Genomic DNA, 72,089 nt, shown 5'->3' with positions numbered 1-72,089 from the left:
TATCTAAGATGAGTGTATGAGGAATCTCGTAGCGACACATTAGATTCTTGAAGACAAAGTCTTTGAGCTTCTTTGTGGTGATCATGGCCAAAGGTTCTGCCTCGACCATTTAGTGAAATAATATACTGCAACCACAACATATTTAACGCCACCTTTCTAGGTTGGCATGGGACCAATGAGATCAATTCCCCACATAGTGAATGGTTAATGACTGGTCATCGTTATCAATTGGTGGGAAGGAACTCGTGGAATGTTCTCGAATCTCTGGCACTTATCACACTTTTTCACAAAGTTGTAGGTGTTTTCGTGAAGTAAAGGCCAATAATATCCCTGACAGATAATTTTATTAGCGAGAGATCATGCGAAAGTGTGATTACCGCAGATCCTTTCATGTATCGCTCTCATGATGTAGTCTGCATTTGTCACACATCAAAGGAAAGGAGTTCTAAATCCTTGTTTATACAACTGATCTCCGATTAAGGTGTAACGAGGAACTCTAGTCTGTAGGAGTCTTGCTTAAGTCTTACTATTAGGAAAAACCTTTTTTTTGATATACTGAATGATTGGAATCATCCAAGACATAGATTTAGTTGTAGCCACTGTCTGGTCAGGTGACTTAATGCTGGAAGGTTTGATTTATTTGACCAGGATGTTATTCATCACATCGGAGTGCAGCAGTAAAGCTACTTCGCCAAAGCATCTGCGATAAAGTTGTTATCTCTCAAGGTCTACTTGATCGTATAGAGCTTGAAAGGCTCAAGTGCAGCCTTAGCTTTCTTTAAGTAATTGATCATGTTCTCTTTTTTGGCTTGATATTCTTCCAATATCTGATTGACTACCAGCTAGGAGTCGCTGTTGATGTCAATCATTTCTGATCCTATCTCTTTTGCTATTCACAAACTAGCAAATAACACTTCATACTCAGCCTCATTATCAATGGCTTTGAATCCGAACATAGGGGCTCCATAAATGAGAGTTCCCTCAGGACTAATGAGTAGAAGACCGACTCCAACTCTTCTTTTTTTTGGAAGACCCATCAACATAGAGACTCCATGTTGACAAGTTTTGAATAGTTTCTTGGATGGCTTTGCTAGCTTGCTGTTCGTGTTCCCAATCTAGTTGATAAAAGAACTCCGATATAAAGTCAACTACAGCTTGCCCTTTAATTGTTGCTTTCGGTCAGTAATGTAGATCAAACTAACTCAATTCCATGGCCCATTTAAGAAATTTACCTAAGGCCTCTAGCCGTTGAAGGACTTGTCTGAGTAGATAATTGGTTAACACATGGATGGTATGGGCATGGAAGTAAGATTGCAACTTCCTGAAAGCGATCAGTAAGGTAAAAGCTAATTGTTCCATCTCTGGATACCTTGACTTGGCATCCAATAACTATTTGTTGGTATAATACACTGGCCATTGAATTCTACCTTCTTCTCGAATGAAGTTACGCTGACTGCATACTGAGAAATGGACAGGTGGAGAAACAAGATTTCCTTGGAAAGTGGCTTAGACAGATAAGAAGGCTTTCCAAGATGCTCTTTTATGCTCTAGAAGGTTTGCTCACATTCTGGCGTCCATTCAAATTTCTTGTTGGCCTTGAGTACATTAAAGAATGGCAAACGGTGTTCTGTTACTCTTGATATAAAGAGACTGAGAGCCGTTATTCTCCCATTCAAGCTCTGAACTTGTTTATGATTTGTGGGACTTTTCATATCTAGAAGAGCTTGAATCTTCTTGAAGTTGACTTCAATTCCCCAATGGTTAACCATATACCCTAGGAACTTTCTTGAGGATACTCTGAATGAACGCTTAAGATGATAAGCTTCATTCTATACTTGCGGAGTATAGTGAACATTTTTGCGAGGTGGACTATGTGATCTGAAGTGACATGTGACTTGACTAGTATGTCATCAACATAGACCTCCATTGTTTTCCCGATTTGCTTAGAAAACATATGGTTAACCAGACGCTAGTAGATCACCCTAGTGTTTTTCATACCGAAGGACATGACTTTATAATAGTAATGTCCTCGATCTATGATAAATGAGGTATGCTCTTCGTCAAGTGTGAACATCAGAATTTGATTATATCCTGAATAGGCATCCATGAAGCTCAACAGCTCGTGCTCGTAAGTGGCATCAACGAGCTGATCAATTCTTGGTAGAGGGAAACTCTCCTTTGGGCAAGCTTTGTTAAGATCGGTGAAATTAATGTAGTTTCACCATTTACCGCTAAGTTTTTTTTTCACCAAAACAGGATTGACGACCCAACTAGTGTCATGAGCTTCCCAGATGAACACATTTGAGAGGAGCTTATCCACCTTAACCTTAAAAGCTGCATAGCACTCTAGGTCCATAGCTCTTCTTTTTTGATGAACTGGCTTGAATTCATTGTCAATGTTAAGTGCATGACATATGACCTCAAGGCTGATCCTGATCATGTCGGCATAAGTCCATGCAAAAACATCTATATTATGCCTGAGAAAGCTCACTAAATTAGCTACGAGTTGAGGGTCGAGGTTGCTTTCGATTCTTAACTAGCCCACTGTGGGTATACTCCTCTTGAACATGAGGATCAATGTTGTTTTCCACTAGACCAGGCTGTGGCTTGATCTTGCTAATTGCCATTGCCTGTTCAGGAATGCCCTTAGGCTTCTATTTTCCTTTACATGTCATCTGAACTACCCTATTATAACAGTCACAAGATTCACGTTGTGATCCCCTAACTTCCCCACACCTTATCGAAGTGGGAAACTTCATCTTCTGATAGTAAATTGAGGTGAAAGCCTTGAAATTCCGTAATAGAGGTCGTCCGAGGATGGCATTAAATGCTGAAGGACAATCCAAGACTAGAAATTCTATCAATTTAATAACTTCGTAGGGATCTCCCAAAGTGATTGGAAGAGAAATCATTCCTCGGGGAGTTAGATAGTCTGAAGTAAAACCATAGAGAGAAGTGGTGACAGGCTTCAGGTCTGTCTTTTCCAATTTCATCTCCTCAAAGTCTTACTAAAATAGGATATTCACAATGCTCCCATTGTCCACTAACATCTTATGGACTTTGCACATTCCTATCTTAGCCACGACAACTAGTGTATCCTCATGAGGGTGGTGCACTCGTTTTGCATCTTTCCCAGAGAAGGTAATCTCCTCTTCTCTACATAGTTTGCAAGGTCGCAGTTCTAGATTAAGAACATTAAAAGGTTCATGCCAAGCTTCTTGGGCATATTTTTCTTATGCATTCCAAGAATTCCTGACTATATGAGTCCCCCAAAGATAGTCTCTACCAGGTAAAGACCTTTGCGCCTCTCCCCGTCACCTTTTTTATCCTTCTCTCTTATGAGAGTTGGACTATCAACATACTTCTTGAAGTGACCTTTTTGGATAAGGTCTTCAATTGCTTGCTTAAGACCTCGGCACTCATTAGTGTGATGGCCATTATCCTAGTGGTAACGACAATATTTCTTGCCATTCGTTTTAGATGTGGGTTTTTTCATGGGCTATGGCTCTCTGACCTGATTAGCTTCTGCTGATTTGTTAAGAATAGCTGAAACCAATGCATTGAGTGGAGTAAAGTTATCGCGGTCGCAATCACGACGAGGAATTGGAGCATAATATTTCTTAGGTTCAAACCGTTGTTTCTTTCCCTTTCTTTAATCGTCATTAGCATATTTATGATTAGGTCTTCTACTAATTTCTCTCGAAACTCATCCCGTCGACTAAGAGCGTTGGTTGAAAGCTTGAGGTCATGGAAATTCAAAATTGCCACTGAGTTTTCTATTCGTAGATATTTCTTTGCTAGATTGTAAAAGCAAGTGAGGAAAATATCGTCCTTAGATTGTAGTTTCTTCCACAGGTCGGTTTGCAGGTGAACTCCGACAATAATCAAAGTTTGAACTAAATGTTTAGGTGTATTAGCCACCTTATTCAGTTCCCTGTGAAACCTATCAATATAGGACTGGAGCGACTCATTCTTCTTTTGTCATATGTTGCTGAGGTAGCTTAACGACATTGAGAACTTCCGATTGGCCTGGAAGTATCTCAAGAACAATGAGGTCATTTGCTACCACGAGTTAATAGAGCCTGGTGGAAGCAATTTAAACCAATGTTTAGCATGGGTTGTCAGGGTCACTGCTAAGCAATGACGCTTCGCCAAATTAGAAACTTGATGAAGCTTCATGAGGTCGTTAAACTCATAGAGATGATCTTGCAGATCAGAGTTCCCATCGAATGCTCTCATGTCGGGATTCTGAATCTTGATAGGAGAGGAGCAGTCAAAACAACTAGAGAAAAGGGAGATGCCTGAGCGACTTGCCCCTGCTCATTCTGTTAAGCCCTAAGCTGATCTAGAGCTCATTGTAACTCATCTATTTGAGGAATAGAAGCCCTATGGGGATCACTTTCTGCAATGTAGGTACGCTCCTTATGATTGCGATTGATGAAAGAATGCAAGTTGGTGCTTTCTCTTCCTCAATCAAAGCCTTCGGTCTACCTTGACACGTGCTAGCATGAGCCTTGTGAAGGCACTGAATGGCTTGGGGAGTTTTCCCGACCTCTACGGTGGTCAGAACTGACCCACTGATGGTGGATACTTCCCTCACGGTGATTGTCGAAACCATCATGTTGACGATAGTAGGAATCTCCCTACCGATCACTCTTGTGGGGGTGCCCTTACGATATGACATAGGTCGGCTCTTGGTGCGACATACTACCGAGTCGCTGAGCCATGGTTTTTTTTTCCCTTTCTCATGACCAGGATTCGCTTGGCCTTTTGAGCCTTTCAACCTATGTTTAGCCACTTGTTTTCCTATACTTTTCTATGCTGTAGTGTGCATGGTATAAGTTTTTGCTCGTTCCCAAACTTTCGAGTGACCTACAAGCGTTTTTAGAGGTGGTACCACCTTGTCAGAATTTGGTGGCAAGACCTAATCCAAATGAACTAGCCTTTGGCTCATCATTTGTGTGGATTAAAGTGTTAGAATTCAGAAGTTAAGGGCTTAGCAAATATTTAACTAAGCAAACACAAAACGCTGTCGTTTTTGTGTTTCTCTCTTAAAGAGAACGCATATCTGTATCACTTTCCCTTTTTGTATCTTGAAACACTCTCTGAGCTACTGATTCACTTAAGTAGCAAATTCTAACTGTATTGCAAATTCATTCAATCAAATACACGAAATTGAAGCTTTGCTTTTCTTATTTTTTTCTCTCAATTTACGAATTTCACTATTTGGAAGGTGTTATTAAACTTCTCCAGGTAGCCTATCACAACTGAATCTACCTGAGAAGTCGAGGGGATGTCCCTCGTGGTACTTTGGGGAGGTGGAGCTACTTTGAGAGTAGTAGTCTCTTGACCATGGGAAATCTCCTTGTTGTTGGTGCTAGCATGCTCAGTTTCAAGACCACGAGCCATGAGTTTTTATGGTTGACCTTTGTAGGTGAAACTAACTGGTTAGTCGAGAAAACTAGATAGAGAGCTGATGTGAATCATGCCTTCCTTTTAGCACCAAACTGTTGATGCATGATTTTGACACTAACGACCTCGCACGTGCAAAGTGCTAAGAGGGTCTTAGAAATTACGCGTGATTGACTTTGAGATCTAGTTAATAGTCACAGTAACATGCAAAGACTTAATAGTAAATGAGACAATGAGAGTTTTATAGTGGTTCGGATGCTTAAAGCGATTCCTACATCCACTGGTATCTTTTATATTAGTGTTCTTGGTGATTAGCCAAGTTTACAACAGGTCATGAATAGAAAACATAATTACAAGAGCTTGGTATTCAGAGAGAATATTAAGCCAGACTCTTTCTCGTGGGTTGTCTTTGCTATTTGTTTTTTGTGAATTCAGAGAGTCTGATCCTGATTTTGTGAGGAGGGGGGCCTCTGTTTATAGCTGTTGAGTTCAAGGTAATGATTACAAGTCTGCAAGTGGGTAGGTGCCATGCAAATCCTTCCTTGCGTCCCATTGGTTGGTACCTTATGAAATATCTTTAAATTATATGGGGCTTGGACAAGTGTGCAAACCAAATTCGTTCACAGACAAAACTTGAATCAGCTGGGTTGGTGACAGCTATATTCTTCCTATCTTGGAGCGATGTGGCAGATTCTGGGTGGCGTAAAGCTTCTTGAACTCTGATTGGTGCTTGCTGATGTAAGCTTGCGTTAGCCCTGATTTTTTAGGCATAACAATTTAAATATCACGCTGTAATAAAATTAAAATATTTTTTTAAAGTAAAAAATAGTTTAATGAAGAAAGAAGCTTTGCTATGGAATATATCAGGTTAGAAGTAATATAAAATTATATGCTTTTAATTACTTATTTTTTTTCAATTCAAGTTATATTTTATTGATTTTTGATAACATATAAATGTATCATTTTTCTTCAAAACATTGGTAATTATTCTAATATCAATAATTGTATGTGCTGTTTAACTACGTTNTGTGGATTAAAGTGTTAGAATTCAGAAGTTAAGGGCTTAGCAAATATTTAACTAAGCAAACACAAAACGCTGTCGTTTTTGTGTTTCTCTCTTAAAGAGAACGCATATCTGTATCACTTTCCCTTTTTGTATCTTGAAACACTCTCTGAGCTACTGATTCACTTAAGTAGCAAATTCTAACTGTATTGCAAATTCATTCAATCAAATACACGAAATTGAAGCTTTGCTTTTCTTATTTTTTTCTCTCAATTTACGAATTTCACTATTTGGAAGGTGTTATTAAACTTCTCCAGGTAGCCTATCACAACTGAATCTACCTGAGAAGTCGAGGGGATGTCCCTCGTGGTACTTTGGGGAGGTGGAGCTACTTTGAGAGTAGTAGTCTCTTGACCATGGGAAATCTCCTTGTTGTTGGTGCTAGCATGCTCAGTTTCAAGACCACGAGCCATGAGTTTTTATGGTTGACCTTTGTAGGTGAAACTAACTGGTTAGTCGAGAAAACTAGATAGAGAGCTGATGTGAATCATGCCTTCCTTTTAGCACCAAACTGTTGATGCATGATTTTGACACTAACGACCTCGCACGTGCAAAGTGCTAAGAGGGTCTTAGAAATTACGCGTGATTGACTTTGAGATCTAGTTAATAGTCACAGTAACATGCAAAGACTTAATAGTAAATGAGACAATGAGAGTTTTATAGTGGTTCGGATGCTTAAAGCGATTCCTACATCCACTGGTATCTTTTATATTAGTGTTCTTGGTGATTAGCCAAGTTTACAACAGGTCATGAATAGAAAACATAATTACAAGAGCTTGGTATTCAGAGAGAATATTAAGCCAGACTCTTTCTCGTGGGTTGTCTTTGCTATTTGTTTTTTGTGAATTCAGAGAGTCTGATCCTGATTTTGTGAGGAGGGGGGCCTCTGTTTATAGCTGTTGAGTTCAAGGTAATGATTACAAGTCTGCAAGTGGGTAGGTGCCATGCAAATCCTTCCTTGCGTCCCATTGGTTGGTACCTTATGAAATATCTTTAAATTATATGGGGCTTGGACAAGTGTGCAAACCAAATTCGTTCACAGACAAAACTTGAATCAGCTGGGTTGGTGACAGCTATATTCTTCCTATCTTGGAGCGATGTGGCAGATTCTGGGTGGCGTAAAGCTTCTTGAACTCTGATTGGTGCTTGCTGATGTAAGCTTGCGTTAGCCCTGATTTTTTAGGCATAACAATTTAAATATCACGCTGTAATAAAATTAAAATATTTTTTTAAAGTAAAAAATAGTTTAATGAAGAAAGAAGCTTTGCTATGGAATATATCAGGTTAGAAGTAATATAAAATTATATGCTTTTAATTACTTATTTTTTTTCAATTCAAGTTATATTTTATTGATTTTTGATAACATATAAATGTATCATTTTTCTTCAAAACATTGGTAATTATTCTAATATCAATAATTGTATGTGCTGTTTAACTACGTTCTTTTTTCACATATAAATGTATTAATTAGTTTTACCAGCTTGTACATTGCATTGGTTGCATACTGACTTCATCAACTCTATGTTGTCTAATCTAATTCGATGCGTATCAACCATTGGATCAAGTCTCTGCTGAAGAAGAAGACCAAGACCTTTATGTGCCAATAATAACAAGAAATTCATAAAATTATTTTAGAATAAAAGAATTTGCATTCTTTCCTAGTACAAAAAGGAGGTTAATTTCCATCAATAAAATGGAGCTATAACGATAGCAAAAATATTTTCTCAATACATCCAAAGAGAAAAACTTTCCTTCCATGCTAGTACCCAATAAGAGACCACGACTGTGCTGTGATTAGAGTCATGAAAGTGACTCTATTTTGATGATAAAAATACCATTTGTGTAATTAAATTGAAGTTATATTGAGACAATTGAATAAATTTTGGAATTATTAAAGGAAAATCACATTTTAATTTTTCCTTACAATTTGTGCATGTTTGGAATGATTTTTGAGATGTTGTGAGTCAATATTAGGGTGTGGTTTATTTATTAGGTCTGAATTTGTCTCATTTATTCTGTTTAGGGGGTAAATTGTCATATTTTTTGGGATTGATTTTGTCAGTTTTCATTCATAGAGGGACTGATATAAAGCTTGCCAAACGTAGTACAATAGAACCTCTCTATAGTGATACTCTATATAGGAATAACCTCCATATAGTCATAAAAACTTCCTGTCCTAACTTGGGCCAGTTATAAATAAAAATAAATTTCATATTGTAATAAGTTATAATTTTGATAGGTCTCGTCTTAGAAAACTTGCCTCTACATAATAATAATTATATACATATTGCAAAAAATATATGCTATGTTACATTAAAGGTTTAAGATGAAATAAAATATTTATCTAAAGTTATTTGGGATAATGATTTATGCTTTAACATTGTTACTACATCTTTTATCTTGCGGGTACATAAGCCAAAATATTTCTAGCTCTCAAGCATGTTTACAGCTTCTTGGCATGAAATTTTTGGTATTTCTGTACTATCATCCTCAAAATTATCTCCTTCCTCTTCTTGTCTAATTCCAATGATGATTTCTTTTTCAGTTAAAACATACATGACTAGTTGCTCATTTGGATTATTGAGGAAGGCATTGATATCCATTTGATTAGTGTAGTGAAGTTATCGAATCTGAGCACTCAATTTTACAATGACTCTTTGATATCCATTTTCATGCTATCCTAATGCTACTAAAACAATGAATTGAAATCCTAGTATAATTACTAAAACATGAATTATAAAATAAGAAATCAAAACAACAATTCTTGTAACTACACATTTATTAAATTATAACTTATTTATAGTAATAAATTTAATTGGTCATAATATTATGACTATAAAGAAGTTCTACTATATAAAACAATATGAATAGTTCCCGATCAAGAGTGCCGCTCACCCCCAAACATAACACACGTGGCCTTGTATTTCTGATCTTTTTCACAAAAATCAAACATTCCTTCTACATTAATAACACACATACTTCAAATTCATTAACAAAGAGAACTAGTCACTTTCCAATATTTACCTATATTTCTAATCACCAATCCAACCAATCCAAGTTATTTTCATGAATTAATGTTCTTCTTGTTAGGTTTCGTCGGTTGATGTGGAAATGCTACCCTTGCCCACCTTTAGTTGGAGTATTATTAATATTCAATAGATTTTGTATTAGCCCCCGTGACTTTTAGTTTAGGCAGAACCCATATTTTGTGGGTTAAGTATGTTAATTAAGTAATTATCATATTGGTGACAAATTAAGTTTGTCCATGTGAAATATGGAATAATATAATATGCATTTATGAGGGATCGATATAGAGGAGGAATGAGTTCAAGCAAACTGTTTTTCTTCTTTCAGTTAAAAAAAGAAAATTAAATATTGCCTATAAGACAAATTTCTAGTTTTCTAGCCCATGATAGGATTTGGGTCAGGTGTGGTTGTTAAAAGGCCCATAAAGATTCTAAGAGTGAAGAGTCCAAAATTTAAAGAAATGTGGTGTTGAAGCCCATCAAATTATGATGTACATCAAATTTGCCTCATAATAGAAGATAAACTATTGATTTGATTATAATATATTTGGTAAATTAAAGAAATTCTGACGCTCAAAAACAATAATAAAGTAGCAAAAACATTTAAAATATTATCCATTTATGGGTTAAACATAATAATCTCGTAGATTATGCATGCCATGATTATATTATGTCGATATTGTGTTTCCATGTTGAAAAACATATATCACATGCATAAGTAATCTAATACACATATTTAATGCAATATAATTTCAATTTAATTAAAATTTCTTCACTTTCATGACTCTAACATGTGCCACACGCAGTCTTTATTGAAATTTGTTTTTATTTTGCTGTAGTTTTTTTGAAAATGATCACAGATAAAGGCCTTGGTCTTCTTCTTCCACAACGACTTAATCCCGTGGCTGATACGCGACACAAATTAGAATTGACAGCATAGAATTAAAGAAGTCAAATGAATAAGACCCCACTATGTCGGCTATAATGTTGGGAAGTGAAATTAAAATAGATGATTAATTTAGTTGCCCTGCTTCTTGCCATAGAATGCTTGGTCAAGTAAAAGATGTTAATGTTTTACAGTACTGGAAAGGAAAAAGAATCAACAAATTGGACTCCACCAAGGACAGGGATCAAAAAGTTGCAGGGTCTTATTATTAATTGAAGTTTGAAACACTAACGGGGCTAGTTTTGGTTTATTCAGTTCCGTCTGTGTTATTTAATTCTACTTTCAGGAAGCAACATTGGATTAACTAGAGTTTCCAATTTATTTGTAAGTGCTAGCTCTGCAGAGGTTAAAGGTATCAGTGTGAACTTTAATACTGGAACCATAAGGATGATATATTGGAGACAGATTAAGAGATCCTTTCCTCGGTGAAAGAATTAACAAAATATTTCATGGAATGAGCTTTCAGGCCCTCCATTAATATTGGAACCATAAGGAGGATATATTGCAGACAGATTATTCATATTTGGTTATGACTTGGATATTTTATAATGTAAGAATTGGAAGATATTTCCGTGACGTCTCGGATCTGACTCATGCAAGCGACGTTAATCTGTTCCTTGATCAAAGTCCACACATTGACTCATAAGTCATAAGAGTAAACGATACCTTCCCACCCAAGGTTGAGTGAAATGACAGTTCCTACCCTGTTATCATAAATTTCAGATCCTCTTAATGTAACTGTTAAAGGGTAAAATAGTCTTTTGCTCTTCATTAAATCTTAAATTAAATTGAAATGAAAATGAAAATTTCAAAATATGCCTCCACATCTCGAAGCGTAACATGGCTGGATGGTGGCTTTGGGTGAGGAATTTTGTCAAACAGGTGGTGAACTGAAGGCTATAAATAAAAGAGCACTTCATCTTCATTGGAACACCAAATCAAAAGAAGAGATTGGAACACCAAATCAAAAGAAGAGAAATCATTCAATTTTTAATTCACCAATAAAAAATGGCTCTAGCAATGGTAGTGGCACCAGGAGTCGAGAAGAAGAATAACAACAACACTAAAAAAAGAGAAGAAGAAGATCTAAATAAAAAATATAAGGCAATTTACGAACATGTAGATTAGAAATTCTATTAATACAAGATAATAATTTGTTATATATATTAAAGAAAGAGAAGAAGAAGATCTAAAGAAGAGAAACGAAGAGCTCGAAAGAGAGTTGAAGAGAAGAACAAACGAGAGTTGAGCTTCAGAAAGTTCTGGAACGGCTGCGTTTGGCAGAGGAAGCTGAAGAAATGCTATGTTCATAGCTAGGTGAACTTGAAGTAGAGGCTGTCAATCAGGCGCGTGACTATCACTCTCAGATTGTCTCTCCTATGAGCAAGCTGTCCAAAGAACTTCTGCCATTACTGTGTAATTTTATTTATTCTTATTTGTTAGTAGTTCCTAAAAAAAAAAAGTTTCTCTAGAGCTTATGAACGTCGGTCCAATCATGAGCAGAAATTTTATTTCTGGTAATTTGAATGTTAAAGGGATTTGATCTGTGCAGTGTGGTGCGGTGTAATTGATTCGTGCTCACCGGACTTGAGGTCAAAGATGACGCCAGCCTCGTCGTTGTGTTGTCGCACGTCATTAGTCGAAATTTGTTGGGATTGTTGGTGATGAAGTTTGTTTGGATTGAAAGAAAATTAGAGGGTTAGGTGGGTTTGGATTGAAGAGGGTGTTGGTGAATGAATTTGAGATGTATAGGACTTTCCTAAAATTTTATTAATTTGGCTAGATGGTGACTGTGGCGACAGTGGTAGTGGTTAGGTGGTTGGAGATTGGGACTGTGAAGGATGAGAGTGAGGGTGTTATTGAAATAAATTTGAAAGTAATATAGTTATTTTTTTAATTCTACTAATTTGGAGGTCAAAAAAATTTATTAATTTATTAGTCAAGGGCAGTATGGTAATAACCTGTTGCACCTGTATGTGAACCTAAAATTTGTTAATGGTGTTAGTTTAAGGGTGAAATCTGGAATTTACAAAACCAAGGGTGGCACTTCTTACTTTTCCTTGCGCTAAACCTTGGGTGGGATCATGTTGTTTACTCTAAGTCAACTGTGTCAACTGTTTTGAGTGAACTTGCTCACGCATTTTCGGGCCCCCGCACACACACATGTAAATTTTCTCCTAAATAAACTTAACAGAATATGATTCTAAGTATACACACACATACATAAATATAATTTTTCTCCAAAATAAACTCATCAAAATATGATCTGAGTTCACTAATGGCTCCAAAAAGAGTTATGCTTGCAGTGTTCTTTGTCATCTACTCTTTAATATTCTTCTCAGCAAAATCAGAAACTTGGGTTAAAGGTGGTTACTGGTATTCACGCAGCAAGCTCCCGAGTTCGGGCATAAATTCTGCTCTCTATACACACCTTCATTGTGCTTTTGCGGATGTAAATTCAACCTCTTATGAACTCTCTTTACCAGAGTCTGATGAGAAAAAGTTCTCCAATTTCACAGATACTGTGAAACAGAAGAACCCATCAGTCTTGACTCTTCTATCAATTGGGGGTGGAGATGCAAGCTATTCAACTTTTTCTTCAATGGTGAGTAATTCATCTTTCAGAAAATCTTTCATTGATTCTTCAATAAGAACGGCCAGGCTTTATGGCTTCCAGGGCCTAGAACTTGGTTGGGCTTCCGCAAACTCAAGCTCTGATATGTACAACATGGGAGTTCTCTTTGAAGAGTGGCGAGCCGCTATCAAGTTGGAGACAGGAAACTCTAGCCATGCACAACTTATATTGACTGCAGCTGTTCGCTTTCAACCAGGTTTAGATTCAAGAAGCATCCCTGTAGAAGCGATGGAACGGTACTTAGATTGGGTTACTGTTCAGGCTTATGACTACTACACGCCTCAGCGGTATAATTTCACTTCCGCTCACGCTGCTTTGTATGATCCAACTAGTAATGTTAGTACTGATTATGGTATAAGCGCTTGGATTAGCAGAGGACTTTCTGCTAATAAGATGGTTTTGGGTTTGCCTTTCTATGGTTACGCGTGGACGCTTGCAAACCCCGTGGAAAATGGTATTGGTGCCCCAGCAACTGGAGCAGCCATTAGAAGAGGTGGAGCCATAAATTATAAGGACATCAGGGATTATGTTCTGAGATATGGGGCTAATGTTATGTACAACGCAACTTATGTGGTGAATTACTGTACCGTCGGGTCAACTTGGATTTCTTTTGATGATGTTGAGGTTGTCAGAATTAAGGTTGCTTATGCCAAGGAGAAGAAGCTACGTGGTTACATTGCGTGGGAGACCCCCTACGATGATAACTGGATGCTTTCTCAAGCTGCAGGTAAGTGATCAGAACTAAATTCACCAAGAAATCTGTTTCATTATTTCTATCTATAGTAATTACGTGGCTTCCCCAATTTTTTTATGTTATCACTAGTTCCATAGCCGGCACATAAAGCAAAACTATGACATTCTTTATTCATCAGATGACTAGATTTTTTGATCAAGCGGCGATATAAGTATAGGTATGACAATGGCATAGTAGTTAGACCAGTTGTATTGACATATGACCATTTATAAAAATAACAGAACACAAAGTTTTGCACATTGAAAAATTGATTGACAATGAGTTGAATGAAGATTTTTATGGGAAGTCTAGGTAACATAAGGAAAATATTTTTTTCAGCTCAAGAGGGTAATAACGATGGAAGAAATAAGCGGCGGTTTTTAGCAATTTTGTTGTCTACTAGTGCAGCTGCTATTCTGCTTCTGGGCTGCTTTTTGATATATTACTTCTGGATAAAGAAGCTCAAATCAAAAGGTGACTTGTCCAACTATAATGTCTCTTATGATAAAGTGATGAATGATCATCTGATTTTTACTGCCATGTTTATTTGGGTCGGCTAATGAAGGATCAAAGAAGAGAATAAATGACCCATCTGCAGCTGGGGATTTTAACAGCAATGCTCCTAATTTGATAACTTATAATTTTCATGACATTGAAGCCGCTACAGACAGATTTTCTTTTGAAAATAAGCTTGGGGAAGGAGGATATGGTCCTGTTTACAAGGTATATTCTATTAGGCCATTTATTCTATTGCAATTTGGTCTTCCTTGCTGATTGTGGAACATAAATTTCTTTTGTTTGTCAGGCCTTGCTACCCAATGGGCAGGAAGTAGCAGTGAAGAAACTTTCAAAAACATCCACACAAGGATATGAGGAGTTCAGGAATGAGGTTATGCTTACAGCAAAGCTCCAACATGTAAATCTTGTTCGACTTTTGGGATTTTGTACTGACAGAGAAGAGCAGATGTTGATCTACGAGTATATGCCAAACAAAAGCTTGGACTACTACCTCTTTGGTACTGTGAATACTTTGGTGTAATTTTTTGCATTCATTTGCTTTTTTTGCCTTGATTGTTGACAATTTTATTTTATGTAGATCCTATTAGACGATATATATTGGATTGGAGAAAACGTATACATATCATTGAAGGGGTTACTCAAGGTCTTCTATATCTTCAAGAATACTCAAGATTGACTATCATTCATCGGGACTTGAAAGCTAGTAATGTTTTATTGGATGAAAATATGAAGCCTAAAATATCAGATTTTGGTATGGCTAGAATATTTGCAAAAGATGAACTTGAAGCAAACACTGAACGAGTTGTTGGAACCTAGTAAGTGCATATATTTCCTTCTAATGGTACATATATAGTATCTCATATACTCAACCTTGATTGTCCATTGTAGTGGGTACATTCCTCCTGAATATGTTAAAAGAGGCATATACTCTACGAAATCTGATGTGTACAGTTTCGGGGTTTTACTTCTACAAATTATAAGTGGAAACAGGGTTTCTTTATTCTATGGCCCCGAAGAAAACTTAAGCCTACTGGATTATGTAAGTTTCTTCATAACCATTATTATTTACTAAGGACTGTAATTGTTCAAATTTTGGAATTTGAATTGAATGATAATTGGCATTTGATCATTTCAGGCATATGAGCTTTGGAAAGATGGCAAAGGCACAAACTTTATGGATCCATCACTAGACGATATGAATTCCTCTTGTAAATTAATAAAGTGCTTGCAAATAGCTTTGCTATGTGTCCAAGAAAACCCAAATGATAGACCATCCATGTTGGAAGTTTCTTCTATGCTTAAAAATGAAACCTTCGAGATAATGAGCCCGAAGAAGCCCGCTTTCTCAGTACAAGCTGATGGAGATAAAGAAACTATATGCACATTCAATGATACAACCATTTCAGAAGTTGTAGGTAGATGATTGCAGCAAATGTGATGACCAATGTGTGTTATATCCTCAGAAAGAACACATAGGATTTGTATTGTCACAAGTTTCTTAGCCTCCATTTTTGTTTATATTATCAGTACTTTCTCAGCTGGCACATAAGGGAAAACTATGACTTATCTATTAATCAAATGACTGGATTTTCTTGTCAAATGAAGATATCAGTATACTATGATGTGAATTAATTATCATTTATCAAAGAGAACGGGAAGGTGTTAAACAATTAATTTGGTTAATGATATATAGTTCACAGGTCGGGGGACTCCAATAAATGCTTGACAGGTATGACTGTATGACTATTACAGGGTTAAAATAGGGAAATATTTTTTCATCTCAAAGGAAAATAAGCCGCAGTTATTAGCAATTGTTTTGTCTACAGCCGCAACTGCTATTCTGCTTCCAGGCTGCTTTTTGACATGTTATTTCTGGCTAAGAGAGCTCAAATCAAAAGGTAATGTCCAGCGATAAGTCTGTCACTTATCATAGAGTGATGAATGATTATCTAATTTTATTGCCAAATGATGTTTCTTTGATAGGGACATCTGACTCGACTTATAGAAGATCAAAATACAGAATAAATAATTTATGCAGAATATTTCTCATACAATATTATGTGACAATATATGATTGACTGATTATTTATTCTGTAATCAAAATGGAATCATCCTTACCATGTTTCATCTGTATGTGTTGGTAATTTCAATATATTTCATCATTATACCAGAAAAATTATAAAACATAAATGGACACAATGTAGTTGTGCTCAATAAATTTGAAAGGCAAAATTTCTGAAAAATGATTCAAAATGAAATTATCTTACATAATCCTACAAAAAGGCAAGAATCAATGATCAAAGTACATCATATGAAGTGTACAAAGTGGCACAAAACTTACAACATTGTTTGTAAGCAAGTAAGGCTATGAATTAGAAAGATCTAAAACAGTGAGAAATGAAGTTAATAATAAAAAAAAGAGCGATGTTTACCAAAGTTTGATCTAGCTTTCTGGTACAAGTTCTAGGCAGATTCTTTTGCACTTCTTAATATTCCAGAAAAAAGGTCAAATACAGAACTTCATGTCATAGTTAAATTGAATTTTCCATCATGGAAAGTAAAAAAATTTTCTATGGTACCTGTAAGCTAACAATGCTGGCATACATATTCCTTAGGCTGTGCCCACCAGAGAGATCAACTCAATTGAATAAATGAAGATCATTAGTTTGGAATGTGCTTACAGATAAAGAATTGAATCCCAATGGATATCATAATTTAAGAGAATTACGCATCAAGGAACATTCCACCATCACTTAGGCATTTGACTTTAGTTGTGTTTGGAAATAAGTCCCGAAACTCATCACAATGAAGCATGTATGCTAAATCCCCAGCAGAGCATCCAGAAAGAAGATCCTCAGTAGATGGATGCATAAAACTATCATAAATTCAAGGCTAAGCAAAAAAATAAAATAGAAAATAGAAAATAAGAAAGAAAAATGAATTTTAAATGCATATTAAACCTGTGCAGCATTTTGCATTCCCTTGGCCATGAAATGTTCTTTAGCAGCTAACCAGATACACTGTCCTCGAAAATTTACAGCATCATTTCAACTATCCCCACTGAAAGATGCTCCATCACAGTAACGTAACTTAACCCAGTCCCAGTTGAAGAAATCTGAAACCATAATTAGGCCATCCAAAACATATACTCCTTAAGCATAAATAATTATTAATCTGATTTAGACGGGTAAGTAAAAGCATGTAGATTTAGAGAAATTAACCAGGATTTTAAATAAACAGTCAGCAAAACTCACTAATCACATGGTGTAGTTTATTCAAGATCTATATATATATACCTGAAATATAAATTTAGATCAGCAGCAAACCAAATTGAAACGTGGAACTTATCGTAAAATTTAATGAAATGTTTAAAGAGTTTGGAGACATAACTGCTTAGTATTTCATCTATACTTGATATTTTTATGAACAAAAATGTATACTAACATAGACAAAAACATTACAACGAATCAAAATTTTTAAGAACAAGAAAGAAAACCTTGTGATAGGAATGCATGTATAATGCATCTGTGATAGGAACTGATCATATCCTGAACTTCACAAAATGCCTTTGAATGAAACAAATGGAGATGTTGTGGTAAGAGCATTCAGTCAAGAAAAATGTCTATTAAATCTCAATAATAAAAAAAATGAAATCTAATGAACAAAAATAATAAAAATAGAGCTTAACGTCAATGCAATTTCAGAGATGACATACAAACCTGTGTGAATCATTCATAATAACAGGTTGTCGGAAAGCGATTGGTGAGGCAGCAATGTCGGTTACAATGAAGTTTATCTAGTCCATCAGAATGACAAAGCAATTGACAATCCTGAAGTAGAATGAAACAACAAATTAAATACTGTAATATCCACTCACGCTATTAATTACAAAATTAATCATGAAATTAGTCATTTCATTAATTGACAATCCTGAAATAGAATTAAGGAAGAATAACCATTGAAGACAAAACATAAGAACAACACAAATTGGCCTTCTCAAGAATTTCCAAAACAACCTGCTCGATCAACCAGAACACATACAAACTAGGAATACTTTCCCAAAGCTTGACCATTACATCAATTATAAATGCACCCTTCATAAATATAAGTAGAGCAACAATGACCAACACTATCAAACTGTTAAAAGACAATTATCAATAACAAACCTCATATAAAGTACAGATTCAATGCTCTGAGACATATAATAAATAGTTAACATTGATATCTACATGAAATTCAAAGTAAATTTGATACCTCAGGCTGTAATTCAACATAATCAACATCTGCCACAATGTCCTCTGCATTACGGACACTATTAGGCAACTCGAACCCTCCGACGAACTACAAACAACAATAGCGTCATTCCATTATCTGTGCACAAAATTGAAGTCTCCTGGTGATCGATGACGGGAAAAATAAGCCGATCGTGGCGCCACGCAAGAAGCTCGCTTAGGCCGAGAGAGCTACTCTCGCTAGTGCAATTGCGTTGCTTACATATCCACCGCAAGCTACTGCACTGAGAGTGCAGCGATGAGTACTAATTGCTTCCATGGCGCAAGCACGAGCTGCGGACGACGGCTCCGCCATTGGCTTGCGGCTGTCGCTGGGATATATTGGATATTAAAACGACGCAGTTCCACAATTTGATGACCTAATTAACCAGTTATATATTGGATGATATCTATTAAGTCCCTTTTATGCTCACATTATTTCAATTTCATCACATGAGAATATTAAACAGTCCCTCAAATTTTAAATTAATATTAACTATATCCTTTTAATCAAGGAATTTCCCATGGCAATGCTATGTGTTTTCAAGGGCAATATTACCATGGGAAATTATAATTAATTATACTATAAATCAATTAAGTAATGTTATAAAATTATAATTAATTAAGTAATCATTTAACTATAATATAATGTTATAATTGATTAAGTATGATATTTAACTAGTAATTAAATTTATTAATGTTTATCAATTTATCATATATAATTAATTAATTACTAATTTATTATAGATATACTTAGAACTTGATAATTGAAGTAAATAACTAAATATATTATTACTCAATCAAATATACTATTTTATTCAAAAATAATTCTTTTAATAACATTAAAAATGTAAAACACTTTTAATTGGATCATAATTCCAATTATTCACTTAATTGATCAAAACTTTAATATTAATGTATTATAATATATTAAAGCTTTTAATATAGTGTAATTTATATGTAATAAGTATAATTGTATTCGTATATTTATTTAATTAGGTTATTCTAAAAATTTAACTTTTTCTATTTTAAATTTTTTTATATGTAAAATAATAGAAACCCCCCCATTATTTACATTTCACAAATATTTCATTATAGTCCAGGTTCCAAAATAGGTTCTAAACAGGTTCTAAAAACAGGTTCCAAACATGTTCCAAAACAGGTTCCAAAGCAGGTTCCAAATAGGTTTCAAAACAGGTTCCAAACAGGTTCCAAAACAGGTTCCAAACAGGTTCCAAAACAGGTTCCAAACCGGGTACCCCCTACAGGTTCCAAACAGGGTACCCTTTTTACAGGTTCCGGTTCCGGTTCCTCCATATGCAAGAACCGGAACCGGAACCACACAGTAGTGGTTCCAAAAAATTGGAACCGGAACCTCCCCGCACAGTGCAGGTTCGGGTAGGTTCCGGTTCCGGTTCCTGTTCTTACCCCCGGTTCTGGTTCTACCCGCTACCCGTGCTCACCCCTAAATTGGGAATTGATCAAGTATAATTATATCCTTTTCCCAGGGAGTTTTTTTACCCTTGAAAAAACTCTTGGGCCCCTTTGGTACTTTTTTTACCCTATTCTATTTCACTATCCTATCAAATCCTATCCAAATACATATTTGTTTCAATATTCAATATTCAAAATACAATACTATTCTATTAAACTTAAAATATTTAGATTATTTTTAACCCCCTAGGTTTGTTAATTTAACTAAACACCTCCAACAATAAAAGTTTATAAATTGACAAAAACACCCCTACCCACCCACATTTGCTAGATTCTGGCCGCCACTGTCGGAAGGTGGTCAGAGTCAGCAGTAATGGTGCACTACCGACTGGATATGGTCGGTAGTGCGTCGATATGACATTTTTCAGCCAAATCTACCGCGAATGTGGCCAAGTTGACAACCGTATCTTGGCCGTCAACAGCTAGATCTAGCGATCGTAGATTTGGCCTTTTCCGGCCAAATCCACGGTGGATCTGACCAAAAAATGTCAAATCAGCGCACTACCGGCCATATTCAACCGTTACTACGGCAGATTTCGACCAGCTTTCGGCGATGGTGGCCAAAATCTAGCAAATGTAGGTAGGTGGGAGTGTTTTTGTCAATTTATAAAATTTTAATTGTAGGGGGTGTTTAGTTAAATTAACAAATCTAGGGGGTTAAAAATTTAATCTAAAAATTTTCAAAAAAATGCTATTAGAAAAGTATACAAAAAACTTCTCAAAACACTACTCAACTCAACTTTTTTCAAAAGATTATTCTAAAAACTCCCAAAATGGTGAACCAAACGGGATTCTTAGAGCATTTTAAGGCCCTAGGAAATTTAATAGGAAATAGAACCTTTTTTTGTAGTGAATGTTCCACATCTGATGGTCTAAACTTTGGAATTTGGATGATATTAACGCAACTAGCTACTACAGGATTTCCAATAGAAGGGGTAAGTGCCAAATGGAAAGGAAATGGCGGTGAAGTAACTTGTTGAAACCTCCACTCTAGGGATTTGCGGAATTCAAGAATGAGGTTATGCTTACTACGAAGATCAAACATGTACATTATGTCTAAGTTTTGAATTCTTGTATTGATGAAGAAAAACAAATATTTATCTATGAATACATGCTAAATAAAAGCTTAGACTCTTATCTATTTTGTCATAATTTTATGTGCAATTTTGTTCATTCCTTTGTATTTATTTCTTTTGGCGTTAGCCTCATGATGGGTACATTATTAAGTGTTCACTAACATGTTAAATTTGATGCAAGCCACATTAAGCCATATATTCCAGATTGCGGAAAAACGTATGCATTTGATCATAGGAGTTGCACACATTTATTTATCAAGATCTGAAAGTTAACAATGTCTTGTTAGATAGAGATATATATGAAACAAGAAATATCATACTTTGACATGACCTTAATTTTGTTATTCTTAGATTAAGGTTTAAACAACATCACGTTTTCACAAACTAACACTTTCTCTTTGACAATGATCATGTTCCTACTAAATATGTTGGAAGAGACTTTATAACAGATATAACTAATTCTCTAATTCTACCATATATAATGTTATTAGTTTTGGAGTTCTACTTCTACATATCATCATTTGTGGCAAAAGGATTTCCCTTTTATATGACTCATAAACAAAAGAAATATAGAAGATAGTTGAAAGGTTATTCAATGAGCACTCTATCAATTAATTAATGATGTGACAATTAAGGTAACGTAGTTAGATGAAATGTAAATCTTTTTTTTTTTTTTTGTATTTGTCTTTAAATAGGTCAAGATTTTATTATTCAGTTGCAAATGCGTTTTCACATGGTCCTAAAACAAGTCAATAAAAGCCAAGTCAATGTCTTTTTGACTCAATGTCGGACAGAAATTTCATAATAACTTCCCATGCATGTAGAATTTATCTTAATTTAGTAATTACTCTTAGATTATCTATCCAGACCTTCTATTTCTTCATTTAAAAAATCATAGAAATAACTTCTTATTTTCTTTTTAAAAAAAAATTACTAATGACTTATTATTTGAAGTTCTAAACAATATTTGCCTTTTAGTCAATGTTTTTACACCAAGATCGGGCCTTAACCTAGTCAAGGGGTCAGTCCCCAGGTTGGGTGATCCGACTCTCCAACGATCTGACTGGCGAGTCGGATTGTTGACGTCAGCATAAAACCCTAGTATGAAACTTAACCAACATACTCTTGAGAAATTAGTCCTTGGACGTTTAAAATACAACAAACACATCCTTGCAATTTTGTTAGGAAACCGTAGCCGTTGCAACTGCAATCCACCCCAGATCATCCCAACGTTGGACCACCACCAGCCCACCATGAAAACCCTAATCCACCATAAAACACCACCATCTGCCATAACAAAACCTACCACAAACAAGGGGAGCCATCGCGAAGAGGAACCACATGGCCGATGTCGTAGAGGCGAAGCGATCTATAATCCAGATCGATGATTAAAAGATTTGAAGGAGTGAAGATGAAAAATTGAAGATGAGGAAATAAAATTGAAGAATAGAATTTAGATATTTTAATTTTAGGAATTCGGATTTTGGCTTAGCCATAAGTTCTCTAACCCGGCTATTGAACCAGTGATTTGGCATTGTTCCACTAGTTCAACCCCGAGTCAATCGGGTCCAACTGCTATAATTAGGTTTAGAATGTACCTGAGCCTTTTAAGGGTATGGTTCCTGATTGGACCAATTGAATTGGCAGGTTAGATCTGGCTTTTCAAATAATGCTTTTAATTACACTTATAATTTATAAGGACTGTGAATATGATTACACAAAAAACCTTATGTATACAGATTAATTTGAAACTTAAAAAGGAATATAATAGGGAATGTTATAAAGTTAATTCAGTATATTAGGATGGTTAATAATGTGACAATAAAAATCAATTTCAATATACAGTATGAGTGCAAAGTTGTTCGCCATGCAATAAACTTATTAAACCATAATTATAAGAAGATTCTCTAAGTCAGTCAATTAAAGAAAATAAAATTATCAATTAAGCATCCTCCTTTTCTCTTTTTGGCTTACCCCTCACACCCCACCAAAATCCCTTTCCAACAGGGAGTTTACATTGTCTTTTTGACTTGATTTGATTTCATATTGTGCAAAGCATTGAAGTTTCTATCACGTATATGTAAAATACTATGAAGAAATTTACAGAGCCTTCTCCATATGCCTATATATATGTAACACTTAAGAGCTAATAGATAACAAGTTGGGCAAGCTTTAAGAAGCTTTTCAAATTGTTGATGCTGGATTTTGACACCAACGACTCACACATGGAAAATGCTAAGCGGGCTTAGAAGTTACACGTAATACGAAAATATGTAGCAAGAGAGTAAATAAAAGACGATTTTTAAAGTGGTTCGGATACTCAAAAGTGATTCCTATATCCATTGTGATTGTATTAATAGTTTGTTACAGTCAGGTCGCATGTAGCGAGCTTAGTTACACTATAGAGAGAATATACAGAGAGAAAGTGTGTATGCTATTTTAGACTAAGATAAGCCAATCCTATAAATGAGTGGGGAGTCCTCTATTTATAGTGGGAGAATTCAAGGTAATGATTACACGGTTGCAAGTAGGTAGGTGTCGTGCAAGTCCTTCCTTGCATCCCATTGGTTGTCTGCACAAGAGATATCCTTAAATTGCGTAGGGCTTGGGTAGGTGGATGATTCCTAGCCACTCGCAAGCTTGACATTCACTTGCTGTATGGACAAGAACCATACCTCTTCCGTCATTGCACGTCATGGCAACATCTAGATGGTAGAAAGCCTCCCTGAATTCTGATTGGCTCTTGCTGATGAGAGTCCACGTCAGCCCTGACTTTTTAGGCATAACAGAAGCCCCCCAGTTTTTAAGGTTTAAGGATTGAACCTTGAGAACTTCATGATTGTACCATGACTTGACTTGACTTGACTTGTCCTAAATGACGTTTGGTCGAGCTAATAGAGTTGCAAGGAGGTCGCAACATATAACTCTAAGAATAGCACAAGCGATCTGAGGTGGCCTTCTCTCACAGGTTCAATGACCAGGGTCAGACCCCACTCAGTGTCATACTGACATGCTTTGAATCTCATCCGCAACTCGCGACTTGAGAATACTTAGCGCATTTTTATCGAAATCAAGGAATCACATTGTCTTGAAATCGATACACGGCGAAGAGTGTTTTACCTAAACGACCTCTTTAGATGCTATCCGTTGCGCTTGACACTAGGCTGGTAATAAAATAATCTTTATTTTGACATACGTGTCTATTGCGCAATAAGTGCCAACCATGCACATTAAATGCAAGTCATGCTCAAACGACATTCTCTTTTAGAGCATTAAATGTGGATGAGGGCACATTTAATGTGGAGGAGATAATCGAGCCATCGCTTGGTTGCTTCAATGGAAGGAAGCGTTGATTGGCACTCTCAAAGCGTGGTAGTTACTTCTTCTCACGGATTAATGACACATGGTCGCAATCAATGGTGAGAAACATATCCCGCCCCAGTGTCGCTTGCCTAGGGAAACCAATCGTCACTTTTCCCCTTATAAAACCCCTGGCTTGCCTCAAGTTTTGTCATAGAACTCATATTTTCAGAGAAAGAACAAAACTCACAAAATCGGTCCGCCCTTCTTCCAGTTGATGTGCACTCTCTATTATGATAGGAAGTTAATTCCCTGTAGCCAAGAGGTAAGGAGGATCTCTCATTCGTTTTCTTTTATTATTTTGTTGGTTGCTTTACTTTTACAATAATGGTTTGTATGAACTGTCTGGTAAGCTTTTACGTTGCGTATTTTCGGACAATTAGATGGTCCTCGATAAAACCATAGAGAGAAGTGGTGGCAAGCTTCAGGTCTGTCTTTTCCAATTTCATCTCCTCAAATGCTCGTTGAAATAGGATATTCACAATACTCCCATTGTCCACCAATATCTTGTGGACTTCGCACCTTCCTATCTTAGCCATAACAACTAGTGCATCCTTATAAGGATGGTGCACTCGTTTTGCATCTTTCTTAGAGAAAGTAATCTCCTCTTCTGTACATAGCTTGCTAGGTCGCGGTTCTAGATTCAGAACATTAAAGGGTTCATGCCAAGCTTCTCAGGTATATTTTTCTTGTGCATTCTGAGAATTCCCGACTATATGAGATCCCCTAAAGATAGTCCTTACTAGGTAAGACCTTTGCGCCTCTCCCGTCGCCTTTTTGATCCTTCTCTCTTGTAGGAGTTGGACCATCAACATACTCCTTGAAGTGGCCTTTTTGGATAAGGTTTTCAATTGCTTGCTTAAGAGCTCGACACTTATCAGTGTGATGCCCATTATCTTGGTGGTAACGACAATATTTTTTGCCATTCCTTTTAGATGCGGGTTTTTTCATAAGCTTTGGCTCTTCAAGCAGATTAGCTTATACCTATTTGCCCAGAATAGCTAAAACCAATGCATTGAGTGGAGTGAAGTTATCGTGGTCGTGATCACGATCGTGACGAGGAATTGGATCATAAGATTTATTGGGCTCAAACCGTTGTTTCTTTCCCTTTCTTTGATCGTCATTAGCCCATTTACGATAAAATTTTCTACTACTCTCTCGTGGAACTCATCCCTTTGATTAGGAGCATTGGTTGAAAGCCCGGGGTCATGGCGATTTAAAATTGCCACTGAGTTTTCTATTCGTAGATGTTTCTCTGTTAGATTGTAGAAGCGAGTGAGGAGAATATCATCCTCATATTGTAGTTTCTTCCACAAGTCGGTTTGTAGGTAAACTCTGGCAATAATCAGAGTTTGAATTGAATCTTCAGGTGTATTAGCCACCTTATTCAATTCCTTATGAAACCCATCAATATAGTATTGGAGAGACTCATTCTTCTCTTGTCGTAAGTTGCAAAGGTAGCTTAACAATATTGAGAACTTTCGATTGGCCTGGAAGTGTCTAAAGAACAATGAGCTCATTTGCTGCCACAAGTTGATAGACCTTAGTGGAAGTGATTTGAACCAATGTTTAGTGTGGGCAATTAGGGTCACTGCTAAGCAACGACACTTTGCCAAGTTAGAAACTTAGTAAAGCTTTATGAGGTTGTTAAACTCATAGAGATGATCTTGCGGACCAGAGTTCCCATCAAATGCCCTCATGTCAAGTACTCTAAATCTTAACAGGAGAGGAGCAGTTAAAACTACTAGAGAAAAGAGAGATGTCTCAGCAACCTGCCTCTGCTCATTCTGTTGAGCCCTAAGCTAATCCAAAGCTCTCTGTAACTCCTCTATTTAAGGAAGCAGAGCCCTATGGGGATCACTTTCTGCAATGTAGGTACGCTTCCTATGATTGTGATTAATGAAAGAACGCAAGTCGGTGCTTTCTCTGCCCACGTCAGAACCTTCGGCCTGCCTTGACACATGTTGGCCTAAGCCTTGTGAAGGTGCTGAATGGCTTGGGGAGTTTTCTCGACCTCTGCAGTGGTCAGAACTGACACATTGATGGTGGATACTTCCCTCACCGTGATGGTCAGAACCATCATGCCGATGATAGTAGGAATCTCCCTACTGAGCACTCTTGTGGGGGTGCCTTTGCAATATGGCATAGGTCGGCTCTTGATGCGACATACTATCGAGTCGCTAAGCCAAGGGATTTTTCCATTTCTCATGACCAGCATTCACTTGCCCTTTTGAGCCTTTCAACCTATGTTCAACCACTTGTTTTCCTATACTTCTCTACGTTATAGTGTGCATGGTATGGGTTTTTGCTCATTTCCACACTTTCGAGCGACCTACAAGCATTTTTTGAGGTGGTACCACCCTGTCAGAATTTGGTGGCATGACCTGATCCAAATAATGTAGCCTCTGGCTCATCGTTTGGAGGGTGTTATTAAACTTCTCCAGGTAGCCTATCATAGCCAGATCTGCCTGAGAAGTCGAGGGGATGTCCCCTCTGGTACTTTGGGTAGGTGGAGCTACTTCGGGAGTAGTAGTCTTTTGATCGTGGGGAATCTCTTTGTTGTTGGTGCTAGCATGCTTGGTTTCAAGACCACAAGCCATGAGTTTTTATGGTTGACCTTTGTAGGTGAAACTAATTGTACAGTCGAGAAAACCGGGCAGAGAGCTGATGTGAATCAGGCCCTCCTTCTAGTGTCAAACTGTTGATGCGTGATTTTGACATCAACGACCTTGCACATGCAAAGTGCCTAAGAGGGTCTTAGAAATTACACGAGATTGATTTTGAGATATGGTTAAAGGTCATAATAACATGTAAAAACTTAATAGTAAATGAGACAATGAGAGTTTTATAGTGGTTTGGATACTTAAAGTGATTCCTACATCCACTGGTATCTTTTATATGAGTGTGCTTGGTGATTAGCCAAGTTTACAATAGGTCGCGAATAGTGAACAAAATTACAAGAGCTTGGTATTTAAAGAGAATATTAAGCTAGTCTCTTTCCCGTGGGTTGTCTTTGCTATTTGTATTTTGTGAATTCAGAGAGTCTGGTCCTGATTTTGTGAGGAGGGGGCTCTATTTATAGCCGTTGAGTTCAAGGTAATGATTACAAGTCTGCAAGTGGGTAGATGCCATGCAAATCATTCCTTGCATCCCATTGGTTGGTAACTTATGAAATATCTTCAAATTATATGGGGCTTGGACAAGTGTACAAACAAATTCATTCATAGACATAACTTGAATCAGTTGGGTTGGTGACATCTATATTCTTCCTTTCTTGGGGCGACGTGATAGATTCTGTGCGGTGCATAGCCTTCCTGAACTTTGATTGGTGCTCGTTAATGTAAGCTTGCATCAGCCCTGATTTTTTAGGCAAAACAATTTAAATATCACTTGTAATAAAATTAAAATAATTTTTAAAAGTAAAAGATAGTTTAATGAAGAAAGAAATTTTGCTATGGAATATATCCGGTTAGAAGTAATATAAAATTATATGTTTTTAATTACCTTTTTTTTTTTTAATTCAAGTTATATTTTATCGTTTTTTGGTAACACATAAATGTATTATTTTTCTTCAAAACATTGGTAATTATTCTAATATCAATAATTGTATGTGCTGCTTAATTGCATTCTTTTTTGGTCACATATAAATGTATTAGTTTTACTTGCTTGTACATTGCATTGGTTGCATACTAACTTCATCAACTCTAGGTTGTCTAATCTAATTAGATGCGTATCAACCACCAGATCAAGTCTCTGCTGAAGGAGAAGACAAGACCTTTACCTGCCAATAATAACAAGAAATTCATAAAATGAATAAAAGAGAATTTGTATTCTCTCCTAGTAGGTTAATATCCATCAATAAAATGGAGTTATAACGATAGCAAAAATATTTTCTCAATACATCCGAAGAGAAAAACTTCCCTTCCATGCTAGTACCCAATAAGAGACCAAAACTGTGCTGTGATTGGAGTTATGAAAGTGACTGTATTTTGACGATAAAAAGACTGTTTGTGTAATTAAATTGAGGTTATATTGAGACAATTGAAGAAATTTTGGATTATTAATGGAAAATCACATTTTATTTTTTCCTTACAATTTGTGCATGTTTGGAATGATTTTTGAGATGTTGTGAGTCAATATTAGGGTGTGGTTTATTTATTAGGTCTGAATTTGTCTTATTTATTCCGTTCAGGGGGTAAATTGTCATATTTTTAGGGGTTAATTTTGTCAGTTTTCATTCATGTAGGGACTGACAAAAATTTTCCAAACATACACTAGAACCTCTCCATAGTGAATAGTGATACTCTAAATAGGAATAATCTCCATGTAGTCATACAGTCCCAACTTGAGCTAGTTATAAATAAAAATAAATTTCACATTGTAATAAGTTATAATTTTTCTAGGTCTCGTCTTAAGGAACTTGCCTCTACATGGTAATAATTATATGCATATTACAAAAAATATATGCTATGTTATATTAAAGATTTAAGATAAAATAAAATATTTATCTAAAATTGTTTGAAACAATGATTTATGTTTTAACATTGTTACTATATCTTTTATCTTGCGGGTACATAATAAGCCATCAGTACGGACACCTTCTTGTTGAAACCAAAATATTTCTAGCTCTCAAGTATGTTTAGAGCTTCTTGGCATGAAATTTTTGGTATTTCTGTACTATCATCCTCAAGATTATCTCCTTCATCTTCTTGTCTAATTCCAATAGTGATTTCTTTTTCAGTTAAAGCATACACGACTAGTTGCTCATTTGGATTATTGAGGAAGACATTGATATCTATTTGATCAGTGTAGTGAAGCCGTCGAATTTGATCACTCAATTTTACAATGACTCTTTGATATCCATTTTGGTATTATCCTAATGCTACTAAAACAATAAATTGAAATCCTAATATAACTATTAAAACATGAATTATGAAATAAGAAATCAAAACAATAATTCTTGTAACTACACCTCCATTAAATTATAATCTCCTTATAATAATAAATTTAATTGGTCCCAACATTATGAGTATAGAAAGGTTCTACTGTATAAAACAACATGAATAGTTCCAGATCAAGAGCACCGCTCACCCCCAAAACACATCTCCACCGCTGGCGACCTTTCCCCTCCCATTTCTGGCGACTCCATAACTTCCCCTTGCATCGATCAGGTGAAGGAGATGATGGATCTTCTGGTTGGAAGGTGGAAGGTCGTCAAAAAAGGGGAGAAAAACCATCGGATGTTGAAACGTCGCCAGTGAGGGGAGGTAAATCATCACATCGATGCAAGGGGGAGCTTTGAAGTCACTGGAAATGGGAGGGGAAGGGTCGTCGGTGGAGCTGTGGTTTGGGAGTGAGCGGCGCTCCTGATCTAGAACTATTCATGTTGTTTTATACCATGTTTAGAAAATCCAAATCAGTCCCTGCATGAATGAAAAATGACAAAATCAACGCCCACAAATATGACAATTTACCCCCTGAACAGAATAAATGAGGCAAATTCAAACCTAATAAATAAATCACACCCTAATATCGACTCCCAACATCTCAAAAATCATTCCAAACATGCACAAATTGTAGGAAAAAATTAAAATGTGATTTTTCATTAATAATTCTAAATTTTTTTCAATTGTCTTAATATAACTTCAATTTAATTACACAAAGGATTTTTTTATCATTAAAATAGTCACATGACTCTAACATGATGCACACGCAGTCTTTATTGAAATTTGTTTTTATTTTGCTGTAGTTTTTTTTAAAATGATCACATATAAAGGTCTTGGTCTTTTTCTTCCACGCGACACAAATTAGAATTGACAGCATAGAATTAAAGAAGTCAAATAAATAAGACCCCCCAATGTCGGCTATAATGTTGGGAAGTGAAATGACAATAGATGATTAATTTAGTTGCCTTGCCAATTGCCATAGAATGCTTGGTCAAGTAAAAGATGTTAATGTTTTACAGCAGTGCAAAGGAAAAAGAATCAACAAATTGGACTCCAGCAAGGACAGGGATCAAAAAGTTGCAGGGTCTTATTATTACTTGAAGTTTGAAACAATAACGGGGCTAGTTTTAGTTTATTCAGTTCCGTCTGTGTTATTTAATTCTACTTTCAGGAGGCAACATTAGATTAACTAGAGTTTCCAATTTATTTGTAAGTGCTAGCTCTGCAGAGGTTAATACTGGAACCATAAGGATGATATGTTGCGGACAGATTACGGGATCCTTTCCCCGGTGATAGAATTGACAAAATATTTCATGGAATGAGCTTTCAGGCCCTCCATTAATATTGGAACCATAAGGATGATATATTGCAGACAGATTATTCACATTTGGTTATGACTTGAATATTTTATGATGTAAGAATTGGAAGATATATTCATGACGTCTCGGATCTGAGTCATGCAAGCAACGTAATCTGTTCCTCGATCAAAGTCCACACATTGACTCATAAATCATAACTGTGTCAACTGTTTTGAGTGAACTTGCGCACGCATTTTCGGGCCCGCACACACACATATATTCTCCAAAATAAACTCATCAAAATTTGATCTGAGTTCATTAATGGCTCCAAAAAGAGTTATGCTTGCAGTGTTCTTTGTCATCTACCCTCTAAAATTCTTCCCAGCAAAATCAGAAACTTGGGTTAAAGGTCGTTACTGGTATTCACGCAGCGCGCTCCCGGGTTTACGCATAAATTCTGCTCTCTATACACACCTTCATTGTGCTTTTGCTGATGTAAATTCATCTTCTTATGAACTCTCTTTATCAGAGTCTGATGAGAGAAAGTTCTCCAGTTTCACAGATACTGTGAAACAGAAGAACCCATCAGTCATGACTCTTCTATCAACTGGGGGTGGAGATGCAAGCTATTCAACTTTTTCTTCAATGGTGAGTTATTCATCTTTCAGAAAATCTTTCATTGATTCTTCAATGAGAACGGCTGGGCTTTATGGCTTCCAGGGCCTGGAACTTGGTTGGGCTTCCGCAAACTCTAGCTCTGATATGTACAACATGGGAGTTCTCTTTAAGAGTGGCGAGCCGCTATCAAGTTGGAGACAGGAAACTCTTGCCATGCACAACTTATATTGACTGCAGCTGTTCGTTTTCAACCAGGTTTAGATTCAAGAAGCTTCCCTGTAGAAGCGATGGAAGGGTACTTGGATTGGGTTACTGTTCAGGCTTTTGACTACTACACGCCTCAGCTCACTTCCGCTAACGCTGCTTTCTATGATCCAACTAGTAATGTTAGTACTTGTTATGCCTGGGAAAATAAAGGGCTGACGTGGAAAAATCGTGTGAAGGGCGACCTGCTCCCGTCAGAGCAACACGCACACGTCAGACCTGCCACATGATATGGAGCTCACACGCGTCCGTTTCTCTGCAGCAAATCGTGCGAAGTCAGCTTGGGAAGAGGGCAATGGGACATAAAGCCGGATTATATCCTGACAATCACACCAACCCATGGATTTAATGATGATTACACGCTTCAGTTTGATATAAAATGAAGAAGACCTCTTCATTAAGGGGATTCGGCCATTCTTTACATGAAAAAACTCTCTCTCTTGTAAAAAACACTTACTTTTCATAACTCTTATGTACGTCAGTCCGCTTCGCGACCTGACCCACACCAATATCAATACAAATCAGTGGACGTAGGACTTGCTACCTTAGCATCCGAACCACTTTAAAAGTCTTCTTTGCATTTATTTCACTTCATATATCCATTATCATGTGTGTTAATTCGTCAAATAGCAATACCCACGTGACAATTGGTTGGTGCAAAAAACGAGCATCAACAGTTTGGCGCTAGAAGGAGGGCCTGATTTAGTGTCTACCCTTCATCAGGATAATCTTTGACCTACTGGCCCTACAGCAGCAAATGGCCCGCCAATCTGAACCTGAGCAGGTCAACCAGCGTGCTGAAGGAGTCCCCCTAGCCCAGAGGGACATCCCTTCCAACATACCTCCAGTTTCGCAAAATGCTACCGGGAATATCCCAGCAGCTCCGCAACTGGACCCTGCCATCAGAAGCTACCTGGAGAGGTTCGACAATACTCTCTAGACGGTCAACCAGAGGTTGGACCGTTTGGACCAAGGCATGTCATCTACGACAACCGGAGCGGTGCAACCGCCAAAGACGCCTGCAGGTCGCGTGAAAGCACGGCAAAGGGCGATAGCCCGTGCCACGAGCACTGCAGCGCGTAAACGCAAGGGTAAGCAAGTGGCAAAAAGTAAGCCTACGGGCTCCCAAGGGCCAGCGAATACAAAAGGCGCCCCGAGCAGGGTGTCGGCAAAGCTGAGACTCGGTGAAAAAGTAGATCCCGAGCTGTCCCATGCCACGTCGCAGGCAAACCCAAGCGAAAATGCTGGACGCAATGATTCCTATCACCACCAGCAGAACGACCCCGATCGTTCTCATGCGGGTGGCCCCCACACCTCGCGGGGCGGTTCGTACCACCGCGAGGGTCGTGAAAATGCCCCGCACTATCCATCACCTTCACGCGCCTCTAGTCAGCGTGTGTCGAGCGCGGCTGGAAATACCGGCCGAGGCGAGGAGGAATCTGACCTCCGAACTCTCCTGAACCGCAACCGAGAAGGTCGGGCTCGCATGGGTGAAAGCAACCCCCATTTGGCTCCTTTACCACAGATTGAGGAGCTCCAGCGAGCTCTGGATAGACTAAGGGAACAGCAAAACGAACAGGCGCAGGTCGCCTCAGCATCCCCTTTTTCTCCCGAGGTGCTAGTTGCTCCACTTCCACCGGGATTCAGGATGCCAGATATGCGGCCGTTTGATGGAAACTATGATCCGCAGGATCATTTATATGAGTTCAACGACCTGATGGAGCTCCACCAGGTTTCGGACCTTGCAAAGTGCCGCTGTTTGGCCGTGACGCTGACCTCTCACGCCAAGCGTTGGTTCAGGTCGCTCCCAGCGGGATCTATCGGTTCGTGGCCTCAGATGAGCACGACGTTCCTGCGGCATTTCCAAGCCAATCGGAAATTTTCAATGCCCTTGAGCTACCTCAGCAACATAAGGCAAGAAAGAGACGAATCCCTGCAGTCCTACATTGACCGCTTCCACAGGGAACTCAACAAAGTGGCTCACGCACCAGAAGAGTCCATCCGAACTCTTATAATAGCTGGAGTTCGCCCGCAAACCGAACTGTGGAAAGAACTGCAGGCTGAGGACGATATTTCCCTCACCAGATTCTATAACCTGGCAGAAAAGTATCTCCGAATAGAGAACTCACTGGCAGCACTCCGCCGTCGCGATCACGGCACTTCCAGTAGTATGTCAGGTCGGGGAGACAATAGGCGAGTTGATCGCAAGGGAGACATTGACGGTCAGCGAAAAGGGAAGAAACCCCGCTACGAGCAGAAAAAGTCCTATGCTCCTGTCCCCCGTCGCGACAGCGACGAGACCCAATACACTCCGTTGAATGTGTCCATATCTGCGATCCTCGACAAATCCGAGGAAGCTAGCCTGCTCGGTGAGCCTGAACCAATGAAAACCCCCGCTACGGCTAGAAACAACAAAAAGTACTGCCGTTATCATCGGGAAAATGGGCATCTCACCGATGAGTGCCGAGCTCTAAAACAAGCTATCGAAGAGCTCATCAAGAAGGGACACTTCAAGGAGTACATTGATGACTCCCCGAAAGAAAACCAAGGGGAGCGAAAGAAAAAGCGTCGTGATCGCAGCGGGTACGACAGTGTTAACATAATCTTTGGAGGTCCGCACCTCGCGGGAAACACGCGAGGAGCGCAGGAAATATATGTTCGCGAAGCGCGCCATGACCCAATCAGAGTAATGAATACTTCGCAGCGACCTCCGAAAGCCAGAAAAGAGGAGCCAATCACCTTCTGAGAGAAAGAGGCAGCTCGCTTGCACCATCCTCACGAGGATGCTCTGGTAATCACGCCCCTGATAGGGTGTCATAATGTCTGTAGAATGCTTGTAGACAACGGAAGCGCTGTGAACATCCTGTTCAAATCCGCTTTCGACAGAATGAACCTGGTCGAGGCCGACCTGAAAACAGCCTCGATGCCTCTGTACGGTTTTACAGGGGATCACCTGATCCCCAATGGAACGATCCAACTACCAGTCACGCTCGGCGACTACGACGAGGTGACTAGGGTTACCGAATTTTTGGTCGTGGACTGTCCATCGGCCTTCAATGGAATCCTGGGGCTACCTCTGCTGAGAACCTTCAGGGCAGTCACTTCCATTTATCATCTCAAGATGAAGTTCCCCACTCCAACGAGGATAGGGGAGGTAAGCGGGTCGCAAAGCGCATCTCGTGAATGCTATGTAAGATCGGTCCAAATGGCCGACAAAGGGAAGTGCATTTCGCGATGTGCGCCCCGCCAGGCTATGGCGATCAGCCGGATTGAGCCACAGCCCGGTCCGGCGGAGGATAACATAGATCCGCGAATTCAGGAAATTCTCCCGAGCGGCCCGGTTGAGGATCTGTCCGAAGTCTCAGTTGATCCAGAAGAGCCGAGCCGAGCGCTAAAGATCGGAAGCTGTCTCAACCCTCAGCTCGCTTCCGAGCTGATAAGCTTCTTGAAGGAGAACATTGACGTGTTCGCCTGGTCGCACGCAGACATGGTCGGGATCAGCCCGGACGTTATTTGCCATGCACTGAATGTCAACGGTGAAGCGAAGCCAGTTCGCCAAAAGAGGAGGGCGATGGATCCGGAGCGGTACGCCGCACTAAAATCAGAAGTGGAGAACCTTCTCCGAAATGGATCCATTCGCGAGGCTCTCTACCCGACATGGGTTGCTAACCCGGTCCTGGTAAAAAAGCCAAATGGCAAGTGGCGAACCTGTGTAGACTTCAGCGACCTCAACAAAGCTTGCCCGAAAGACAGCTTCCCCCTGCCAAGAATCGATCAGCTCGTTGATGCCACCTCGGGGCACGAGCTGTTAAGCTTCATGGATGCTTACTCGGGATACAATCAGATCCGATGTATGGCCAGATGAAGAGCATACGACCTTCATTACGGATCGGGCTTTACTGTTACAAAGTCATGCCCTTCGGCCTCAAGAACGCAGGCCGACCTATAGAGGTTGGTCAACGAATTTCTGACCAGATCGGGAGGACAATGGAGGTCTATGTGGACGACATGCTGGTCAAATCCCAGGTCGCCTCAGACAATTCGCATCGCTGAGATGTTTGACATACTCCGACTCTACAGAATGAAGCTGACCTCTCAAATGTTCGTTCGGGGTATCGTCAGGAAAGTTCCTGGGATATATGGTCAATCAGCGGGGCATAGAGGTAAACCCCGAAAAGATTCAAGCTCTGCTCGATATGGAAAGCCCGACCAGCAAAAAACAGGTCATGAGTCTGAACAGGCGAATAGCGGCGCTTAGTCGCTTCATATCAAGGCTAACAGACCGCTGTTTACCATTCTTCAACGTCCTGAAGGCTAATAAGAGATTCGAGTGGACTCCCGAATGCGAGCAGGCATTCCATAATATAAAAGAACACCTTGGGAAGCCACCTCTCCCCTCTAAGCCTCTTCCACAGGAGACCCTGCTCGTCTACCTATCCGTGTCTCAGTTCGCGGTCAGTGCAGCTTTAATACGGGAAGAGGAAAAGGCTCAATGGCCAGTATTTTATGCAAGTAAGCGTCTGTCAAACGCCGAGATGCGGTACCCAGAGATGGAGCGACTAGCTTTTGCTTTGCTGGTCGCATCCAGGAAGCTGCGACCTTACTTCCATGTCCATACGATCAATGTAATGACGAATTACCCTCTCAGGCAGGTCCTCCAGAAACCAGAGGCCTCGGGTAAACTGCTCAAATGGGCCATGGAGTTGAGCCAGTTCGACCTAAAGTATAAGCCCAGGTCGACTATCAAAGGACAGGCTGTTGCAGACTTCATCTCGGAATTTTCCTATCTCCCAAGCGAGCAGCAGCCTAGCGAAGTCGGGCAAGAAATTATTCAGAACCTGTCGACCTGGAACCTCTACGTCGACGGGTCATCAAACAGGAAAAGAGCCGGCGCGGGTCTTCTCCTTGTGAGCCCCGAGGGGGCTCGGGTTCACGGTATCCTCTGATTCGGATTTAAAGCGACCAATAATGAGGCCGAATACGAAGCCTTGCTCGTCGGGTTGCGACTTGCCAAAGAAATGGGTGCAACCGCGATCAGCATTTACAGCGACTCTATGCTGGTCGTCAACCAAATCCTAGGGGAATACCAAGCCAAGGAAGAGAACATGGTCCGCTACCTGAAAGAGGCTAAGGCGTCTCTGGGGTCGTTTGAGCGCTTTGAAATCGCTCAGATCCCCAGAGAGAGCAATTCTATAGCGGACGCCTTGGCAAAGATAGCCTCGTCATTGGATTCAGAGGCTCCTGATAGCATTCCTGTTCGCTTCGTCGACGCTCCAACTATTAGCTCGACCGAACAGGTCTTAAATGTGGCCCAATCGGATTCCTGGATGACTCCCATCGTCCAGTACCTCAAGGATGGGATCTTGCCTAGCGACAAGGTCGAGGCAAGGGTCCTACGAGTAAGGTCTGCTCGTTTCACACTCATCGGGGATCAGCTGTACAGGAGAGGATTCAGTGCCCCTCTCCTCCGATGTGTGACCAGTGAAGAGGCAGACTACATCATGAGGGAAATTCATGAAGGGATCTGCGGTAACCACACAGCAGCTCGATCTCTTGTGAACAAGGTTGTTTGTCAAGGATACTATTGGCCCCGGATCCAGGAAGATGCATACAACTTTGTCAAGAGATGTGACAAGTGCCAGCAGTTCGCGAACATTCCGCGAGCCCCATCTCACGAGCTGATTACTATGTCTAGCCCCTGGCCATTTTCCATGTGGGGGATCGACCTTATCGGCCCCATGCCAGTTGGAAAGGGAGGGCTCAAGTATGCCGTGGTCGCGGTAGACTATTTCACAAAATGGGTTGAAGCCGAGCCGCTAGCCGCGATCACGACTAGGAAGCTAAAAGATTTTGTTTTCAAGAATATAGTGTGCCGCTACGGAATTCCTCACACCCTAATCTCGGATAACGGGAAGCAATTCGATAATGAAGAGTTCAAGCAATTCTGCGACGAGCTAGGGATCCATAAAAAGTTTGCCTCAGTCGCCAGACCGCAAGCGAATGGCCAAGTTGAAGCAGTCAACAAGACCATCAAGCACACCCTGAAGGCCAAGCTCGGGGCAGCCAAAGGAAATTGGGCTGACGACCTCCCCGAAGTCTTATGGGCGTACAGGACAACTCCAAGATCCTCCACCTTGGAAACCCCATTCTCACTAGCCTATGGCTGCGAAGCGATGATCCCTGTAGAGGTCGGAACTGGTTCTCTTCGGAGGGACTTGTACAATGAGGTCGAAAACGAAGCGCTTATGAGAGCAAGTTTGGACCTGGTCGAAGAGCACCGCAACAAGGCTTCGCTAAGGGTAGCAGCCTACCAGTAGCGAGCAAAAAGGTTCTTCGACTCAAAGGTCAAGCGAAGAGACTTCCAGGTCGGAGACCTTGTGCTAAAGGAAGTTCTCATTGGGACCAGAGAGCCAAGTGCGGGGGTACTAGGGCCTAACTAGGAAGGTCCGTACCGGGTCGACAAGGTAATCAGACCGGGGACCTACCATCTCAAAAGATTGAATGGCTCCAAAGTACCCTGAGCTTGGAATGCCGAGCACCTCCGGCCATACTATCAGTAATTCCGAACTCAACTCAGTTTTTGTCAATTTCTTTCAAGTATCACTTTGTTCGCTCGAAACAGTTCGTATGTGTTCTGTTCGCATGTAAGAATTTGTAGACAATTGCTTATGTAAATCGCAAATTGTAAATTGTACATATAATATATGAAAAAAGCGAACTGCAAATTGTAAAGATAGTTCCATTCATTTACAAACAAAAAGAGTCAAAAGACCCGATTACAATGGGGACAACTTATTACGCTTAAGGCTGGTCAGGGGGATCCTTTGAACCAGAACCCCCTGCCTGGTCGGGTCGTTGGGCGCCCGCGGCTTCCAGATCGTCCTCTTCGGCCATGATCCGCAAAGTCGCTTGCCAACACTCCAGGAGGTCGGACATGTCCAAATCCGAGTTCATTACTCACAGGGAGTAAATAGACCCGATTGCCCAGTCCGCGGCCTTTTCTTCCAGCTCCTCTGACTGATTCTGCATTTCTTCAGTCAAGGAAGTGATTTTGTCCTAACTCTCCTGGAGCTCGGCCTCGAGAGCTTGCCTGTCTTGCTCAGCTCGCTGAGCCCGTGCGAAGGTCTCTTGGAGCTCCTGGTCCTTTTCTCCGACCTCCTTGGAGAGCCTGGCGGTTGTCCTTTGAAGTTCTTTAACTTCCTCCGCACGTCGGTCGAGTTCCATCTTTTGGAAATCCACCGTTCGTAAAGTGGCATCCTTTTGGTTCAGATACCTGTTCGCCGCTTCGAACGCTTCTGTTCTTTCCGCTTCGACGGACTCCAAGCTCTGCTTCAGCTTCGCGACCTCTTCCTCCAGGTCGCTTGTCCCCTTTGCGGCCCCCAGCCGCGTCTTTTCCATGGCCATCCTCATCGCAAGTAACGCCTGCGAGCAAGATATGAGTTAGGAATAAATCAGAATGAAGTTTTAAGTCCAGCTCGTTTACCTTGCTCAGATGCTGGAACGACCTGGTCATCAGGTCGTCGCCCGTGTCAGCGAACTCATCGTATGACTCCGATAGCTCGCACTCGAGCAGGCCATAGACTATCGGCTGCAGGTGCTCGGGCAGACTCCCTAACTAGTCTAGGACTGGTGTGTCCTTCGCCTTGCCGGTAGTGGCCGCCTCGCTCGCGGGCTCCTTGCCCGACCTCCTGGATTCCTGGCGTGTCCTCAGAGGCTCCTCCTCGAATTCGGTCTCAGACTCTTCGGCCTGGACCTGTTTCCTCTTCTTGGACCTTTGGGCCGGAGCCTTCCGCCTTGGGCGAGCAGATGGCGCCTGAGCGACCTGTTCCGTCCTGGTCGCTTCTTGCGCAGGACGGGGCTGCGAAGGCGCAGAAGCTCGTAGCGGCTGCGCCGGAATAGGACGGGCAGCTTCGGCCGCTCTCTCCCTCCTCGATCGAGGGAAAACGAATGGTGCTCGGCAGGACTGCCCGGACTCCTTTGGGGGAATGGTCTCTGCATTTAAATTCGTCAGTAAGGAAATTTATTCCACGACCAGAAAGGGACCAGTATAACTTACCTTCTAAGGGTTCTAACGACGCCTTGTCGCTGAAAAAACCGTACTTCCGCAGGTTCGCGGTTGTCACAAGCTTCCTCGCGTCCCGTCTCTCCTCGTCCAGTACTCCAAAGGATACAAGCCTGTCTGGGTCGGCGAGTAGCCTCTGCTCGGTCGTTCTATTAACTGCAAAAGAAAACAGGTCGTTATTATGGATCAAGCGAGCAGATAATGAACTCAGCGAAAAAAAACCTACTTGGATCCTGAAAATGGCAGTGGCCGTTATAAAAGAAAAAGAAAAACTTTGTCTCGTAGGCCCCCGCATTGCTGGGATAGCTATGTATCCCCGCAGTAATGGTAGGTCGCCGAGACAAATAGTAAGAATCCTTGTCCCTACTCTTCTTCAGGTAGTAGGCGACACCGAGCTCCACCGCCGACGGCTCCCCCAAGCCGTTCTCGCAGCACGCGATGTACATCGCGACAGCGATGACATACGCGTTTGGCGTCAGCTGCATTGGTGCGATCCCGAAATGATCCAGGACCGACCTGATGAAAGGATGGAAGGGAATCCTCCCTCCACCCTTGAAGATCTCCTCAGAGATCGCGGCAAGGCCATTGGGCAGACGCCGTGACGGCCTAGTGTGGTCGAGGAACACCTCCGCACGGATGTCGAACTGCCTCTTTATTCTAGTATATTCCTCGGAGGTGAGAATCGAGTAGACATCGAGAGCTGCGTCCTCGGGAGCTCCCCGCGAGGATGAGCTGGCTCCTTCCTCGGGTCTGGATGTTGACGATTCCATTCCAGTCTGCAACATCGACAGACACGGTCATTTAGGCCTTCGTGTTTGTCCCATGCGGCGGCAGGGGACAAATACTTAAAACCTAGCAGTGGCTCAAGCCGCCATCCACGGCTCGAATCCAATGATGGCGTCGCGTCTCCGATGAAACACCGAGAGACCCAACGCCATGGTCCATCCAAACCAGTGCAAAATAAAAAAAAAGAAAGGAGAACCTTACTCTTTGGGATGCGAAGCTGAGGCCGAAATTTGTTTCGGTTGCCTGAAAAGCACCGATCGGAAGAGAATGGTTCCTGGTTTGCAAAGGTTTGTCACTCGGAGCAAAAGAAATTTCGGTGACCTCATCTGAAAACTACAAGTTTTTATATGGATTGCGAATCGATGGTTACCACCCCTCGGAACCGAAACGACAGCTCTCTCTCTCTCCGCATTAAATGCGCCCCACGTCGCATTAAATGCCGTGATAAGAGTCGTCATTTCGAATCCACGTCGCATTAAATGCCGTGATAGGGGTTGTCGTTTCGAATGCGTTACATAGTCAATGCTGTCAAAACGGCGTCGGGTCAGCACACAACGCATTTAATGTGTCTGACAGACGCTTTAACGCGTGCAGAGCGCCTGACAGCGCAGAGCCAGGTTCATTGAACCTCTAAGGTACAGAAAGGAGCGTCCATCAGGTCCAGGTCGCTAGGATGAAGATTGTCAGGTCGCTTAGGCAAGGGATCGCGCGAGATCGTGTTCGCCACGAGTCCTGTGCCGAGCTCATCCCATTCAGGTCGGAGCGACCAAAACCTCCAATGTGACTTAGTTTCCAAGGCTCCATCCTCAAACCTTAAAAACTAGGGGGCTTCTGTTATGCCTGGGAAAATAAAGGGCTGACGTGGGAAGGTCGCGTGAAGGGTGACCTGCTCCCGTCAGAGCAACACGCACACGTCAGACCTGCTACATGATATGGAGCTCACACGCGTCCATTTCTCTGAAGCAAATCGTGCGAAGTCAGCTTGGGAAGAGGGCAATGAGACATAAAGCCGGATTATATCCTGACAATCACACCAACCCATGGATTTAATGATGATTACACGCTTCAGTTTGATGTAAAATGGAGAAGACCCCTTCATTAGGGGGATTCGGCCATTTTTACATTGAGAAACTCTCTTTCTCTTCCCTGTAAACACATTTACTTTTCATAACTCCTATGTAAGTCAGTCCACTTTGCGACCTGACCCACACTAATATAAATACAAATCAGTGGACGTAGGATTTACTACCTTAGCATCCGAACCACTTTAAAAGTCTTCTTTGCATTTATTTCACTTCATATATCCATTATCACGTGTGTTAATTCACCAAACAGTAATACGCACGTGACAATAGGTTGGTGCCAAAAACGAGCATCAACAGAGCTAGTTGATGATGAACATCCATTAAAATACAAGCCATTTGATCATAACGGATTACTTCAGTTCTTTCAATCAAGCAATGTCCCAAATAAAACGGACGGCGACTGCATAAAAGCCTACTGCGGCGTTTAATCATCACTGAACTTCAGCTGCGTGCACACCTATGTTAAATTTTATTCATGTTCAGAGTTTGTTCAGTTAATTAATAAGGGTTTTTCAGAATATTCTTCCATGGCTTTCTTGTATTTGGATTTGTCATTTTCATTTTCTTGCAATAATTCTGTACCTGTTCTGTTTACTAATGGAATTCTTCTTTTTAAATAATCGCAGGATCACGAGTTCATACAATCTAAAAATTATCCTGTTAATACGAGACTATGACTTTTTTTTCTAGTTAAATAATGTATTTCATGTGTGAAACTTAGGGTTTGAACAAAGAATTTGGGAGAAAAATTAGAGAGAAGATGAGTATTTGGATTTCAGTAGATTCAATGATTAATTAGCTCTGTGTACAGTAACTGTATTATAACAAACAAACATGGACTATAACGGCATCACGTTGCCTTAGACTAGAAAACGACGACGTTGTGACGTACAAAGTAAAATAGCTGCTGAAGGCCTTCTTAACATCATGCTATAGATCGAAGATTTGTGAATTTCTTCTGGTCTGCAGTGCACTGTGTTGAGACATCAATTGAAGCAACATATTTTTTCTAGCTAATTTTAACATTTGTGTCAACATAATAAGTTGACACAAATGTAAATTTTGACATTCAACCTTTATCTTTAAAATGATCCAGTCTCAACTTATAAGAAATGAAAATATAATTATATACAATGATCAGAATATGAATGAAAAGTTACAAATAACCCTTTAAGGGTGTGTTTCGTTGAGAGTAAACCTTCCGTTATTGAGGTAATGTCATTTTATATTACTTATATTACTATGTTTGGTTGTTAAGTAATATAAGATTCTAATAATTTTCTAAAACCAAGAGTAATTATTGTTGATTATATAAGTGGTAATCTATGAGTGGATCCAATACTATTCAAACATTGTCCTGATTAGAGAATTATATATATATATATAGTATTATTCTTTTGTACAAAATGGTTAGTACACATAGTATTATTCATTTGTGTTAGGTATGAAAAATCTATTCCACAAGATTAATTCTGAAGATGTTTTGATAAGATTTTGAAATAGCCAATTAAAAAGCTCATTGGCGAGTCAGCCCAACCATATTTTACTATTATAATCAAGAAAAATGCTAACCTTACTCACTTCTCTTACTTACCTTTGTTAAAATGACATATGGTATCCGTACTATGCGCATGGTACCTGTACTATGCTTTATATTTACAAAAGTGAATAAGAGAAGTGAGTTACGCTAGCATTACACTATAATCAAATGAGAAATGACTTTTGCCTTCTAGACGCAGAATGCCAACACCACCAATACAAAGTAGTTGCTTTTAGGTTTCTTCCTTCTAATTTCCTTTCCTTTTGGCTAATTGTAACTCATCCAATCTTATAATTTAATTAGGCTTGCTGCTGCCACATCACAAATCATTCGATATCTTTTTTCCTGTAGTATTTGCACAATCGTACTTGATTTTTTATATTATCATACATCTCTGTTCTAAAATTCGTTAAATAATCTTTAAAAACTTATATAATGTGATACAAGTTGTCTTGGCAATCCTAACTTTTTGACAATTCTTATCATTTTGGCTTTTTCATAAAAAACATTATAGTTAATTGACTTCGTTAAACAAAGGCTGCTCAACTTGTTTTTATTATTTTTTTCCTACTTGCGAATTTAAAACAAATCCCTCCCACTCTAGTCCGAGTTGGGTGGGGTTTAAGCACGTGAAAACTTGTACCTTCTAAATATTTAGATCTCTGAGAGTGAAATTTCAGAAGCCATCTTATCCTACCTCTCAAAAATGGCCATCTCCAATACGAAGAGGATTCTTTGCTGGTGCAAACGGGTGAGGGCCGATGATTGCTGGTGCAAACGGGTGGGGGTAATGGGGGTTTGTTAATTCACTATCCTACCCTTATTTATAACAGACTTTTGACCATCTTGTCATTCTTCACAACGAAATTTACTAATAGAATTGTACTTTGGATAGTATAATAGTATTTTAAAAGTCAGTGAATGACAATATGTTATTAGGCTATTATTTGGGTGGGAAAAAGTCGTTTGCTCCATATTATATATTAAATATTTTTTCTTATAATGATCAATAAAGATCAATGGATTGAAGATCTACAAAGATATTAAAAAAGTGAGGAGGGTAATAAATCTATATAAGACAATGATTGATGTTCTCTTGTTTAACACACTCATCACATAATCTTATAATATTGTATAAAATTGAGATCTCAACTTATAAGAAATGGAAATATAATTATATATAATGATAGAATATGAATGAAAAGTTACAAATAACCATTTAAGAGTGTGTTTGGTTGAGAGTAAACCTCCCGTTACTAAGGTAATATCATCTTATATTACTTAGATTATCATGTTTAGTTGTTAAGTAATATATATAAGATTCTAATGATCTTCTAAAACCAATAGTAATTACTGTTGGTTATATAAGTGGTAATCTGATTACCTTTATTTTCTTAGGTATTTTAAGATTACTTGGTAATTTTAATTTTATTACAATTTTACCCTTAACTATTAAAATTTTTGGACAAAAATACCCTTATTTTGAAATTAATTTATATGAACCTATCATTACAATTTTATCCCTAATTAATTAAGTTTTTGGACAATAATGTACTTATATTTAAAACAAATTGCAGGTCACCTAGGACCGCTACAACTCGCCAACGACCACCATTGGCTGTTAGCCAACCACCTCTGATAGTCATCGAAACGGTGCACGACCAACATATCTAGTCGACCGTGCACCGATCTAGCCATTTTCGGCCATATCGATGGTCGAAAATGGCCAAATGGCTATATCTGGCTGAAAATGGCCAGATCCATGATCGTTAATAGCCAGATCTATTCTGGCTAGAATAGTTTGGCTGTTAACACCTAGAATTCTTACGCACAACACCAAAATAGATCTAGCCATTAACGACCATTGATTTGGCTAAAAACAGCCATAATAGATCTGACCGTTTTTGGCTAGATCCACGTCCAGATCGGCGCACAGTTGGCCAGACTCAACCGGTTGTGTGCCTTTTTGCTGACTACCGATGGCGGACGGCGGTGGTGGCCAATGGTCAGTAGTGGCTTGGGGTGGGTGGGAGTGATTTTTTTACAAATTAAATTTTTATATGGTTGGGGTGTTTTGGCAAAATTTCAATTGTAGGGGGTTAAAAGAGATAATTGAAAAATTAATATTTAAAAAGGAGGGCAATTTAGTAATCTATATAACATATCCACTAATTAATTTATTCCAACCTAATCAAACACATTTTCCTAAATATTCCTAATAATCTTCATGAAAATCTATCTTTCTATTAATATAACATTCCCAATAATACAATATTTTCTATACCAAACACACCCTAATAGTTGTTTCTATTCTATATAGTTAAGTATATGATGCAATCTGTGTCTCAAAAGCATCATTGGTTATTATGTATCCTAAAAAACAAATGTTCGTGGAAAATTTATATATTATTGATTAAAAAAAAAAAATTACTCTATCCAGGTATGGTATCATGCCCATAAATTTACGTTTTATTCGTATCTCTCTCCCTTTATATGTTTTCTTGAAAAAAAAAAAAAAAAAATCCTTTAATATGTATGTTTATAACACATAGCTCTCTATATATAATCCCCAATTACAAGATAATTAACAAGTTCACGTCAAAAAAAAAGTATAATGAAGACAAAGTGCCTAACTAATTTAAAGATTCTTCAAAACTAAAGTAGACTATTTTTTATGAGTGTTATATATATATATATATATAGTTATGATGTTATGATGTTGTAATATAATTATACGAGGATTATACATATTCACTTATACATCTTTATATATAAAATATTATTTCATTCTAATGAGTGAATCCAACACTATTCAAACATTGTCCTAATTAGAGAATTATATATATGTGTGTGTGTTTTTATTTTTGTTTTTGTTTTTGTGTTTGGTATGAAAAATCTATTCTACAAGATTAATTCTGTAGATGCTTTGATAAGATTTTGAAATAACCAATTAGAAAGCCCATTCGCGAGTCAGCCCAACCATATTTTACTATCATAATCAAATGAGAAATGACCTTTGCCTTCTAAACGCCGAATGCCAACACCACCAATACAAAGTAGTTGCTTTTAGGTTTCTTCCTTCTAATTTCCTTTCCTTTTGGCTAATTGTAACTCATCAAATCTCATAATTTAATTAGGCTTGCTGCTGCCACTAATTGGTTAATAAAATCTCACCTATCAAGCCCGTCAGTCAATTACACAAATCAAACCCTAATCAATTTCATATATCAGGCTCATCCCATCCGCCTTCCACATCACAAATCATTCGGTATCATTTTTCCTATAGTATTTGCACAATTGTACTTGATTTTTTATATTATAATACATCTCTGTTCAAAATTGGGATAATTGATTCCTAAAATTCGTTAAATAATCTTAAATAACTTATATAATGTACACAAGTTGTCTTAGCAATCCTAACTTTTTGACAATTCTTATCCTTTTGGCTTTTTCATAAAAAATATTAGAGTTAATGGACTACGTTCAACAAAGGCTGCTCAACTTGTTTTTATTATTTTTTTCCTACTTGCGAATTTAAAATAAATCCCTCCCACTCTAGTCTGAGTTGGGTGGGGTTTAAGCACGTGAAAACTTGTACTTCTAAATATTTAGATCTCTGAGAGTGAAATTTCAGAAGCCATCTTATCCTACCACTCAAAAATGGCCATCTCCAATACGAAGAGGATTCTTGTTATTCAATTCTTTGTGATCATCACCTTGTTATTTTTAAAAATTCCGGCTGCGAGTGCTTTATCGTTCAACTTTTCTAGTTTCAGTTCTAATCGGGAAAACATGACATACCAGAGAGCTTACCCACAAAACCAAGTTATTTTACTAGCCTCAGGAAACGGCATGTTTGGTCGGGCCACATACTATAAACCTCTGCGCCTTTGGGACAATGCCACGGAAAATCTCACAGACTTCACGACTCATTTCTCTTTCATTATTGATTCTGAAAACAGAAGTGCTTATGGAGATGGGTTGACCTTCTTTCTGGCGCCTCAAGTTTCAATGATTCCTGTGAACGCCACGAGAGGAGGGTCTTTTGGTCTTGCAAACGATGATGAGCGATTAAATTCAACCTCCAATCCATTTTTTGCTGTGGAATTTGATATTTATCATAACCACTATGATCCACCTAGCATCCGTGAACATGTGGGTATCGACATCAACTCTTTGAAGTCTGTGAAAACTGTGGCATGGTGGAGTGATGTCATGGGTGGAAGAAGAAATGAGGCATGGATCAATTACAATTCTAGCACAAAGAATTTGAGTGTTGAGTTCACTGGTTTTAGAAATGGTACCATTGTGAAGCAGCACCTTGATTATAAAGTCGATTTGAGGCTTTATTTACCTGAGTTTGTAACTTTTGGTTTCTCAGGGGCAACTGGAAATGCAACTGCAACACATACAGTTAACTCGTGGGAGTTCAGTTCAAGCTTGGAAGATGGTAATTCAACTAATCCGCCAGTAAGCCCAAATCTTGTTGACGGTAGGAAAAGCAAAACCGGGCTGGCTGTGGGATTGGGTATTGTTGGTGGTGTGTTGGTTGCCGGGTTGGTTTTGGTTCGGCTGGCTTGCTTTGGTAGGAAGAGAGATGGGAAAGATGAAGAAGAAACTATGGATAATGAATTTGAAAGAGGAACTGGACCCAAGAAGTTTTCGTATGAGGAATTAGCAAGCGCTACAGATAATTTTAATGACGAAAACAAGTTAGGACAGGGAGGTTTTGGTGGGGTTTATAGAGGATTTATGAAGGACACCAACTCTTATATTGCAGTTAAGAAGGTCTCCAAAGAGTCTAAACAAGGGATAAAGGAGTATGCATCAGAAGTGAAAATCATTAGTCGATTGAGGCACAGGAATCTGGTGCAACTTCTGGGTTGGTGCCATGAGAAAAAGAATCTTCTACTTGTTTATGAATTTATGCGTAATAGCAGCTTGGATTGCCATCTTTTCAAAGGAAAAAGCTTATTGACATGGGAAATGAGGTACAAAATTGCTCAAGATTTGGCTTCAGGATTACTATATTTGCAAGAAGAATGGGAACAATGTGTGCTGCATAGAGACATCAAATCAAGCAACATTATGTTAGATTCAAATTTCAATTCAAAGCTTGGGGATTTTGGGTTAGCTACATTTGTTGACCATGCAAAAGGGTCACATGCTACCGGTTTGGCTGGAACTCGGGGCTACATGGCACCTGAATGTCTCAAAACAAAGAAGACCAGCAAGGCATCAGATGTTTTCAGCTTCGGTGTAGTTGCACTGGAAATTGCATGTGGAAGAAGATCAATAGAGCACAAATATGAGGAGGATCAAGTTTCATTGGTACCTTGGGTTTGGGAGTCATATAGAAATGAAAGACTTCCGGATATTGCTGATAAGAAGTTATGCATGAATTTTGACGTGAAACAGATGGAGTGTTTGTTAATTGTGGGGCTCTTGTGTGCTCACCCAGACCGTAATCAGAGACCATCCATAAGGCAAGTTATTCAATTTCTTAATTTTGAGTTAGCTTTGCCGAATCTTCCACCAAATATGCCTGCTTCCAATTATGATCACATGCTATGTACGGCTGCAGCTGTAGGGTCAAGCCATGCGCCTTCTCAGTCTTTGACTATTCTACGTTAATCCATTTGTAAATTTTATTAATATTTTTGTATGTTATTCTATATCTGCCGCGTTAAAGTGAAAATTAATGCCATACGGTAATCTTTTTACTACATGATTCTTTTGTCTAATATCAGGGCCGTTTGTTTTGTTATTTTTGGATATGATTTTGAGAATAATATTGGATAATTGAATATGGTAAATATTACGAGGTAAAATTTAAAAATTAATAAAAAAATTTCATAGGTTTGTTAATTTAACTAAACACCCCAATATATAAAAAATTTGTAAAATAATAAAAACACCCCTACCCACCCATAGTGCCAGATTCCGGTCATCACTGTCGGAATCTAGCCGAAAAACGGCGTTACGATGCAGATCGGTCAGATCTGGCTGGTTGTGTGTCGATATGGCATTTTCCAGCCAAATCTACTGGAATCTGGTCGAAAAAGGTCAGATCTAAGGTCAGATCTGGCTGTCGATAACCGTAAAAGGCTAGATTTAGTCGTCAACGATGGCCAGATCTGGCCTTTTCTGGCTAGATCCACTGTGGATCTGATCAGAAAAGGCTAGATTGGTGAATTACAGACCATTTTCGATCGTTTCTACGCCGTTATGACAGATTTCGGCAACTATGGGTGGGTGGGGGTGTTTTTGTTAATTTTTAAACTTTTTTTTAGGGGTGTTTATTAAATTAATAAATATAAGGGGTTTAAAAGTAATTAAAAAATAAGATAGTATTTCTTAAATAATAAAACAAATAAGTATTTTGGGAATAAGATTGAGAATATGAATAGGAATAACCAATCAAAGGCACCCATAGTTTCTACCCATAGTTTCTATTTAATTTCGTTAGAAGATTCCTTCCTGTCATTGGATTGACTTTGTCCAAGTAATTTAATGCCCTTAATACAAGCTTCCACATCTTTTTGCCATATGTGATGCTGATTTAATATTCTTATTTAAATAAAATAGAGGGGTGAAAAACCTAATAATTATTCATGCGTATTTAAATTTTAAAAAAAAAAAAACCATTCACTATCTTAATTTATTAACATGTTGAGATCATCTAATAAAATAGAATCACTATCTTAATTATAACATGGTAAGACCATCTAACCAAATAAAAACACGAATCTTAGTTTTTATACCACTTCTCGCGATGGTAGTTATTTATAAAGAATATTGGGTTGGGTAATCATGATAATGAATGAATAAAAAAGTAAAATTAAGATATTGGGTTGGATAATCGCGATGGTAGGTAGTTCATTAGACGACGGCGTTTCAATTAAATGCATCGAGTTTAACGAAGCTTGTGACGATCAAAGAGCAAGGTTTTTTTTTTTTCCTCAAAGTACTGGAGCTAGAATGGACAGATCCCACGACTCAAAATTGCTCTAATTGTGTTTCTTGTAATAAGGAAATGGTTGTCAGAGGGATTACCAGCTTAGATGCTTTGTACTATAAAAAAAAGTATTCTATCATTTTTTTTCATTAATGAAGTTGAAGATACAATTTCTCTAGCTCGTTTTCTCTGAAATTTAGTGTTTCTAGTCTGAAATTTTACATGGTATCAGAGCTTCTAAGGCTCACATCGCCATGGAATCGCTAAAGATTACTTTTCCTGTCAACAAAACTGAAGATGATGCACGTGTTGAGGCTGAATATTTAGAAATGTCATGAACTTTGCTACAAACGTAGCAACCCTGCAGATTCGACTTAGAATTTTGTTCCTGACCTGATTACCGCAATTTCAGTAAAATTCTTGGAGAAGAACTGCAATGACTGGAAATCTCAAGCGTTTCCAACTCTAGTCTCATTTGAACTTGATGGCCTTGTGATTGGAAAAAAGGTAGTTCGGCTCCTTTTCTTACTGAATTGGTTTTATTCAAATCTTGCTTATTTTCTTGGAAAAGAATGGATCAATTATTGGAGGAAATTTAAGCACGTGCCTTATGAAGTTTGGACTTGAGAATATGGCCTTGAAAATCGTTTGTTTTTTTTTTTTTTTTTTTTTTTTTTTTTCAGTTCGAAATACTGACTACTGAGGCAACCTAAGTATAATTAAAGCAGCAAAAAGGGCTAGGGTGTAATATTTAAACGTTTAGGGTTATAGTAAAATAACAGAAGTTGGATTTAAAATTTGAAAATGCAAAACAAATTCCTGTGAAACTTGCGCAAAACACGATTAAACACCACCCTTTCTCTCTGGTTTTTCTTCCGTTTCGCCATGAATTTTTTTTGCTCTTGCATTTTTGCCATTCCCCTGTTAGTGACAATGGTGAGATTAAAAAAAAAAACCAAAAAAAACCTAGCCACTCTTGAAATTGTAGGCGCCAATGGTTCTTCCAAAAATGGAGAAGAAGAGGTTTTAGTGGAGGAACTTCCGATGACTGAAGTTGCTTCACCAGGAGAGGACAATTCATCGGCAAAGGAAGAGAGCAAGGCACCCACAATGTAGCTGAAGACAATGACGCCGGCAAAAAGTTGGCCGAGAGGTGGAAGAAGAGGAAGAACATGTAATATTCATTGATATTTTATGAAGATATTGGTTGTAGGCGCTATTTGGGGATATTTACTTGGTGTTGGTATGATTGGAGAAGTTTGGGTGATGGTACATTTTGTTGAGCACTTAAAGGGCATCAGGGGAGTGGGTGTTTTGACTAGGGAAGCCAGGCCTAGTGAGGTTGTTTGGCTGGACTTGGCAGAAGAGTGCGAAAATGCATTTTTAAGAAGAAGGGGAGGGGGGGGGGGGGGTGCGGGGGGCTTTTGGGGGGAGAGGGTGGTTTGCTGTTGCATTCTGCAAGGCTAGCCATGCGTAGCTGCGAGTGTTGTGTCACACACAAGCAAGCCCCAAGCGCCCCCCTCTTTCGGTTGCATTCACACTCTTCTACCAACTCCAACCAACCAACTTGCCATGACAACATCCTAGGGACTGCCTTGGTTCCCTGGTCTCTCGAAGCCAAAAAACCCCATCCCCCGATGCCCTCTAAGTGCTTGACAAAATGCAACAATCACCCAAACTTCTTTGATCAAACCAACAACAAACCTATATCCCCCAGATTGGCAGCCTGTGTTTGTTTTCGTTTCTTTTAGGCGTGGTGCTCCTATGCTAATATTCAATTCTATCTATTTACAATGTTCTAGGAGCATAAATATTAAGGAATATGGCTTGAGGTTGTTATGGATGTTTTACTGTACTTCCCTGCAAGGGTTACGATAAGGTCAAGTTGGCAAGTCTTTTCCAAAATTAAGGAGTTCTAGGTGGGTAGAGGAAAGGTATGGACTGGTTTAGAAGGAGTTGTTTCGGTCACTTTGTGGAGTTAGGCGAAAATTGGAATAGGGGCTTCTAGGAGCAAGTTGCACATTATCTTTTGCGCACTCTATTAGATGCAAAAAGAGAAATGAAATGTGGTTTGTGGTGGATGGGAAGTCGGTGCATTTCAGGATGATGGAATTTGTTGATGATAGGCTTCAATTGTGGGCCATTTCAAGAGCAAAAGTGGAAGAGAGGTTAAAGAAGAGCAAGGCAACACAAAATTTGTTAGAAAGGTTTTTGGGGGGTAACAAGTATGTTTCGGACAGATTTAGAGAAGAGGTTAGATGCAGAAGGCAATAATTATACCTCTTCAGAGAAGTTAAGAATTTGTTGATATGGTTCATGCATTCCATCCTTATAGCTGTGGACTCAACGAAGTCGTTAACTTGAATGGGAGTGATTTGCAAGTAATGATGAATTCTTTAATTCTTATCCATAGGGAGGTTATTTTCCAATTATCATTGATTCCCTCTGAGGAAAAGATATGGCGATAAAACATCGCCAATATGTGGAGGAGGTAAAGTGAGCACTACAATTTGTTCAGCTTTCCATGGGCAATGCATATAAATATCAATAGGTTTATTAGTTTTTTGTGTATTATATGTGTTTTAAATCTGATATGGATTGTTTTTTTTAGAATGTAGGCTTGGTTGTACGAGGCTATCCCTATCCTGGTAAGGCAAGAGGCGAAAGAAGATCAGCTCAGACACCGATCCCACTTCCTAGGATGTTGCGATGGCACACTGAGAAGAGCGCCCATTGGGACTACAATAAAATTGAAGTGGTTGGGCAAGATTAAAGGATTTGTTTTTGAATATGTACTGTTTTTAAATATCGCTAAGAGATATGTGATATTTTTTGTAATTTGGTTGATTTTTTTTCTATTGCAGGAGTAGTCCATTCGTTCATCACTCTACTAAAGGTGAATGCTCATGGATTTTGTTACGATTCGTACATTGGACGATGTTTCTGATGAGAGCATAGACTACCTAACGCAAGACCTAGAAGGATCATGCATTTGATTGCAGCTACACGGTCGCTGTGAAACATGTAATATAAAAATTAAGATTCAGAAATTTACCGATCTAAAGATGGTGAAATCCATCAATTGTACGCAATTGAGAAATTCCTTAACGGTTAAGTTCTGCTCTAACTTAAAACCTAAACTGGCCACATAAATCTTATAAGACTCGACTTACTATCTTATTAAATTTATGAACTATGCTATTCTACAAATCTTAAGCAATTTCACCACCCGATTCATTATCACATCAATAAATCAATTGAACACAATGAAACCCTAATTAAGAGATTTCTAATCAAACTTCACTGCCTAGTTCATCATTTAATTAAAACCCCAAATAATTAAAGAAACACCAGACCCAAAAGCATTAAGTAAATAATACAAATTCTTGTAGAACAATAAAATTCTTGAATACTTTTGAATAGAAAGAAAATTAAGTCAACATGGTGTTCGGTAAAATCTACCCTTTAACAAAAGAAATCTACTTCATAATCAAAATGATTAAAATCAATATTAGTTTTGAAATCAACATTACAAAAAACAAGGCTTTCTGCTTGTTTTGTCATCATTCTACTTTTTAGATAAACCCTTCCGTTTATCTAAACTAAATAATTACAAAAAAAAAAAAAAAAAAAAAGGGCACCAAACTCAAAATAAAAGTGAAGTAAGATGAAATAAAAACTGAAATCTTGAAGAATTGATCTCTGGAAGGGCTTCGTGCCAACTTCTCCTAAATGAATGGTGTTAGACTCCCCTCTTTTTCTACTTAAAGCTAGTTCTAAACCTCTATTTATACGATCCTAGGGTTTTTAAGAGTGTGACCAGAATAATACAATCAGGAAAAATTAGTATAAAAGCCTAACATAATCTTTGTAACTTGATGCTTGCCATGACAAAGAATTTTTTAGCCGTGGCGAATGCACAAACCACACTTGATGACCCAAAACACGATTGCATAGAGACAATATTCTTTGTCATGGTAAACGATGATTTCTTCAGATGGCCATTATCTAGTCAGAATCTGATGAAAATATTAACATATAAATTGTAGTCCTCTGAATCAAATCTCCAATGCGTAAAGAATCATCAAAATCCAAGATTCATAGCTCAAGTTATTGTCAAAGTATCGACACATGTTCCTTGCTCAAGGTTACTCGAAATGCACTAATTTTCTCGTTTCAACTCCGATTCTTTTACCATTCGTTCTTAGTCATCATGATCTTCATTGCCATCATTTTTTTTTTCATCTGAATGCCTTTTTAATTATTTATGACCTGGAAATATTCAAAACACACCTGTGATCCCATAAAAAATATTTATGAAATAATTACGTCAAATTTCACAATTTAGACCAATTTTCCCACAAATAATCTCAATAAGTCACTAAGTAGACATGTATTTTTAGAATTTCATCGCAATCCTCAAATAGCTTCTTGCTTGTCCTTAGCAAGCTAAGCGATAAAAATAGTCATTTAGCTTAAAGATCTAAAACAAAACAAAATGTATATCTACTATCCCAAATCACTTCTGTAGATTGACATAATTGCATTTAGTATATGTAACAAGCCTTTAAACCGCTAGGCAACCCTAGTCAGACGAGTTGTAGTCTTGTGAGGGTTTCCACCTCTAAATCATCTAGAATGGTTAAAAGCTATATAGGCTAAATACAATGTCTTGATCAAGAATGATACCTAGACCTTGGTTCCTTACACTACAAACATGAATGTAGTAGATAATAAATGGGTTTTAAAGCTGAAATATAATTTTGAGGGTACATTGCAAAAGTATAAAACCAAACTTGTAGCAAAGAGTTTCAACAAACTAAAGGACTTGATTACTTTGAAACCTTCAGTATTGTAGTTAAAACTACTACTATTGGAGTTATTCTCACATTGTCTGTTTCATATCAGGAGATCACCCAAATAGATGTGAATAATGTTTTTCTAAATGGTGAATTACAAGAGGAAGTATATACGTCTCAGCCTAAAGGCTTTATTGATCCCACAAATTCTAGCTATGTTTACAGATTAAACAAAGCTTTGAATGGTCTTAAACAAGCTCCTCGAGGTTGTATGACAAACTGAAGACATCTTTGATTAATTGGGCTTTGTCAACTCAAAATTAAACTCTAGCTTGTTTATTCTTAACACAAGTGACAAAGTTCTTTATGTGTTGATCTATTTAGATGATATTCTACTGATTGGTTATGATAGCAAGTTAGTTCAGAATCTAATTCAACATCTTAATGCTTAATTCTCTTTGAAAGATTTAGGGTCTCTTCATTATTTTCTAGGATTGAAAGCCTATAGAGACAACACTGGTATTCATCTCAATCAAATAAAATATGCCATTGATCTCTTGAGACAAAAAAATAAAATAAATTGCTAGAAGCTCACAATTGCAATGCACCTATGGCCTTGGGTACAAAGTTATATTATGAAGATAGCATAGCTTTCTAGCAACCTACAGTTTATAGAAGCACAGTTGGTGCCCTTCAACATCTTACTCTAACCAAGTTAGATATCTCATTTGTAGTGAATAAGCTAAGTCAATTCTTGAAATCTCCCATTGAATTGCATTGGCAAGCATGTAAAAAAGAGTTCTTAGATATGTCAAAGGTACTCCAAATTATGGTTTGCAGTTTCAAGCAACAACACAATTGAGCTTGGAATGCTATGCAGATGCTAATTGGGCAAGTAACATTCAAGACAAGAAGTCTACAAGTGGCTATTATGTGTTTCTTTGTCCCAACCTTATTCAATGAAAGCAAAAGGTAGTTGTTTTTCTTCTATTAAAGCTGAATACATGGCCCTAGCAAATACAACAACTGAAGTTGCTTGGTTGTAAAGTTTGTTTCATGAACTTGGCATATCTCTTTTTGCTTCTCCTATTATTTGGTGTGACAATATCAATGTAAGCTCTCTTGCATCCAATCTTGTTTATCATGCTCAAATAAAACATATTGAGATAGATGCAAACTATATTCAAGATCACATCCTTGCAAAGAACCTCACTGTCAAGTATGTGCCTTCTACTTTACAAATTGTTGACATCCTCACAAAAGCTTTACTAATTGCTTCATTTGTTTTGTTAACTCATAAACTTACCCTTAGTACCTCTCCAGAACAAGCCTCCTCTTTAGCATAATCTAGTTCTTTTCAAGTTGCAATTGCTACTTGCAGTTTAGCTTGAGGGGTGTTGACTTTAGTATCCTAGAGTTCTTGATTTGATGTTATAGTTTTGGAAGTGTTTTCTAGTTGAAAAGTATCTTCTAAAGTTCTTGATTTGGTGTATAGTCTTGAAAGTATTGTGGAAATTGAAGTTAGCAGAAGTAGTAAAAGTGTGAACTAAACTTAGTAGAAGATTCAATTAAGCTTTGAAGAAGTTGTTATACCGAAGCAATAGGATTTGAGCAAAATCAGCAAGAAATGCCTGTTCTTGAAGGAAGGACGCCCATTCCAAATCCAAAGTAAGTCGTTCTCATGAAGAACAAGCTCATTCTAATGATTGTTCCTTATACTGTCCAGTTTGGAATTTAAGTGAAGTCAGCAAGGAACGCCCGTTCCACATCAAGGAACTCCTCTTCCCCTATCCTTCAAGCTGTTTTAGGTAAGAACGACATCTTTTCTCTAATCGTTCATAGTTTTGTTCAATTTTTGCAAAAGTGAAGATTCAAAGACGAAAAACCATTCCACGTCAAGGAACTCCCATTCATTTATCCTCAAGCCATCTCCAAGAAGAATGATCTCGTTCCTATGCCCGTTCTGTCTTCTGGAAACTGAGTGCACATTTTGGACAACAAGAAAACTAGTTACCAAAGAGAAAGGGTGCTTGTTCCTTATACTATAGAAGTCAACAAGCTACAACTGTAGAACAACTTAGCTTGAGGGGACCTGTCAAGATATAAGCTTAGGAGCAGTCTGGGTTAAAATGTAATATTGAAAAGTATTGAGGACTAAATTATAATTTGTTTGGGTTAAAGTGTCATAAAGCAAAATGTGTAAGAAACGTAGTATTTTGCATCACCGGCTTTATAAACGAGTTGCACGTGTTATTCCAATTAGTTAATGGACTCCCAAATTTTTCTTCTCTTCAATTTCGTTCTAATTATCTGTTTCTTCTAATTGATTCTAGAAAAAATCTTCACTGAAGCTAAGGAACTCAATTTATTATTATTGAAGAATAATCACAACAGAATGTTTTGGAAACTTCGTCTTCTCTCACAGATGCCATAAGGGGCAATTATTACTTCGAGAAATCTTTAAGAAGATAGAAATTACCGTCAAGAAAAAACAATTCATCTTTCGTTGATGGCTAGCTAAAGTGTTCAAATCAACATACAATTTTGCAAGTTGCATGCCTAACTTCTTCATTCACATTTGGTTCTCTACATGAACACGTTAGTCAACATTGCCCCACAACTATACGGCTCGTACATTAAAAGGGTGGACACCATGTTCCCATTTGAAGTTTGTGTTAGGAAACGACCCGTTAACACAGCGAAAAACAAAAACAATAATAACGAATACTGAAATAATATTTCTACAAATAGAAGGTACATAATAACAGTTATGCAGTTCCAACAATAAGCCCGTAAGCAAAGATAAACAATAAGTCCCTACAGCCAATGTAGCCACATGTGCTCCATTTCCAACTCGTAGATTCACCTCTCCCTTGGCGAGCACTCTACTCTGCCTTATGTTAGAGTAGATGCCCTAGAGCCAATCAATTATTGTAGAATTGACTCTTTGTAATAATGTTCATTAATCAATAATAAAAGGCATTTCATTCTATATCGCGTAAATCATTATTATTGCAATATGTATTGATATATGTCCTTAGAATGGTAGAACTGTGACGAGGGTATCAAGTGTTTCAAATCTTGATAGTGAGAACCCTATGAGCACATGTGGTGGCCATTCTAGAAATGTCTGTAGCCCAGTATATTCTGAAGTAAGGGCACAGATAATACGGTAAGGCTATCATAGTTGTTGAAACGACCCTGTCTAAAGGCAGTGACTGATCTCACTTGTCAAGGTTGTTTGGTGACAACCTGGTGCAACATATGGGTGCTTGTTGTAGGCGGATATACCGCAGCAAGTCACTGGACTGACCCACCAGAGGATTCCATATGGATGTAACCCCAGTGTCTATGGAACAAATCCTCTAACGAATGGTGGTGCATGTGATCCTTAGACTTGAGATCACCGGAGCGCCTTGTGCACCAATTGTATACAGTTTGACACTAGCCTAACGCAGTTCTATTTAAGCTGTCAGTACGGTGGTGATGGCTATATCAAGAAGTGTATCAAGACTATGGTGGTTGACAGAGGATTCATCACTCCCGGGTACGGAGAAGTATCTCACGGCAATTCAGTATATGGCAATGACACTAAAACTGTGGCCACGTGGATTGAGTTGTTGCTCTATCCAGATTATAATACAGGTCATTAGTCCAGAAACTGAATATATAATATCGAGAGTAACCGAAGGTTGACACTATTTCTATGCCTTCGTCTCGTCGAGATAACGTATGATGAAAGGATCGAATTGTACGGTAACCATATCGTTGACAGGTAGCTACTTTGCTGAATCCGAATCTATCGGGTGGCCATGATGCCTTGCTAGGGGCCAATCTTGGTCTGTGTATTAGTGAGACGATTAATTGGTGTTAATCGCGATACTATACACTACCGGTATGATGAGGACCTATGGTTCCACACATAGAAGATAATTTAAGAGCCAAGAAGAAAGAAGGGAGTTTTCGTCTTTTAGGCGAAAGGGTATTTGGTAATTTCACAGTGCAATTAAATTTGCTGAGGTCGTAGCCTTTTATTTAATTTGTTGGAAAAATTAATGTGAAATTACGGTTAAATGTGTGTTCGACATATTTAATTAAATCATCATTATTGTTAAAGGTTAATTATATATTTAATTGATTTTAATTGAAATAATGATGAAATAAATAAAATCTAATTTGGAGTGTTTGCAACATGGGGTGTTTGGGTTGGAGCCCAAGCCCATTCCATTGGGAATAGGGCAACTTAGTTTGCCTATAAAAGAAATGTGTGTGTGTGAAATATAATAAGGGTTTTTTTCATTTTCAATTAAAACAAACACACACAGCCCCTTTTACACTCTACTCCCACGCCCCTTTACTGTTCCATTGAAAACAAACATTTTGTTTTCTTCTTGATTTCTTAAGGCCAAGGAGGATCTAGCAAATCCCTCCTTGGTTCTTGTTGATTGTCTTCGTGTAGACCTCTACGGTTTGATCACACTTGGATCATAGCAAACAATTCAGGGACAACATTGGTGGAGCCTCCAAACTGGGTATGAATCTTAACATTTGATTTATTTTTCTGCAGATTCTATTATGCATAAACTGTAAAATCTGTGCCTTGATTTTGGGTTCTAAGGACGATTCGTGGTTGTAAAAATTTTGTTTTCCGCTGCGCAACCGGGTCGTTTCCTAACAGTGGTATCAGGCCTAGGGTACTAGATTTACAGTTTTGAATGGTTGATACATGTATTTGTTGATAACATGCTGCCTTGATGAATCTGCCATGAAAAACCCAGATTTTGTTAAAACTGAAAAAAAATCTGTAAATCCACTGTTGAATGAGTGATTCAATGATAAACTGGTTTAATAATGTGTGATGATGTTATATTGGTTGGTTAATATCCTGGTTGAACGTAGTGCGTTGATTGATTGGATTAGTGTTTATAACACAAAAAACTGCAAAAACGCGAACTGTAGGAATTGGGGATTTCCAGGTTTCGCCGCGGCGAAGCTTTAGCTTCGCCGTGCAAAGTATGTGGCGGCTAGACCTAATTTAAATCCTTGCCGCGGCAAGATAAACCTTCGCCGCGGCGAAGTATGCGCAGGGAAGTGCATACTGTAAATCCTCGCCGGCGGCAAGGCTGTAGCTTTTCCAATTCTGAATTTTTACAAAGGGACTATCTGCAGTTTTAATAACCTATAAAGCCAATGTACATTTTGCACATTTAAGAGGGTAATTAATTATTAACCCACCCAATCAAAAATTGATGTTTTTGAAATGTATGCTTTGTACTTGTTTGTATATTGCATGGTGTGCGTACATAGCCTTAGACCTAAGGGGAATGTTTAAATTATTTTGGTATGTATGCTGTAATATTTTAAATAGGGCCTGCGTGTCCTGCCTTCTCTCTTCTTCTTAATGTACATTCTTTCTCATCTCATTCCCCTCGAATGTAAATCGATGTTCTAAATTTGTTGATGTAAAATTAGTTTAATATTACTTTTATTGTAAATTTAGAATGATGTTTTTGTAATGTACCTAGAGACGAAGTGAAGGACGAGGCAACCATACTTGAAGACTCAAGATATTGTTACAGGATCCCTAGTGACCCACCGATTCCTCTAGGCTCGAGGAGATCGGTTTTAGTTAGGCCATGTACCGACATGTTTAATATTTTGCTTAGAATGCATGCTAGGTTGAATGTTGAATAACATGCCAAACAATGTCTTCTAACAAAGATAATAATTTGATGAGACATTAAATAACAAACCCCTCAACTAAGTATATTAAGTCACGAATGCCTTCCATCACCATGATTTTAATCAAACCCGTTCTGCGAAACCTTGTTGGCCAAAGCGAAGGGTACACTTCTACCAGTGGGAGGTTAAATTCATTGGAGTTTTCCTTAATGGTGATGGTCAACTTGAAAATGCTGTTTGCTTGTTCGCCAAAGCGAAGGTTGATAAACGCGTCATAGCATAGTATAGCAGTACACATATTATGTTACATGGTGACATGTAGTGTCCACTCTACTGATACTGGAGATCACACTTGAGGACAATGTTGGAGCCATTGGATGTGTGATTGGCTTGTTGGCTTTTTCACATTTGAGGTTGATAGTGGGAGCTATCAATTGGTGTGGATTAATTTTGTTGGCCTACCTAATCAACCCATTTTGGCTTGTCGCCAGCGAAGGTTTTGAAATGGGCAGGATGGGATCTCGGTCCACTAGGAAAGCCAACGGGCTTTCCCGAGTTAATATGAGGGCTATTGGCTTGAGTAAAATAGTGGGAGTATCGTTTAATAAAAGACCATATTAAATAATAATGAACTTATAATAACTTTATCTTTTCTGCAACTGTAGATTCACCGAAAATGAGCATTTTACCCTGCGACCGATAATCGAAAAAGAAACGTTGGATGGATCCAATTTCTTAGACTAGTATCGTAATCTTCGGATTAACTTAAGTCAGAAAAGAAATTGTATATCCTTGAAAAGCCATACATGGCTGAGCTGATCCTGATGCCACTCAGGAAGTTAAGATACTTATCAAAGTTTCCTTGATGATGCTGATAGCGTACAATGCTTGATGTGCATCGATGACCACTATGCTGCAAAAGCACATGAGAATAGGATGCTTCTTTCATAATTCTACACCTCAAGGAGCTTTACGAAACAAATGCTCGACATGAGAGGTACAGGTGTCGAAGCACTGTTTGGGAGTCATCGACTGAGGGTGCCCAAGTTGGTCCTCATGTCTCAAGATGATCGAGCACATTGAGAGCTTGAGACTTTGGTTGTGGCTTGGATGTAGAATTCAAAATGGATTTATTCTGCATCCTTGCCTGACTCATAGCTCCGTCCATAATGAATTTCAATATGACACAGATGGAGAAAACCCTGTCAGAACTTCTGAACATGCTGAGGACGCAGAGCGGACTTGAAAAAGTCCAAGCCTGTTTTACTGGTTGCTGCCAGTAAAGCAAGGGTAACGGCAAGGGTAAGCCAAGGCCAAACCCAAGCCCAAGCCCAAGGACAGGTTGCTTTTGGGCCTGAGAGTGGCATAGGAAAGGGCAAGGTAGTCTGCTTCTTTTGTGGCAAGCCTGGCCATTGGAGGAAACACTGCAAGGCTTTCCTCGCAAGTAAGAAGAAGTCAGAGGCTACGACTTCAGGTACTTTCATGATTGAGATTAACTTCTCTCCCTCAACATCTTGGTCATGGACACAGGATGTGGTGCTCACATTTGTACTGATGTGCAGGGACTAAGGCAGAGTAGAGTGCTCGCCAAGGGAGAGGTGGACCTACGAGTTGGAAATGGAGCACATGTGGCTGCTTAGCTGTAGGGACTTATTGTTTATCTTTGCCTACGGGCTTATTTGGAACTACATAACTGTTTACACGTACCTTCTATTTCTAGAATATTATTTCAGTACCGTTTTGGATAATATGGGGTATCATTTTGAGATATCTAATAGATTTTGTCCTTTAGTTTGAATGGTATTCTATTTGGAATTGCAAGGTTATATATGGATTATATGTTCTTGATTTAAACAATAAAGATATTCTCAATATTGAAACCAAGAAAGCTAAACATAGCGATCAAAACCAAACATATCTCTGATTGTAGATTGTGTCATGTTAATAAGACTCGCATTGCAAACTTCAAAGGGATGGAGTTTTGGCCCCTTTTGACTTCCAGTCATTTGAGGTATGCGAGTCATGCCTTTTAGGCAAGATGACCAAGTCTCCTTTCACAGGACAAGTGAAAGGGCTACTGAACTGTTAGGCATCATCCTAGTGATGTATGTGGTCCACTAACATTTAACCGAGGTGGAATTCATACTACTCACATTTTACTGATGATTTCAGTAGATATATTATGTCTACCTTATGAGACATAAATCTGAAGCCTTGATAAATTCAAAGATTCAGGAATGAAGTAAACTAGTGTTGGGCAAAATATTAAAGCTCTTCGGTCGGATCGGAGGTGAATACTTAAGCTCGGGTTTTTCTGAGTACCTGAAGGAATGTGGATAGTATCACAACTCACCCCTCCTTATACACCCCACACAATGGAGTGTCAGAAAAGAGGAATAGGACCTTACTTGACATGTTAGGTCCATGATGAGTTTTAGTGATTACCTGCATCGTTCTGGGGTTATGCCTGAGACTGCGACTCACGTTTTAAACCGTGTGCCGTCAAAGTCTTTAGATAAGACTCCATATGAGCTATGGATTGGGCGAAAGCCCAACTTGTCTTATCTAAGGATTTGGGGTTGCGAAGCTTATGTTAAGAAATTGACTTCGAACAAGCTGGGCCCAAAATCCTGTAAATGTATATTTGTGGGGTATCCAAAGGAGACCAAAGGATACCATTTCTACCACCCAGAAGAGCGCAAAATTTTTGTTGCTCGATCTGGTGTCTTCCTAAAAATGAATATTTTCTAAGAAGTACTAGTGGGAGAAAAGTAGAACTCGATGAAGTCTAGAACCACAAGATAACTAGCGAAGGACGGATGATGTGCCACAAGGAGTGGTTGAGCATCATGAGGAGGTTCTCCACAAATTGTGGATCAAAGTGAACCGCCTCAGGTAGACAGAGAGCTACGTAGATCTGGGAGAGTACCCATGAGCCCGAGAGATACGGTTATCTCGTGACTCAACATGGTGCGTACTAGTCTATCAAGACGATGAACCCAGAACCACGAAGACGCTATATCGGATCCAGATTCCATTAATGGCTTGAAGCCTGAATCTGAGATGGACTCCATGTACCAGAACCAAGTGTGGTCTCTGTGGGAACCACCTAAAGGGGTAAACCTATAGGGTGTAAATGGGTCTTCAAGAAGAAGACTGACATGGATGCAACGTGCATACTTATAAAGCACGGCTGGTTGCCAAGGTTTCAAACAATCATGGCATTGACTAGAGAAGAACCTTTTCGCCGGTTGCCATGATTAAATCTATCCGGATTATGCTTGCAATTGCTGCATATCATGACTATGAGATTTGGCAAATGGATGTCAAAACTGCTTTCCTGAACGGAAACCTTAAGGAGTGTGTATATGACACAACCTGATGGTTTCGTTCTTGATAGTCAAGCTAATAAGGTATGCAAGTTGCAGAGATCCATTTATGGACTCAAGCAAGCTTCAAGGAGTTGGAAACTTCATTTTGATGAGGCCGTAAAAGAATTCGGTTTTATCAAAAACGAAGATGAGCCCTGTGTTTACAAGAAGGTGAGTGGGAGGGCAGTAGCATTCCTAGTGTTGTATGTCGATGACATACTCTGATCGGGAATGATATACCGAACTTGCAGTCGGTAAAAACTTGGTTATCCAAGTGCTTCTCCATGAAAGACTTAGGGGAAGCAGCCTACATCCTTGGTATAAATCTATCGTGATAGATCGCGTAGGTTGCTTGGCCTAAATCAGAGTGCATTATTGACAAAGTACTGAAACGATTCAGTATAGGAGAATCCAAGAAAGGATTTCTTCCGATGTCACATGGTGTTTATCTCTCTAAGGAATTGTGTCCTAAAAACACAGATGAGAGAGATAGGATGAAGAGGATCCCTATGCATCAGCAATTGGATCCATCATGTATGCCATGCTATGCACTCGGATTGATGTCTCATGTGCTTTGAGCACTTGTTAGTAGATATCAATCGATCCAGGTGAGCTCACTGGATGCTGTCAAGAATATTCTTAAGTACTTGAAGAGGACTAAGGATATGTTCTTGGTTATGAGGGGAAGATGACTCACTGTAAGAGGATACAGTGATGCTAGTTTCCAAACGGACAAAGACGATTATCGATCGCAATCAGGGTTTGTATTTTCTCAATGGCGGTGCAGTGAGCTGGAAGAGCTCCAAGCAAAGCACTGTAGCGGACTCTACAATGGAGGCTGAGTATATTGCATTGTCAGATGCAGCCAAGGAGGCAGTCTGGATTAAAAATTCATCACTGAAGTGGTTTCTACGATTGTTGACCTATGACATCTATTGTGACAACAATGGAGCAATTGCTCAAGCTAGGGAACCACGGTCTCATCAGAAATCCAGACACATACTCAGACGATTCCATCTCATCAGAGAGATAGTTGAGAGGAAAGACGTGCAATTAGTAAAGTGCATACTGACGACAATCTCGCAGATCTACTGACAAGCCTCTGTCGCAGCAGAAGTATGAAAGGCACTTGAAATCATTTGGTATTAAATCATGAATGATTGGCTATAGTGCAAGTGGGAGATTGTTAGAGTAGATGCCCTAGAGCCAATCAATTATTGTAGAATTGACTCTTTGTAATAATGTTCATTAATCATAATAGGCATTTCATTCTATATCGCGTAAATCATTATTATGCAATATGTATTGATATATGTCCTTAGAATTGTAGACCGTGACGAGGGTATCAAGTGTTTCAAATCTTGATAGTGAGAACCCTATGAGCACATGTGGTGGCCATTCTAGAAACGTCCGTAGCCCATATTATTCTGAAGTAAGGGCACAGTAAATACGTAAGGCTATCATAGTATTGAACGACCTGTCTAAAGGCAGTGACTGATCTCACTTGTCAAGGTTGTTTGGTGACAACTTGTGCAACATTGGTGCTTGTTTAGGCGGATATACCGCAGCAAGTTCACTGGACTGACCCACCAGAGGATTCCATATGGTGGTAACCCCAGTGTCTATGGAACAAATCCTCTAACGAATGGTGGTGCATGTGATCCTTAGACTTGAGATCACCGGAGCGCCTTGTGCACCAATTGGTACAGTTTGACACTAGCCTAACGCAGTTCTATTTAGACTGTCAGTACGGTGGTGATTGGCTATATCAAGAAGTGTATCAAGACTATGGTGATTGACAGAGGATTCATCACTCCCGGTACGGGAGAAGTTATCTCACGGCGCAATTCAGTTATGGCAATGAACTAAAACTGTGGCCACAGTGGGATTGAGTTGTTGCTCTATCCAGATTATATACGGGTCTTAGTCCAGAAACTGAATATATAATATCGAGAGTAACCGAAGGTTGACACTATTTCTATGCCTTCGTCTCGTCGAGATACGTATGATGAAAGGATCGATTGTACGGTAACCATATCGTTGACAGTAGCTACTTTGCTGAATCCGAATCTATCGGGTGTGCCATGATGCCTTGCTAGGGCCAATCTTGGTCTGTATTAGTGAGACGATTAATTGGTGTTATCGCGATACTATACACTACCTATAGATGAGGAGCCTATGGTCACACACATAGAAGATAATTTAAGAGCAAGAAGAAAGAAGGGAGTTTTCGTCTTTTTAGGCGAAATGGTATTTTGGTAATTTTCACAGTGCAATTAAATTTCTGAGGTCGTAGCCTTTTATTTAATTTGTTGGAAAATTAAATAAGTGAAATTACGGTTAAATGTGTGTTCGCACATATTTAATTAAATCATCATTATTGTTAAATGTTAATTATATATATTAATTGATTTTTAATTGAAATAATGATGAAATAAATAAATATCTAATTTGGGAGTTTGGCAACATGGGTGTTTGGGTTGGAGCCCAAGCCCATTCCATGTGGGAATAGGGCAACTTAGTTTGCCTATAAAAGAAAATGTGTGTGTTGAAATTATAATAAGGGTTTTTCATTTTTCAATTAAACAAACACACACCGCCCCTTTTACACTCACTCCCACGCCCCTTTCACTGTTCCATTGAAAACAAACATTTTGTTTTCTTCTTGATTTCTTAAGGCCAAGGAGGATCTAGCAAATCCCTCCTTGGTTCTTGTTGATTGTCTTCGTGTGGACCTTTACGGTTCGATCCTACACTTGGATCGGTAGCAAACACATTCAGACAACATTGGTGGAGCCTCCAAACGTGGGTATGAATCTTAACATTTGGATTATTTTTCTGCAGATTCTTATTATGCATAAACTGTAAAATCTGTGCCTGATTTTGGGTTCTAAGGACGATCCGTGGTTGTAAAAATTTTGTTTTCCGCTGCGCAACCGGTCGTTTCCTAACACCTTAGTCCCTGCACATAGTACAAATGTGAGAACCACATTCTGTGTCAATGACCCAACATGTTGAGGGAGAGAAATTAATCCAATCATAAAGATACCTGAAGTCGTAGCCTCTGACTTCTTCTTGCTTGCGAGGAAAGCCTTGAATGTTTCCTAGTGGCCAGGCTTGCCACAAAAGAAGCGACTACCTTGCCTTCCCTATGCCACTCCAGGACCAAGAGCAACCGTATCATTTGGTTGGGTTTTGGGTTTGGGGTTTAGCTTGGCTTACCCTTACCCTTACCCTTACCTTACTTTTATTGGCATCAACCAGTAAAACATTTGACTTCTTCATGTCCTGCTCTGCAGTCCTCAGCATGTTCAAAAGTTCTGACAGGGTTTCTCCATCGTTTCATATTGAAATTCATTATGAGAGAGCATAAGGTCAGGCAAGGATTGCAGAATTAAATCCACTTGTAATTCTCATCCAAGCCACATCCCAAAGTCTCAAGCCTCTCTATGTGCTCAATCATCTTGAGCACATGGACCAACTTGGGCTCCCTCAGTAGACGACCCCAAACAGTGCTTTCGACACCTTGTACCTCTCATGTCGAGCATTTGTCTCGAAAAGCTCTTGAGATGTAGAATAATGGAAGCAATCATATTCTCATGCTGCTTCTGCAGCATAGTGTCATTGATGCTAAGATCAAGCACTGAACTATTAGCACCATCAAGAACTTTTGATAAGTATCCTTTACTTCCTAAGTGGCATCAGGATCAAGCTCAGCCATGTATGCTTTTCAAGGATATACAATTTCTTTTCTAACTTGAGTATAATCCAAGATCACGATACCAGTCAGAGAAATTGGATCCATCCAACCTGTTTTCTTTTTCGATTACGGTTCAGGTTCATAAGCTCATTTTGGTGAATCTACAATTGTAGAAAAGTAAATTATTATAAAGTTTATTATTGTTTATATGGTCTTTTATTAAACATGCTCCCACTATTTTACTCAAGCCAATAGCCCTCACTATTAACTCGGGAAAGCCCTTGGCTTTCCTAGTGGACTGAGATCCCATCCTGCCCATTTCAAACCTTCGTTTGGCAACAAGCCAAAATGAGTTGATTAGGTCCAACAGACTTAATCCACACCAGTTGATAGCTCTATTATCAACCTCAAATTTGAAAAAGCCAACAAGCCAATCACACAATCTAATGGCTCCAACCATTTTCCTCAGTGGATTCTCAGTATCTGTGGAGTGGACACTACTGTCACCACGTACACACAATATGTGTACTACTCTACTATGCCTATAGCGTGTTTATCAACCTTCGCTTTGGCGAACAAGCAAAACTTCATTTTAGTCGACCCATCCTCCAATGCATTTTAACCTCCCACTGGTAGAAGTGTACCCTCGCTTTGGGAACAAGGTTTCGACGAACAATGGTTTGATTAAAACCATGGTGATGGAAGGCTTACGTGACTTAATATACTTTAGTTGAGGGGTTTATTATTAATGTCTCATCAGATTATTATCTTTGTTAGAATGACATTGTTTGGCATGTTATTAACATTCAACTTTACATGCATTCTAAACAAAAATTAAACGTGTACATGGCCCAACTAAAATCGATTTCCTCGAGCCTAGAGGAATCGGTGGGTCACCTAGGGGTCCTGTAATAAACATCTCGAGTCTCAAGTATGGTTGCCTCGTTCTTTGCTCCTCTTCAAGTACATTACAAAAACTTTTAATTACAAGAAGAATAATTATACAAAATTCTTTACATTAAGAAATTTAGAAACCTCGATTTCATTCGAGGGGAATTAGATGAGAAAAGAATGTACATCAAGAGAGAGAAAGACAGGACGCACAGGCCCTATTAATAAATTATACAACCATACATACCCAAAAATTTTAAAACATTCACCTTAGGTCTAAGGCTCATGTACCGGGCACCATGAATATACACAAGTATAAAGCATAATTTAAAAAACAATCAATTTTTGAATTTGTGGGTTAATTACCATTTACCCTCTGACAATTTACAGATCTAACGTTTGGTCCAAAAGTTTGAAAACTTTACATTTTAGCCCCTACACACTCGGAAGTGCACTCGCTGGATGAGTTAGATCGCCGCGGCGTGAAAGGTTACTCTGACTCCAATCTACATACTTTATTGCTGCGGGATTTGGTACAGCGCATGTCCTAAGGATGATCGCGCGGAGTGCTGGTTTTGTCACAGCCAGTGTGGACAACGCGTCGTCAGCGATGGGTTATATCCCACGGAGCGTACACAGATCTGTAGCTCCAGATCTGTTCATACAGTAACCATATACACTCAAACGGATTTTCAATCAATCAAACATACTGATTTCAACAAAAATCCATCATGTATTAAACCAAACTTCAGTTCATCAACAAATTAAATTAATTGATTAATCAATTTCTTAAACATGTTTTTAAGACAGATTTTACGCAGATTCAATATGGCAACATATTATCCAAATACATGTTACCAACCATACACATAAAAACTATAAAATTTAGTACCCTAGGCTCTAATACCACGTTAGGAAATGACCCGTTAACGCAGTGGAAAACAAAAACATAACAAGGATCGTTCCCTTGAGCCAAGATCAAAGGTATAATTTACAATTTATATCATAATAGAAATCTGCAGAAAAATTAATCAAGAGTTTAGAATAAACTACGCATGTTTGGGGCTCCTCCAAAAGTCTTTGTACGTATTTGCTACTGACCCAAGCTTAGGATCGAACTTATGAAGTCCACACGAAGACAATCACAAAGAACCAGAGGGATTTCTGGATCCTCTTGGCTTTAAGATTAAAGAAGAAAGATGTATTTGATTTTGGTTAAAATCAAAAACTGCGTAAGAGAGTGAATATTGGGGCTGCTGTGTTTTGGTTTTACAAAGAAAATGAACTAAAATGAATTAACACTCTCTCTTACAAGTAAACATTTTCTTTTATGTAAAACTTTAATGGCTTTCCCATATGGATGTAGTGACTGCTTTATCTAGGGTACTTATAGAAATATATAAAGTAGAACATATGTATAGTAGCAAAAGTAAATGGGCCCAAATTTTCTTTGATTACATATAAACGTTATTATACAGACAGAATATCTTTTACAAAATGATATTAAAATAGTGGACAGTGTAGCTATTGCTCTTCACTTGCCGACGCCCATCCAACCGCGTTCTCACCAGATCCTGCAATCACAAAGAAAAACAACGGGGTGAGCACGAAATATGCTCAATAGTAAATCCTTTACTTGACTGTCCCCGTAACTCACTCTAATTCTTCCTTACACTCTCTTATTATTTCCCTTTCACCCAACTCTTTTTCTTAGCTTCTGCTATATGTCACGACCTCATCTTATCGGAGGCACGGCCGGTGGAGTTCACACAGCACCATCCCTGTAACACCCCCTTGAGTACGTAGCCATTGTTTATGGTATGGCATAAAGGATTACTGAATTGCCCCTAAATGGTTTGTATATTGTTCATGTTGTTTGGTTGGCCTTTGGTTGAGTTATGTTTTGGGTTTGGTTAAGTGTGTTACCATGGAATTGATCAAGACTTGGCAGATTTTGGGTTGCAGTCTTCGCCGGGGCGAGGGAGAAGCTTCGCTGCGGCGACGTTGTTTCTGTGTTGGCGTGTCGGTTCTAGAATGTTTCGTCGGGGCGCACAGAAAGTTCTTCGCCGCAGCGACAGGACGGAAGAAAGTTCCTTGAGTTTCTAGAGAATTCTCCATAGGGTAAAATGACCATTCTACCCCTAATTGCAAGAAAAGTGGGGAGTAAAATGCAAGGAAATTTCATGGAGAATAGTGTAAATAGGGGTGAGTTTGTAAAGAATTAAAGGATAAAGGTGGAAATTTCAAGAAAGATAGGGCAAAATGGGAAAGAGCGTATATTATATGAGCTAATAGGGTTGAGTTCTCTAAACCCTTCATTTCACCCTTTCCACCGCCTCTTCTCTCCCTTTTCTCTCAATTCCTCACTCAATCTTCTAAGGGATTTTTGAGAGTTTTGAGTTGAATTTGACAAGAAGTGATCCTAACAAGAAGAGGTAAGAATCCCTACCTAGAGAGGTTTTATTTATGTAAGGGTTAAGTTCTTACTAAGTTTAGCTTAGGAAATAAGGGAAAGTTATGATCCAACAAGAGTAGAGAGCTTTAGTGGAGACTACTCAAGTATGAGGTAAGTAAATCCAACTCAGCTAAAGTTTAAGAATTCTTAAGTAGAGATTTATTTATGCATGTAATATGATGCTTATTGAGAAATCGAGTAGAGAGTGTATGTCTATTTGTTGAGGAATTGAGTTGAGAAGAGTATTTATGTTATGTTTGTTGGATTTTCTTTTATGGGAGGTTGTTGATGTGTGATGAGTTTGAGATAAGTTGAGGAGATTGAGTAGATTTTTGGGAGTGTTCTTCTGTGATAGGAACCATGCCCATAGAAGGAGTTTCCTCCCATTTCGGATGGTTAAAAAGAGAAGGAGAGTTGTAGTTAGAGAAGAGTGTTTGTATGCACATAGTTGCTTGATGAAATGCCTAAGTGAAAACATGTTACCAAACTGCCCTGTCACATCCGTGACTTTCTGAGTGATTGTTGGCATTTTACGGATTGAACTGGGCTGAGACCAAAACATCAAAGTTGTAGCCCTGTTTTTAAGCTTTAAAACGAGATAAGACCGTAGAAATCCGATGTGTATAACGCAAGTTATCCCTTTTTAGTGTGACCTGTGCAGAATGACAATTTTGGAGCAACATTGCATTTGGCATTTCAAAAGTGCATTAATGAGTATGAACCATCCATATGCATTAATTGTGCATTGACAAGTAGTTTGAGAAAGAATAGAGATGTTTAGTATGAGCTACCTTATGAGTACTAGCTAGAGTAGAGAATTTGAGTTAAGCTATCTATGAGTAATAGTTTGAGTGAAAGAGTAGAGAATGTTAGAAGCACTCTTAAGAGTAAGAGAATGAGAATACTTTATAGTAAAGGGAAAGAGAGATTGGCACTAGCAAATAAAGAGAGAAAAGTGCTACAGAAGAGAATAGAGTAAGTTGTGCGATGGGGAACCTGTGAGTGACGAGTTAGAGTCACGAGAGTGGGTGCTTGTATCCCAGCCGTGCCTCCAGTTAGATGAGGCCGTGACCGTCATGCAGAGTGGAACATGAGGTTC

General features: G+C 38.8%; 3 protein-coding genes and 1 long non-coding RNA gene across 10 annotated transcripts; 3 read left to right on the top strand and 1 right to left on the bottom strand.

The window, feature by feature from the left end:
- The first annotated feature begins 12,683 nt into the window (after window positions 1-12,683).
- LOC116130471 (class V chitinase-like) lies at window positions 12,684-15,947 on the top strand. 3 transcript variants are annotated; one of them, XM_031416215.1, is made up of 7 exons: window positions 12,684-13,809; window positions 14,155-14,289; window positions 14,381-14,538; window positions 14,642-14,831; window positions 14,912-15,149; window positions 15,223-15,373; window positions 15,470-15,947. In XM_031416215.1, exons 1-7 carry the CDS (start codon window positions 12,726-12,728, stop codon window positions 15,755-15,757), a joined length of 2,244 nt encoding a protein of 747 aa, XP_031272075.1. In that variant the 5' UTR covers window positions 12,684-12,725; the 3' UTR covers window positions 15,758-15,947. The 3 variants fall into 3 exon arrangements, with proteins under 3 accessions (XP_031272075.1, XP_031272076.1, XP_031272074.1); XM_031416216.1 differs by having other exon boundaries at window positions 14,621-14,735; window positions 15,125-15,149; XM_031416214.1 differs by having other exon boundaries at window positions 14,621-14,831.
- A 736-nt stretch (window positions 15,948-16,683) lies between these two features.
- LOC116130474 lies at window positions 16,684-18,974 on the bottom strand. Of its 4 annotated transcripts, none has more exons than XR_004128059.1 (4): window positions 18,589-18,974; window positions 17,831-18,164; window positions 17,295-17,449; window positions 16,684-17,209 (listed from the first exon to the last, which is right to left on the bottom strand). It is a non-coding gene; the product is annotated as an uncharacterized LOC116130474 (long non-coding RNA). The 4 variants fall into 4 exon arrangements; XR_004128058.1 differs by having other exon boundaries at window positions 16,684-17,449; window positions 17,831-17,900; window positions 18,054-18,164; XR_004128057.1 differs by having other exon boundaries at window positions 16,684-17,449.
- A 12,126-nt stretch (window positions 18,975-31,100) lies between these two features.
- Window positions 31,101-31,628, top strand: LOC116130463 (class V chitinase-like). Its single transcript, XM_031416207.1, has one exon. The coding sequence runs from the start codon at window positions 31,101-31,103 to the stop codon at window positions 31,626-31,628; it is 528 nt and encodes a 175-aa protein (XP_031272067.1).
- Window positions 31,629-46,698: 15,070 nt separating this feature from the next.
- LOC116130468 (L-type lectin-domain containing receptor kinase IX.1-like) lies at window positions 46,699-48,860 on the top strand. 2 transcript variants are annotated; one of them, XM_031416211.1, is made up of 2 exons: window positions 46,699-47,434; window positions 47,516-48,860. In XM_031416211.1, exons 1-2 carry the CDS (start codon window positions 46,795-46,797, stop codon window positions 48,766-48,768), a joined length of 1,893 nt encoding a protein of 630 aa, XP_031272071.1. In that variant the 5' UTR covers window positions 46,699-46,794; the 3' UTR covers window positions 48,769-48,860. The 2 variants fall into 2 exon arrangements, with proteins under 2 accessions (XP_031272071.1, XP_031272070.1); XM_031416210.1 differs by having other exon boundaries at window positions 46,699-48,860.
- The last annotated feature ends 23,229 nt before the right edge of the window (window positions 48,861-72,089 follow it).

Source organism: Pistacia vera, unplaced genomic scaffold, assembly GCF_008641045.1.
Source record: "Pistacia vera cultivar Batoury unplaced genomic scaffold, PisVer_v2 Contig221, whole genome shotgun sequence".
Taxonomy (NCBI): Eukaryota; Viridiplantae; Streptophyta; class Magnoliopsida; order Sapindales; family Anacardiaceae; genus Pistacia; species Pistacia vera.
This window is presented reverse-complemented; position numbering and strand designations above follow the sequence as displayed.

Excerpts from the sequence above, each read along its gene's own strand:
- LOC116130468 (XM_031416210.1), top strand. The coding sequence starts at position 46,795 with ATGGCCATCTCCAATACGAAGAGGATTCTTGTTATTCAATTCTTTGTG.
- LOC116130463 (XM_031416207.1), top strand. The coding sequence starts at position 31,101 with ATGGCTCCAAAAAGAGTTATGCTTGCAGTGTTCTTTGTCATCTACCCT.
- LOC116130471 (XM_031416214.1), top strand. The coding sequence starts at position 12,726 with ATGGCTCCAAAAAGAGTTATGCTTGCAGTGTTCTTTGTCATCTACTCT. Across the intron at positions 14,290-14,380 it reads AAAGAAGCTCAAATCAAAAG|GATCAAAGAAGAGAATAAAT; the intron begins GTGACTTGTCCA and ends CGGCTAATGAAG. Across the intron at positions 14,832-14,911 it reads CTTGGACTACTACCTCTTTG|ATCCTATTAGACGATATATA; the intron begins GTACTGTGAATA and ends TATTTTATGTAG.